Source organism: Malus domestica, chromosome 08 (genome assembly GCF_042453785.1).
Source record: "Malus domestica chromosome 08, GDT2T_hap1".
NCBI lineage: Eukaryota > Viridiplantae > Streptophyta > Magnoliopsida > Rosales > Rosaceae > Malus > Malus domestica.
Genome location: NC_091668.1, coordinates 23,470,215 through 23,541,687, shown reverse-complemented (window position 1 = coordinate 23,541,687; position 71,473 = coordinate 23,470,215). Strand labels below are relative to the sequence as shown.

At 38.6% G+C, this 71,473-nt stretch overlaps 5 protein-coding genes across 8 annotated transcripts; 1 reads left to right on the top strand and 4 right to left on the bottom strand.

Moving 5' to 3' along the window:
• Positions 1-16,220: 16,220 nt before the first annotated feature.
• On the bottom strand, positions 16,221-16,838 carry LOC114826299 (early nodulin-like protein 1). Its single transcript, XM_029106391.1, has one exon. It carries the CDS (start codon positions 16,836-16,838, stop codon positions 16,221-16,223), a length of 618 nt encoding a protein of 205 aa, XP_028962224.1.
• Positions 16,839-20,076: 3,238 nt separating this feature from the next.
• Positions 20,077-20,583, bottom strand: LOC139198110 (uncharacterized). The gene has a single exon (XM_070826373.1). The coding sequence runs from the start codon at positions 20,581-20,583 to the stop codon at positions 20,077-20,079; it is 507 nt and encodes a 168-aa protein (XP_070682474.1).
• Positions 20,584-24,351: 3,768 nt separating this feature from the next.
• Positions 24,352-37,698, bottom strand: LOC103436460 (isoamylase 3, chloroplastic-like). Of its 2 annotated transcripts, none has more exons than XM_008374884.4 (24): positions 37,304-37,698; positions 36,941-36,995; positions 36,774-36,842; positions 36,397-36,554; positions 35,024-35,111; positions 34,665-34,901; positions 34,225-34,329; positions 33,370-33,474; positions 32,726-32,860; positions 32,574-32,660; positions 32,057-32,114; positions 31,616-31,679; positions 30,701-30,800; positions 30,363-30,463; positions 28,851-28,902; positions 28,218-28,280; positions 27,244-27,333; positions 27,083-27,155; positions 26,424-26,503; positions 26,011-26,115; positions 25,839-25,937; positions 25,672-25,733; positions 25,133-25,241; positions 24,352-24,865 (listed from the first exon to the last, which is right to left on the bottom strand). In XM_008374884.4, the coding sequence occupies exons 1-24, from the start codon at positions 37,423-37,425 to the stop codon at positions 24,755-24,757; spliced, it is 2,328 nt and encodes a 775-aa protein (XP_008373106.1). In that variant the 5' UTR covers positions 37,426-37,698; the 3' UTR covers positions 24,352-24,754. The 2 variants fall into 2 exon arrangements, with proteins under 2 accessions (XP_008373106.1, XP_070683366.1); XM_070827265.1 differs by having other exon boundaries at positions 36,774-36,847; positions 37,304-37,624.
• A 3,307-nt stretch (positions 37,699-41,005) lies between these two features.
• Positions 41,006-58,161, bottom strand: LOC103436461 (uncharacterized). Of its 3 annotated transcripts, XM_008374886.4 has the most exons (13): positions 57,927-58,085; positions 57,774-57,800; positions 57,505-57,668; positions 57,142-57,259; positions 56,679-56,775; positions 55,619-55,725; positions 54,893-55,015; positions 54,663-54,816; positions 54,091-54,151; positions 53,616-53,983; positions 42,424-44,047; positions 41,546-41,943; positions 41,006-41,389 (listed from the first exon to the last, which is right to left on the bottom strand). In XM_008374886.4, exons 3-12 carry the CDS (start codon positions 57,630-57,632, stop codon positions 41,688-41,690), a joined length of 3,036 nt encoding a protein of 1,011 aa, XP_008373108.1. In that variant the 5' UTR covers positions 57,633-57,668; positions 57,774-57,800; positions 57,927-58,085; the 3' UTR covers positions 41,006-41,389; positions 41,546-41,687. The 3 variants fall into 3 exon arrangements, with proteins under 3 accessions (XP_008373108.1, XP_008373107.1, XP_070683365.1); XM_008374885.4 differs by lacking the exon at positions 57,774-57,800 and having other exon boundaries at positions 57,927-58,161; XM_070827264.1 differs by lacking the exon at positions 57,774-57,800 and having other exon boundaries at positions 54,893-55,023; positions 57,927-58,087.
• A 378-nt stretch (positions 58,162-58,539) lies between these two features.
• On the top strand, positions 58,540-59,491 carry LOC139198294 (uncharacterized). Its single transcript, XM_070826771.1, has one exon. It carries the CDS (start codon positions 58,653-58,655, stop codon positions 59,241-59,243), a length of 591 nt encoding a protein of 196 aa, XP_070682872.1. The 5' UTR covers positions 58,540-58,652; the 3' UTR covers positions 59,244-59,491.
• The last annotated feature ends 11,982 nt before the right edge of the window (positions 59,492-71,473 follow it).

Below are 71,473 nucleotides of genomic sequence, written 5' to 3'. Positions count from 1 at the left end.
AACAGCTTATTTTCCTAGTTTTTGGTGAAAAAAAAAAAAAAACTGAAAATGTGAAGTAGCAAAAAATGAGCTTATTCTCACAGCACAGCAAAAGTTTTTTTCAAAGCACAGCAATACCAAACCAGCCCTTAGCTAATCATAAGCTTGAGCTTATTTCCACATCAGATAATACTTCCCTCCTCCCTTAAGAAAGGAAGTTTTTCTCCCCTAACATCGTTTTACCATACAAACTTGAAGAGATGATGTTTAGATTATAATTGAGGCAGTAATCAAGGCTCTCATGCATGTATAGATTTTTTTATTTTTTGGTTCAAATGATAGATTTTGTTAGATTAGCCATCGATGAAGTTCGAACCCACGTCACCATGTAAGAGCTCAACACCTTTCCAATACCGTGGTAAAGTCCCACTTGATGCATGTATAGAAATTTACCAAAAGTCTCATGGATATTGAAACCATCAAATATATTTAATTTTAAGTTTTAGAGCAACACAAATATTAGTAGTCATTTAACAACATTTTAAATAGTTTCCGGGAGACTAAAGGTCCAATTCGGACTTGGGTTTTTATTTGTGTTTGTACTCTTTATAAATATCATGTATTAGAAGCCATTGACAGACTGTAATGAATGAATAATATATTTCTTTTGTGCAATTAAAGTGAATGTTTCTTCTTTCGAAAAATCAAGTGTTTTGATTTGGTTGTGCGAGTGAATTCACGATTAGCGACATAAGTGATTCCGTTGTCATTGGTTGAGTGATTTCTAAGTTCTATCTCCGTACAAACGTGAGCGAATCCGCCTCCTGATTAAGCTATTCCTAAGTCATCTATTCCTCGTCTCTTCAAGACACTTTGATTCTTTCCTGCGTTAATAAGAAGGAGAAGGGAATAAATAACTTTGAATTTGACGTTTGTACGGTAAAGTAATTTGAGAACTTTCTTATTGCGTGAAGACAATCTTTTTGTACAATTTGGTGTTTTGCTGTCATGTCCAGTTTTGTATGGGTTCCACATGTCTTGTAATCTCACACATCAAAGATTCTTGAGGGAATTTTCACGAAAACAGAACAATATTGGCATCCAAATTGATGAGATTGTGAAATGTGAATTTAAAATTAAATCCCAGCAACAAAATTTAGATCAAACCCGCGATTATTATCCTAAAAACCGTGAAGGGTAGAGATCATGCTCTGTAATTTGCTAGGGTTTCATTTTGGTTCTTATAATTCATAACGTTAAAACAGTCGGTGAAGGATATAGAAAAAAATTCTTTGGGGTCAAAAAGGAAATAGCACAAGCAACGCACAAACATTTTTGGACAGAACAACAGGTAAATTTTCAAATGTTGACATTTGTCAAATAGTTGGTTGGCTATAGTCATCTAGCAAGCCTTGCAACGCATACAAAGACATTGTCAAAAGATGTCGAGTTTCACTTAAACATTTTATCAAACACTTGTGCATAAAGTATCTACTAATAGAATGATCCAAATGTCATCAAACACTTCCAAACAAATTTCCGGGCTGCTATGGGGTCAACTAACCACGTTAACCCCCTTGTGGATCCGCCACTGAAACAAGTATATTGATATTATTTTTTAGAGAATTTAACCAAAATTAATTGTTATAATAAAAATACCTTGAAATGCCTTGTCCCATCCTTACAAAACTTGAAAATATCATTTTTAGGGTTTGAGCTTGCACGAAAAAAAAGGTATCATTTTCTAGGTTGAAGCAGTATTGCTTAATTAGGAAAGACTTTTCAATATGTCTGAAACACTAGAAGTTATGCCATATATTTTTATACAACTGGAGGGAAAAAAATTTAAGTGTTCCTCCACTTATATATATATTTTTTCAAAAATAATCATGAAAAATCTCCACGGTACACCAAAAAAACTCTAGTTAATTAGAGCAGTTTCACACCAGTAAAGACTAACTCTAGTTAAATGGTATCAAAATAAAAATTTCATACATTTTCTTAAGAGGTGATTTTCACATACCTTTTTTAGTTTCTACACACAACTCTTTATTACGCGTCTAGCTGTTGTAATAAACAAAAGTGGAGAGTAAAAAAAAATGTTTACTTATCATTTCTCTTATTCATCAAAGCAACTTCTACATTGAGTGAGACCAATATATCAAAAATAAAAAGCTTGTGCATTTGTGAGGAGAGTTCTAGAGGAGAATATATATATATATATATCTCTCTCTCTCTCTATTTACAAACGGCGACATTAATAAATTAGATTTATTAAATATTAAAAAAGAAGAAATCAGGGAACCCGCCATATAGGCTATAACATATAAAGATAACTTTCTTCCAATACAATTATACAATACACTAAAAGACCTCGTTTGGTAACTTGAATTGTACTGATTATTTTAGTCGGATAGGAGGATAAATAATCATCGGATAGTACTGACTAAATTAATCGGACGTTTAGTGTAACTTCGGACTAATAACCGTGTTATTTATACTGACCGAATATGAATTCAATGTACCATATATTTATATTGGCTAGATATGAATTCAATGTAATTATATAAAAACTTGAATACATTTCAAATCCTAATCTTCAAAATAAAAAGCAAATAAAAAAATCCCCAAATAAGAGCAAATCTTTTTTTTCTTTTTTTTTTAAATTGCCTAGATAAATTTTTCTTAATTTTCAAATTCCATCATCAATTCTCATCCAAGATTCAACCAACCCAGGTTAAGAAAACCCAGACCAAATCACGGCAGCAAAATGATAAACCCAAATCCCACTTAAATTCAAACAGCCAAATTATCAAATCTCCCAAATATCAGAATTAAAATCTGAAACCCACTACAATACTAAAAAAAAACCCAATTCGAATAGACTGTTGTGAAATGAGAATGAAACTATGTCTGTGCGGTGGTTGGTGCGAGTGAGTTAGACGATCGGTGAGAGAATTTGTGGGCATCTCCAATTATCAGATGGAGAGTAGGCGACTAGGAAGGCCACAAGGATAGGACAACGAGGAAGGCGACGAGGACGAGGAGAGCAAAGATGGCGAAGAAAGTGACGGCGAGAGAAGGCAACGGGGAGGACGGCGATGGCGAAAAAAGGTGACGGGGAGGACGACGACGACGCCAAGAGAAGGTCGAGTTTGCGAGAGAGGAGAGCAAAACCGACTAATAATCCAAGCCTTTTGGTTGGTTTTATTAAGCAGGTGTATATTGACAAGCCCCTATCTGACACGCCCTGATCCCGATATTCCTCAAATACTAGGATATGCACATGCTGGCTGACACCCGAGGGTGACGAAAGCCATTGATTGAGTGCAAATGCTGAAAACAAAGGATAGATAAAACTTATAAATGTAAAAGAATAAGGAATATGCATTTAAGGGACGTGTTCAGAGCACACATATAATCTAGAACACTAAAAGAATTAATATAAAAATTGAATGAACAAGGGAAGTGGGTCCTACACCGAGAGGACTCGAAGATGTTAATGCAGAAGTGCCTGGACACCGGGATTGTATGCCTCGATTTTAAGTCCTGAAGGGGATGCAAAACAAACATGAGTGGACCAAGTTAATATATATATATATATATATGTTTTCATAAAACCTGGGGGTTAGCATGTTGATAATTCAATATATGTATGTTCAATGATTTTGTACTTACCTTATGGTCCTTATTCCGCTATGGGACGTAGGGATATATTTCGATCTGTCCCGGGCGACAATTTGGTGTTGGCATAGGGCCTAGAGTGTGTTTCCTCATAGGGCCTAGAGTGTGTTTCCTCTGGCTATTAGCATAGGGACGGGGAGCTGGCATGGGGCCTGGAGTGTATTTTCCTTTGACTGTCTGCTCAGAGACCGAGAGCCGACATGGGGCCTGGGGGTTATCAGACATTCACTAGTGATTATTAGATATACAAGTTATGATTTGAGACATTGCACGGCATGCTGTGTTTCGGAAAACCTATGTTTATCATTATATATGTGTTTTCATAAAACATGGGGGGTTAGTACGTTGATAACTGTTTTACTATACATATATATCAACTTGGTCCACTCATGTTTGTTTTGCGCCCCCTTCAGGACTTAGAATCTAGGCATACAATCTCGGCGTCAAGGCATTTTCGCATCGGCATCTTCGAGTCTTCTCGGTGTAGGATCCATCTTTTGTTTCATTCAATTTTGTTGATGCACAAAATCAGTGAGGACTTTAGTACAACAGAAAGTGTTAAGTTTGTGACCTTCGCTAGATTGCTCCGGTCACTAGTGTGGATAAGTATGTAAATGGATAGGGACAGGGAAGCAAACACAAGATGTACGTGGTTCACCCAGATTGGCTACGTCCACGGAGTAGAAGAGTTCTCATTAATTGTGAAGGGTTTACACAAGTACATAGGTTCAAGCTCTCCTTTAATGAGTACTAGAGAATAATTTAGTACAATTGACATTAGGAAATATTGTGAGAGAATGATCTCTATTTATAGAAGAGAGTTTCTAGTTTCATTCAAACATTGACACGTGTCATGTTGTGATTGGCTTCTGATGTTGACACGTGTCGCGCTATGATTGGCTTCTGATGTCGACACGTGTCGCACTGTGATTGGCCTCCTGGTTGGAGGGAAACTCTTCTGGGTCCTGGACAGTATAACGTTGACCGGTGCTCAGTAGTTTCGGGATTAGTCAAGTATGGTACAAACAGTGCTTCCCTAAGTTCCCGAATGAGGGAAGCTCCTCGGTTTGGGACTTGCAAAATCCAAACCATTGAGTAATCACGAAACTTCTAAGTACTGAAGTGTGGTATCATTTTCACTTGCCTTATCTGTCTCATATGTTGATGTGGCATCTTCTCTGGAAGTACTTTTCCTCCATCCAAGGGTGGTATCTTTAATTGATGAAGATGCACAAGGTAATGTATCAATTTCACTTGAAGCTTACTTGTAGTTTCGGGCGTGGTCAAGTGCAATACAAACCCTATAGTAGGAGTCCCCCAAGTCGCCGAGCTAGGAGATTTGCCGAAAGAAGTAACAGACAAGGTAAGTAATTAGACTTCCAAGCAAGCAACTTGGATTGGAGGTTTAACTTCGACTTCCGGTTGATTGTTCTCCTTCTCCTTGTATCATAAACAACAACAAGGATAATGAGAAGCAAATGGAGAAGAGATGATATGAGATACTTTTGCTTTTAAAGAATAAACTTTCCACATGCTTATTCTTGAACTAGGCTGGAGGGTTTTCTGGTTTCCTCCAGAGTATAGGGTCGACTCAAGAATTTGAGGGTCAAAACAAGTCCATTAAATCAAGAGTGCATTCGACCTTGATGATATGGGATACTTTTGGTGTTGACAAAGTAATAGATGAATCAACACGTGTTCTGTTGTGCTTGTCTCCACATGCTTCCTTGTATCCTTCTCACTTGCCCTATCTGTTCCTCAGGCAGATGTGGTATCTTTTCTGGAAGCATAAGATGCTAATGATGAGTACTCGAGAGTAATGCCAGGTAAGTAATCAGGCAAGGGGTTCCAGGCAGTCAGTTCCTGACTGGAAGCTTGATTCCAAGTGCTGACTAATTGCTCTATTTCTTCTTGTTTTGCAAGTAAGAACAAGGCCAAAGGAAAAGACAGGGAAAAAGTATGATATGGGATACTCTTGCTTTTAACCCTGATGATATGAGGTACTCTTGCTCTGGTGTGGCTGGTTTGCATAGGTATTATTGGGGGGGGAAGAAAGCTGAGTATTTCGTAAGAACAAGGCCAAAGGAAAAGACAGAGAAAAAGTATGATATGAGATACTCTTGCTCTGGTGTGGCTGGTTTGCATAGGTATTATTGGGGGGGAAGAAAGCTGAGTATTTCGAGAGGCTTCATTGGAAGTGCCCTCTCAGATATAAGGAAGGGTTGAGCATTTTTGCAGGTCTGCCTGTCCGTGAAGGATGAAGGTCGACATATATAGGAGTTTCCCTAACAATAAGTAATAATGTTATTCCTTTACCCTTCTCGGTTATAGCAATGTAGTGGGAGCTGCAAGCTTCACATGTTTTAACTTTGTCAGATCACTTTGAAAAAGTGGTATGTGGTATCTGGAAAGCTGATGTTGCGTGTGAAAATTGTAGACAAGCTTTATCCAAGGAAATATGGCTCTCAAAGTTCGGAAAGCGGTGCCTCTTCTATTTTCGAACAAGCAATCATGTCGGAGATCTGGCTCTCGAGATTCGAAGAACGGTGCCTCTTCAATTTTTGAGAAAGCAATCCTATTGGGAGTCTGGCTCTTGAGATTCGAAGTGCGTTGTCTCTTCGATTTTTGAGAAAGTAATCTTATTAGGAGTCTGGCTCTCGAGATTCGGAGAACGGTGTCTCTTCGATTTTTGAGAAAGTAATCCTGTTGGGAGTCTGGCTCTCGAGATTCGGAGGGCGGTGCTTCTTCTATTTTTGAGAAAGTGATCCTGTTGGGAGTTTGGCTTTCGAAATTCGGAGGGCGATGCCTCTTCGATTTTTGAGCAAGTAATCATGTTGGGAGTCTGGCTCTCGAGATTCGGAGAGCGGTGCCTCTTCTATTTTTGAGCAAGCAATCTTGTTGGGAGTGTTTTCTCGAATGTGAGTAAAGGTTGGGCATTTTTGCCAGTCTGCCTTGCCACAGAGCACGGAGGTTGACACACATAGAGACTTTCTAATTATCAAGCAGTGATGCTGTTCATTTACCCTTGTAGGTAATAGTAGGGTAGCTGAACCTTCAAAATTTGTGTGTCTAAACTTTGTCAGAGATCTTTGGCAAAGTTATCTATGGTACTCGAGGAGCTGATGTTGCGTGTGGAAAGTGGTGCCTCTTCGATTTTTGAACCAACGGCCATGTTGCCCTTTCTTTTATAAAGGCACTAATTGTGTGCAAGAAGTACATTCAGATAGTTATTGCTTGTAGGAATTTTCCCTTTACTTCAGAGATTTATTGCACCTCATTTCTCCTTCATCATTTCTGAAAATGTATGGCCCATCCGACCATCGTTTTGACTTGAACTTTGGTGAAGAGGCAGCTATGCCTTCTCAAGACAACATATGGCGCCCATCCTTCTTATCCCCTACTAGTCCTCTTACCATTGGAGACTATGTGATGAAGAATGATATGACCGCTGCGGTAATGGCCAGGAACCTTCTCACTCTAAAAGATAACAGACTACTTTCCAAATGGTCTGATGAGTTGGTTGTTAAGGATTCCCTGGCTTTCAGTGTTCAGTGTGCAGGTTCTGTGTCTAATATGGCCCAAAGCCTGTTTGATTGAACCCGCCAAGTTGAATCATTGGCGGTTGAAGTGATAAGTCTCAAACAGGAGATTAGATGGCTCAAGCATGAGAATAAACAGTTGCACAAGCTTGCACATGACTATGCTATAAACATGAAGATGAAGCTTGACTAGATGCAGGAATCTGATGGTCAGATTTTACTTGATCATCAAAGGTTTGTGGGTTTGTTCCAAAGGCATTTATTGCCTTCGTCTTTTGGGGCTGTACCGCGTAATGAAGCTCCAAATGATTAACCTCTGATGCCTCCTCCTTCTGGGGTTCTGTCCAGTACTGAAGCTCCTAATGATCACCCTCCGGTGCCTTCTCTTTCTGGGGCTCTGCCGACTGCTGAGACTTCTCCTAAGCAACCTTTGTGAAGGCTCCCTCTTGTTCGTTTATTTTGACTCATGTATATGTATAGATTTGTAACTTATCGGAGATATCAATAAATAAGTTTTGCTTCATTTCAACGTATTGTGTTAAATACGCCAAAGTCTTCTACATTAAGTTTTTTGAATTTTTTCTTTTGTTGAAGCTTGTATGTTGAAGTTTTGTGAGTGAAGCATGTAGGTTGAGGTAGTGTTCCCTTAATTTGCCGAGTGAGGAAAACTTCTCGGTTGAAGACTTGAAAAATCCAAGTCACTGAGTGGTCGTGAGACTTCTGAGTATCAAGGTGCAGTAGCATATGGTAGGAGTCCCCCAAATCTCCGGTCGAAGGAGTTGACGAATGAGGTGTCTTGCTAGTAGCCAAGCTTTTAAAGTAACAAAACTTCACCATTTTCCTTTCTAAGTGGTAGCCCAAAACACCTCCTTCATATATATTTGTTATGAAAGTTGTTAGGCCCAAAGAAGATGAGGCTTAGGCAATTTTTTTTCTTCGAATTTTTGAATTTTTGAATTTTTGAATTTTTGAATTTTTGAATTTTTGAATTTTTGAATTTTCGAATTTCCGAATATATATATATATTAAGCTTTGTAGGTGAATCTTTGGTGTTGAAGCTTTGTAGGTGAAGCTTTGAGGTTGAAGTTTTGTTGGGTACCATGAATTGATTTTGCTTCACACTATCTTGATCAAGAGTGTGTGAAGCTTTTGTAGGTAAGGTGGTTGAAGCTTTGTTGGGTACCATGAATTGATTTTGCTTCACACTATCTTGATCAAGAGTGTATGAAGCCTTTGTAGGTGAAGTTTTTGCGGGTGAAGCTTTTGTGGGTGAAGCTTTTTTGGGTTTTGTGGGTCAAGCTTTTGTGGGTGAAGTTTTTGTGTTGAAGCTTTTGTAGGTGAAACTTTGGAGTTAAAGCTTTGTAGGTGAAGCTTTGGAGTTGAAGCTTTTGTTGGGTGCCATGAATTGATTTTGCTTCACACTATCTTGATCAAGATAGTGTGAAGCTTTTGAGAATTTGTAGTTGTCCTCCATTGATGAAGCTTTTGTGGGTGAAGCTTTTGTGTTGAAGCTTTTGTTGGTGAAGCTTTTGTGGGTGAAGCTTTTGTGTTGAAGCTTTTGTAGGTGAAACTTTGGAGTTGAAGCTTTGTAGGTGAAGCTTTGGAGCTGAAGCTTTTGTTGGGTACCATGAATTGATTTTGCTTCACACTATCTTGATCAAGATAGTGTGAAGCTTTTGAGAATTTCTAGTTGTCCTCCATTGATGAAGCTTTTGTTGGTGAAGCTTTTGTGGGTGAAGCTTTTGTGTTGAAGCTTTTGTTGGTGAAGCTTTTGTGGGTGAAGCTTTTGTGTTGAAGCTTTTGTAGGTGAAACTTTGGAGTTGAAGCATTGTAGGTGAAGCTTTGGAGCTGAAGCTTTTGTTGGGTACCATGAATTGATTTTGCTTCACACTATCTTGATCAAGATAGTGTGAAGCTTTTGAGAATTTCTAGTTGTCCTCCATTGATGAAGCTTTTGTTGGTGAAGCTTTTGTGGGTGAAGCTTTTGTGTTGAAGCTTTTGTTGGTGAAGCTTTTGTGGGTGAAGCTTTTGTGTTGAAGCTTTTGTAGGTGAAACTTTGGAGTTGAAGCATTGTAGGTGAAGCTTTGGAGCTGAAGCTTTTGTTGGGTACCATGAATTGATTTTGCTTCACACTATCTTGATCAAGATAGTGTGAAGCTTTTGAGAATTTCTAGTTGTCCTCCATTGATGAAGCTTTTGTTGGTGAAGCTTTTGTGTTGAAGCTTTGTAGGTGAAGCTTTGGAGTTGAAGCTTTGTAGCTTTTGTGTTGAAGCTTTGTAGGGTACCATGAATTGATTTTGCTTCACACTATCTTGATTAAGATAGTGTGAAGCTTTTGAGAATTTGTAGTTGTCCTCTATTGATGAAGCTTTGTTAAATTTCCCAATTTGAAAATGTGAGAGAGACAACATATACAAATTTTGCTTCCATATTGTTGAGCAAGAGATTGTGATGCAAGCCACACCTTGTAGTAGTCGAAGGTTTAGATGAACCATATAAATTGAATTTGCTTCGAACAGTCTTGATCAAGAGTGTGTGAAGCTTTCTGCGAGTTGTAGTTGCCCTTCATTGATGAAGCTTTTGTTGGCATTATAAATTAGTTTTACTTCACACTGTCTTGATCAGGAGTGTGTGAAGCTTTTGAGAATTGTGGTTGCTCTCATTTGATGAAGCTCTTGTTGGCACCATAAATTGGTTTTGCTTCACATTGTCTTGATCAAGAATGTGTGAGGCTTTTGAGAATTGTGGTTGCCCTCCATTGATGAAGCTCTTGTTGGCACCATAAATTGGTTTTGCTTCACATTGTCTTGATCAAGAATGTGTGAAGCTTTTGAGAATTGTGGTTGAACTCCTTTGATGAAGCTGTTGTTGGCACCATAAATTGGTTTTGCTTCATACTGTCTTGATCAAGAATGTGTGAAGCTTTTGAGAATTGTGGTTGCCCTCCATTGATGAAGCTCTTGTTGGCACCATAAATTGGTTTTGCTTCATACTGTTTTGATCAAGAGTGTGTGAAGCTTTTGAGAATTGTGGTTGAACTCCTTTGATGAAGCTCTTATTGGCACCATAAGTTGGTTTTGTTTCACACTGTCTTGATCAAGAGTGTGTGAAGTTTTCTACGAGTTGTAGTGTTTGCATTGTTACAGAAGGAAAATGTCTGAAGCAGATGCAAGAGGGCTGAATAGCTTGATCTTCGTATGCCATGCACTGAAGTTGTTGTTGGCTTGCAATAAGACTTTGTTGGTGACTATAACTTTTGTTGGGCATAAGTGCTCCCCTAGTTGAGTTGTTAAGCTTGAGGGTTTTTGATTATTTGTGAATGCTAGGAGTTCACATGTACAAGTTGTACCCCTCGTCTTCTGGTAGGTGGAATGAATGGTGAATTGCTTTCATCACTTGGTTGGTGGTACGAATGTGAGTTCCTTCATCACTTTTCATCACATTTCATCACCGGGTTGGTGGCACGAGGATGAGTTCCTTCTTCACCTAGTTGGTGGAATGAATGGCAAGTTGCCAAATGATATTAGAGTACGGGTTGTACATTTCATCACCTGGTTGGTGGCATGAAGATGAGTTCCTTCTTCACCTGGTTGGTGGCATAAGTGGCAAGTTGCCAAATGATATTAGAGTACGGGTTGTACATTTCATCACCTGGTTGGTGGCATGAAGGAGAGTACGGGTTGTGCATTTCATCACCTGGTTGGTGGCATGAATGACAAGTTGCCAAATGATATTAGAGTACGGGTTGTACATTTCATCACCTGGTTGATGGCATGAAGATGAGTTCCTTCTTCACCTAGTTGGTGGCATGAGTGGCAAGTTGCCAAATGATATTAAAGTACGGGTTGTACATTTCATCACCTGGTTGGTGGCATAAAGAAGAGTACGGGTTGTACATTTCATCACCTGGTTAGTGGCATGAAGATGAGTTCCTTCTTCACATTTCATCACCTAGTTGGTAAGAATAAGGGCAAGGTGGCGAGGCACATTATAGCAAGTGTCGAAGACACAAAGTATGTTGAACCCTTTCGAAGCACAGTTGGCTTATGTATGGATGTGTTGGAATGTATGATGTTTATATATGAATGTGTTGGAATGTATGATGTTTATGTTGATTGATATAAGTGATGCTTATGAATGTTTTGTTATGCATGAAGGGATCCATGCTTTTGATTTGTGAACCATGTTGGTTGTAAAACTTAGTATCACATACTTTGTGTCAAAGTACGCATGTGAAGCTCTGAGTTGGAGTATAAGGGTACGTCAGCGTAGACCAAGTGTTCCAATGCTAGGAACGCAAAAGACTCAGAAGAAGTTGTCTGAATTCCCTCTTCTTTAAATATTTGCCGAAATGGCTTGTGTGACAAAAGATCTTAAGCGGTTGAGAGTCAAAACATTTGTAATGTGTATGCCTTCTTATAATAACATTTCCTTCAGTACCTAGTCCTCCACTTTGAAAGAGTGAGGTTTTGCCCCATAGTCATAATAGTCGACTGTACGTTCACCCCTGGTTGTCTTGATACGAACTTTTATCCCTCTTGTTGTAATAGGCTTGCTGAGAGTAAAAATCATTCCTCTTACCAAGAGACATATACGTTTGGTGACTTAACGAGTAGCTAAATGAGGCAGGAGATGATGCAATGGGTGTCTGAATGGCCAATATCTCCTCACTTGGTAGAAGTTGACTTCCACTTCCCACTTGTTGATAGGGGTTAACCATATAGGGGTTCCTTTGGTATGTCCTTGCTTCGGTGAAAGCGTGGTTGTAAGCATATGCCATCACCTCAGAGTAAGTCTTCCAAGTGTTGGCATTGATCATGTACTTGAAGAAACAATCACGTAGGCATGCCGTGAAGGCCTTGAGGGCGGTCTTGTCATCTGCCTCAGCACAGCGAGAATACTCATGGCTGAAGCGACCGGCATACTCTCGTAGTGACTTGTCCGGCTTCTGGCGAATAGTGTACAAGTCATCTGCATAATGCAAGCGATCGATCTGGAAGATGTGTTGAGAGACAAACAGTTTCCTCAGTTCCTCAAATGAGTCTACTGTCTAAGGTGGAAGACGGCAATGCCAGTTTAGAGCTCCGCTAGAGAGGGTGGAGAGGAAGAGAAGACATCATTCTTCGTCGGTGTGCATCCGATATGCCATGGTGGACTCAAAGAGGTTAAGGTGTTCAATTGGGTCCTCCCTTCCAGTATAGAGTTGTAAACCAAACTTTTGTTTTGTCTTCACTAGAAGAGGGTGTCGAGGATCCTTCTTGTGAGAGGGCCAGGCCTGGGTTGGTTCCAATCAGGTATCTCGGCCTGACGTTCAGCCTTCAACTTGTTTACTTCCTCAATGAGTTGTAGGACAAGGAGGTCCTGAGTGGAGTCATGTACCGCTGGAATTTTCTTTCGTAAGTCTCCATCGCCTCTTGGAAGTAGGAAAGTTTAAGCAAGGGCGTGTGGTTTTTTCTTGGACGAGCCATACTGACTTCTAGGGCGAGTCTGTCGGAATACCTCAGAGTCCCCTATACCTTCATGTTCTTCTGGGACCTGTCGTTCCTTCCCTAGATTGGCAGCTGGCCTGGGTCGTGGGAAGGGACCGAGTCTTTCAGAAACCCTTGGGTCATTGATCTTCGAGCATATGTGGATGGGATTCTCTCGACGTTGCTTTAGGAAGTCTCGGCAGTCACAATAAACATATTTCAATCATTCCAACCCTTCTGCAAGGAGGTGTCTTCCTCCACTTATTCTGCTTCGGGTCGAAGCATCTGGGTTGAGAGAAGTCTCATGTTGATCAATGTTTTGATGATTAGCTCGCTCCTCATTAGGGATACCCATGTCGAAGAGAGGTGACCCTCCGTGTTGGAGGGCACCTAGATGATGGTTGATGTCCACAGAGGCAACGAGCTCGCGTGTTTGAGTACGCCTAGTTTCGTGGAGCGTCTCAAAGAGCTTGTCATACTACTCCTGGAGGACCTCATTCTTCATTGTTATCTTATTGTTTTGAGCTTCTAACTCATCGACTTTAGCTTTAAGAACAACCTTCTTTCCTTCATTTTTTTCGTTTCTTCGTACTAAGTGCAAAAGGGGTTTCATTTTGTGCGTTGTGGCTTCCTTCGCTCTCTATGGTAGAGAGGGATGTCTGGTCAAAAGAGAGTACGAATGGTGGAAACCAGCTTGATAAAGCTGAAGATAGTAGGAATAAGTGTCATTCTCACAGACGGCACCAAATGTTGATGCACAAAATCAGTTAGGACTTTAGTACAATAGAAAGTGTTAAGTTTGTGACCTTCGCTAGATTGCTCCGGTCACTAGTGTGGATAAGTATATAAATGGATAGGGACAGGGAAGCAAACACAAGATGTACGTGGTTCACCCAGATTGGCTACGTCCACGGAGTATAGGAGTTCTCATTAATTGTGAAGGGTTTACACAAGTACATAGGTCAAGCTCTCATTTGGTGAGTACTAGTGAATAATTTAGTACAAATGACATTAGGAAATATTGTGAGAGAATGATCTCTATTTATAGAAGAGAGTTTCTAGTTTCATTCTGACATTAACACGTGTTGTGTTGTGATTGGCTTCTGATGTTAACACGTGTCGCGCTATGATTGGCTTCTGATGTCGACACGTGTTGCGCAGTGATTGGCCTCCTGGTTGGAGGGAAACTCTTCTGGGTCCTTGACAGTATAACGTTAACCAGTGCTCAGTAGTTTCGGGATTGGTCAAGTATGGTACAAACAAATTTTATATTATTTCTTTTAGTGTTCTAGTTAGTTGTCGTACCCAGTGCACAAGGCTCCCAGACCCTGCGTAAAGCGGGAGCCTTGTGCACTGGGTACGACCTTTTAGTGTTCTAGTTAGTTGTATGCTTTGAACACGTTCCTTAAATGCATATTCTTTATTCTTTTATATTTATAAGTCTTATCTATTCCTTATTTTCAGCATTTGCACTCAATAAATGGCTTTCGTCACCCTCGGGTGTCAGCCAGCACGTGTCTATCCTGGTATTCAGGGAATATCGGGATCGGGGCGTGTCGCTCTGATACCAAATTGTCACATCCCAGCCCAGGCCCCCACCACATCCTAGGCTCAACTCCGCCGTAGCACGATATTATCCGCTTTGGGCTCCGACCACGCCCTCACGGTTTTGTTTCTGGGAACTCACACGAGAACTTCTCAGTAGGTCACTCATTATGGGATTACTCTCACGCGAACTCGCTTAATTTCGGAGTTCTGACGAAACCCGAAACCAGTGAATTCCCAAAAGGCCTCGTGCTAGGTAGAGATGAGAATATACATATAAGGCTTACAAAATTCAGCCCTAGGCGATGTAGAATGTTACATATACTGTGTTAAATAAGCAGACTAATTAAATTAATCTGGCACTTATTTAACACGAGTGAACGCCAAAAGACTGAGTCCGTATAACTAGTCCTATCCAATTTTTATACGATGTGCCAAAGAAGACCTAAGGCGCCATACGTTAGAGGAATCTAATCGCACGTTTTTAATCAACATCAATTGTCATCAAATCGCACAACCAACAAAATTTTATGAAACACAAAAGGCCCACAAATTAATTAATACTAAACCAACATGCAATAGGATCCTCTCCGGATATGAAGATGTCAGAAATTTATGAATCGTATTAGTTTATTGTATATCGCACGATCAATTTTTGTTAAGTATTATTTATGTTTAATTTTAGATAAAAATTTTAAAGTAATTTCTGATAATATTATATATAATGAACATACATAATTTACGAATTCTTGAAACCCTGGATTCGGATTCTCGAAATCCTCAAGGGGCTTCGGATTCAACTAACAGAAACCCTTACTTTCTTTCAACTTCTCTCAAAGCTGAAGTGTGTTGCTTTATGCATGTCTATCTGTCGCAAACCACGGGGGTCTGTACTCTGTAGACCTTTGCTCTACTTTTTATTCACCAAACGACAAAAACCAAATCAGTTTAAGAAAATGATAAATACTAAATTATTTTATAACATTAACACGACAGTTATACAAACAAAATAAAGTAACGCATGGATCATAAGAATAATAATCGCAAACTTTATAAAATCTCACCATCGCTTTAATTATCAAAGACTAATGTTTAATATATCCGTTCTGATTTCTTTTTATTTTACTATTATTAAAGAAAGGGCTCAAATTATTTTAATAATTTAAAAAAAAAAAAAAAAAAAAAAGAGATTCGAACCAATACACATGATAAAGCTAACATTCTATTTACTAAGGAATTAAACTACATTCCCGTCTCCGTTTAATTTATTTAAACTAAACATTATGTTGGATGATTCTCACGTTTTATTATTTAAACAGAATATTATTAAAAAAAAGTGCTTTGGAAAAATATAAAAAATAAAAATAAGTGCTTTGGGAAAAAATTAAAAAAAAAAATAAGTGAGTGAGAAGGATAAAAATTATTATTTTTTCTTGGAACGTTCAATAGTACAAAATTAATGGTAAAATTAAATTGATAATTTATCAATCTATTAAAAATAAAGCCAGACTATACAATAATCGAAATATTAAATTTACTTGAAAATTACTTTCGAATTAATAATTAAGGTCACTACTCACATAAAATGAGTTAATTAAACGGCGCAGAGAGTCCTTAAACAAAGAAAGAAACACAACCATGCTTAAATCAAACATATTAAACTCAACGAATTAAATATAATTAATATATATCATTAGATCATAACAAAAGAATCTCCATAGTCATCATCATTAGCAACAGTAATGATGAAGTTAATAATAATAATTATAATTAATAATTAAGGCCGATGGAGTAATCATCTGCCGTAGAACCACCGTCCGATCAAATCAACACCGTCCAAATAATATCTCCATCACCAATAATAACCCACCTTATTGAAAAAAACTAAAAAACCAAAAATAGTAGTTAAATTCTACCCGCTAATATACGAAACTCAAGATCCGCCTGCTGCATCTCTCTCTCGGTGACCGAACCAGCGGATAAAGGCCTCGTCCGCAAAACACATCTAGGCCAAAAACGACGCCGCGATGACGACGGCGACCACGGAACCGGCAGAGAAGCCTCTGTTCACGGCTGCACCAGATGGGGCGGGAGCCTCAGCAGACGTAGTCGACTCGGTAGGAGCAGAAGAGGTGACGTCGGAGGATGGGCCGGAGGCGGGAGTGGAGGTGGGTGGTGAGGGTGGAGAGTCGGATGATGGATAGCTGGATGGGGAGGAGGAGGAGGAGGTGGTGGGGGCGGAGGACGGAGAGGTTGATGAAGCCGAGGACTTGGGAGCCTCAGAGGAGGCGGATGGGGTCGCTGCTGGGGTGGCGGATGGGGTCGCTGCTTGTGTGGCGGATGGGGTCGCTGCTGGGGTGGTGGATGGGGTCGCTGCTTGGGTGGAGGATGGGGTCGCTGCTGGGGTGGCGGATGGGGTCGCTGCCGGGGTGGCGGCTGGGGTCGCTGCCGGGGTGGCGGATGGTGTCTTGGCAGCTGCTGCTGGGTTTGATGAGGGTGATGGAGTGGATGATGGTGGTTGGGAGGAGGTGGATGAGGCAACCTTAGCCTTGTCGTCGGCGAAGGCGGAGGCGGCGAGGAGAGCCACTGTCACCATCAACAACGCGAATGAAGAGCGAGCCATTGTGAGTAAGGAGAGAGAACACAGGGTAGAGAGAGAAAGTGGAGATATAGAGAGGGAGGAGGAGGGTTTGTGATTTGGACAAAGACGGTTGAAAGGGAAAGACAGGAGGAGGAATATATATAGTGAGGTTTTGGTTGTATTTCAGTCTGTTGACGTTGATGTCCACCCGTACACGTGTATGGAAAGACCAGGCTTTTGCAAAAAATTATGGGGAAGGTGAAATCCCAGCCGTCCATATTGGTGGCCTGCAAACGCGTTTGTTTTTTCTGGTAAAAATCTTAATTCGATTTACTTTTATTAGCGGAAAATTTCTGTGTTTTGCTTGGATTTTCTATTTTTTACATATATATATAGAATATCTTTCATTTTTAACCTCTGAATTATTAATTTGGTAATTGTGTTTTGTAGGAGCATTATCCGTGCTCTTTAAGGTAAATATTTCCCATTTTCAAGTAGGGTATATTGAAAAGCGCAAATGTCGTTTTATATAAGTGTTTTTTCATCGTAAACAAAAGGAAAATAAATAATTTAAAATATGAATGAATAAGGTTAATCATGTCAATCCCTGGTGGACAGAATTTACCCTATGGATCTAAGGTCAGGTCCAACCTTTTCATACAACTAATTACTTTACTTAATTACAAGTGGTAAATTGGCGTTTGAGATTATATGTTGGAAACCTTGAATTTAAGGTCTAAGTTAGAGATCGGAGCCTAAGATCTAAGCTTAAGTGTAGATTTAAATATGATTCAAAGTTCGAAATCTAGGATTACTCATATTACTTGCAAACTGACGATATGTTGAAAAACTTACGACTCGAAAAAAAAAATCAATTGGATTGAAGTCGTTAACCCTACTTTGTTCACATTTTAATTTTTTTTTTCCTTTTGTTTACAATGAAAAAACACTACCCTCATTAATATTGCAAAATTGTCTTTGGTTGAGCCTGCTCCTTTTTTATCCAATACGACAACATTCTAATTTAATGTGTTAGAGATTTGAGCAATACAGGGAGACAAACCTCAAATTATGTGAGTCAAACTTAAAATCTTTCACTTATAAAAAGAGAAAAATATTATTAGACTGTAACATACTAGTGGCAATCGATGTCATTTTAAATTGTTTATAACAAAGAATACGAGAGAAATAAAAGATCATTATGCATGACACATGCTGAATACACAAATCATTGAGGCTAACTCAAGAATGTGAAGAGATTTATACCTAGCATCTTGTATCAAATAATTATATTCTTCAGCTCTACTATCTTCCTTATGGATCCCTAGGCGTTATCATAACCTCCACGTCCATGGTCAGCGTCGACGTTACCCTCCTCTATCACTCCCGTAGCTCTGATTCAAGTCTCCATGCGCCATCCACATTCAGTTGGTACGGTACTTTGGGTGTACCTAATGGCCCCGTCCTCGACACTATGTGATGGTGGTGGCCCGTTTGTGTTTTCTTTGTTGCCCCTGCCCAAGCATGATAATGTGTTACAGGCATTCCAACTGCTTTTTTTTTTTTTTTTTTTCTTTTTCGCTTTGAGTGGCCAACATCATCCTATGTTCGAGCAGATAATCCACATTTGGAGTGTCAAATCACACTAATTAACATTTAGATTAGGCTATTAAAACACCGTACCTAGGTCAATATATTGTCCCATGGGCCATGCATGGATATATTATTTAGATCTTACCCATCTCAGAGCATGCATGCATGTTGGCTAATTGTGCACGATAAGAGCAGCGGGAAAACAGTGTTATTTTGGCAGACACTTTTAATTAGAATTGATAAACAAATACGTAAAATGTGAAACCCTTTTAATTTTTGTTAATATTATGGTTTTGTAGTTCAGCTGAGGTACTAACATTCTTTGATAAGTTAGTTACTTCAATCCAAATTGTGAGGAAACGATAGGAAATTATGTAAGTTACAATTAATACGCTGTTATTATTATTATTATTATTATTATTATTATTATTATTACTATTATTATTATTATTATTATTATTTATTTATTTATTTAGAAAACTAAAGAATAACATAACCAGGCTGAAGCCAAAAGAGTTACAAAATGCCACCACAGGCCAACAACACTAGGCATAATGAGAAAGAGGTAGATACAATCACACAGAGGCTTCCCCAAGTCACCTTAATCCCATCAAAACATAAAATTAGGATGCAAGGCATGGGAGGCCATCCTTGTTTAGAACTCGAACAAATGAAGATGGGGGTCGTTGAACCCAAACTAAGTCGCTCATCTCCGCACCCACATGCGACGCCACAAATGTAACATTTCACATCGACCAACGAAGAGGTGGTGATGTGCCTTATATGTACATGTCCACCTCCATTTAGCACGAGGCTTTTTGGGAACTCACTAGCTTCAGGTTCCATCGAAACTCCGAAGTTAAGCGAGTTTGGGGCTAGAGTAATCCTAGGATGGGTGACCCACTGAGAAGTTCTTGTCTGAGTTCCCAGAAACAAAACCATGAGGGCGTGGCCAGGACCCAAAGCAGACAATATCGTGCTACGGCGGAATCGAGACTGGGATGTGACAGAATGGTATCAGAGTCACTTTGCCGTGTGGTGCGAGTGTACCGACGAGGACGTCGGGCCCCTAAGGGGGATGGATTGTAATATTCCACATCGACCAATAGAGATGGGGTGATGTGCCTTATATGTACATGCCCACCTCCATATAGCACGATGCCTTTTAGAAACTCATTGGCTTCGGGTTCTATCGAAACTCCGAAGTTAAGCGAGTTTGGGACGAGAGCAATCCTAGGATGGGTGACCCACTGGGAAGTTCTCATCTGAGTTCCCAGAAACAAAACCGTGAGGGCATGGTCGGGGCCCAATGCGAACAATATCGTGCTACGGCGGAGCCGGTCTGGGATGTGACAACAAAATTTGCCGCTCCATTGCTAGTTCTTGGCACCCAAAACCAGATACACGACCTGAAATCCATACCCGGTTTGCGAATCTCATACAGGGTCGAGTAAACCTCCCAGTTTCTTTGATCAATGCTCCCATTCAACCAAGAAATGAGTTCATTCGAGTTCGACTCTACCACGATATTCTCGAAACCTCGTTGCTTAGTCATCACACATCCCTCCAAAATCCCATTTGCCTCAGTTGCCAACACACTAAGAGCCCATATTTCCTTCATTCTCACATATAGCCAAGTATCGGCATGCAGAGTCCCGAATAACAACTTTGATATGGCAGCCCTCGTTTAATCCCTTCCAACTGGCAGCCCCACATTCATTTTAACCACACCATTCGCCGGTGGAAACCACCCAGAAGAACCATTGGGTCTCTCATTCACCATTATTCGCGTATTTCCAAGATCTGAACAGACCTCGAGGAAGGAAGAGGCGGCCATGGAAACAACAAGAATGATTCTCTCCGGGGATGGTTGTCTAGAATTGAAGACCACCTCACATCTTGCTTTCCATATGGACCAAAACGTAAATGCAATATAGGCCAATGTTTTCCTCCTATCCTCATTATGCCCTGGATAATTGTTCCATACACCTTCGAGCCACGCAAATAGAGTTGTTACTGCGGGCTTCACAATTCTCAATCCTAAAGCACCCCCAAACCAAACATGATCCACCCATGGGCATAGGAGCAAGACATGCTCAATGGACTCCTCTTGATCATAGCAAATGGGGAATAATGGGGAAGGAGCACACCTGCGATGGAAGAGGTTCACCTTCGTAGCTATGGCCCCGCGCATTGCACTTCATATAAAATGTCTAATTTTTGTTTTGGGGGGGGGGTACGCATGGACCATAGTTTTTTCCAGATACCCGAGTCAATAACCATAGAGGAGGAAGGTTAGAGAGCATGCATCCGACGGTTCAAGTCATAGGTCCAATGAGACCTCAATTTAACCGTATACCAGCCCCTCCGATCATACAGCCAAATCAGACGATCCATTTGCTCGAGGGCACCGATCAGGATATCCAGAACTACCAATCTATCACTTTCAGCCACCTTCCCATCAACTTCCTCCACTTGCCATGTTTGAGACTAAAAGTCAATTAAAGAGAACACCTGCATTGTGGGGTCCGTCACAACTCTCAGAGCTTGACATGAGAATGCACAGTGACAATGTACTCAAGCAATAAATATTGTTATGCACATAAAAGGCCGAAGAAAGTACATGCTTAAGAAGGATTTGGGGTATGTCTAAAAAAGAATAGAAGAATTAAGACTCAAATAAACAAATTGATTTCATTTAAATAAGGGTTAGGAACTTATTTAATTAATTATTTGTACGCTTTCCTTGAACACACATATATAAACTTCAACTAGATTCGGAAGTGCCTGATTAGGGTTATGGTGTGGAATTAATTTAATTTCTAATTGAAGCAAAAGTTGATATCGCGTGAACCAAAAACATGGCTGGTTTGATATGCATAAATGTGAATTTTACTGACGAAGATGAATGGAAACACAGAAAGAGTCGTGGAGTTAACAACCTGTGCAAATGGGAAATGTTGAAACCTTTTGTTTTTATTGTGGGGATATGGAGAGAAACTTCCCCGTGGCTCCCAAAATTACTCTATTTATATCTGATGTAATTATCTCACTTGTTACGTAATTGACTCTCTCTTATACATTTAATCTCTAGAAAAGGAAAGTACGTGAGATAGACGATGAATGATGAATGAAGAATGGTGTGGTAGGAAGGAGAGGAAGAAATAAAGTTGAATGAACAGGGTGATTTACTAAGTCGTACGGGTTGTGAACTACTCATTAAAACGGTGGCTCAAGCCCTGCCTATGTATTCTATGCAATGCTTTCTTCTTCCCAAATCTTTGTGTGAGGAGCTAAATAGGATGTTAGCAAAGTTTTGGTGGAGTGGTGATACGGGCAGGCAGAAAATACATGGCTCAATTGGAAACAGTTGTGTAAGCCAAAGTATGAGTGGGGATTAGGTTTTCATGATCTCTATGCTTTTAATTTGTCATTGTTGGCTAAACAAGCTTGGAGGTTTCTTTAACAACCGAAGGCTCTTGTTTTTAAGGTCTTTAAAGCTCAATACTTTCCTAGGTCCACATTTATGGATGCAACTGTGACTCCTACTAGTTCGTATGTGTGGAAGAGTATCGCAGCGTCGAGACGGATCATTGATAAAGGTCATTGATGGCGAGTGGGCAACGAGCAAAACATCAGAATTTGGAAGGACAATTGGATCCCGCGGGACTCTTTTTCTGAATTTTAACACCACCACCGAGGCCCTGGGACATGGAGGCCAAGGTGGAAGAGCTATTGTGTGGAGCACCAAAGTAGTGGAATATCTAGTTGTTGAGTGGTCTTTTTTCATCAGAGGAAGAGGAACTAATCCAAAGTATTCCGCTTAGCGTTCGGGATGTTGAAGACATGCGTATATGGCATTACGAAAGGAATGGGAAGTTCTCAGTAAGAAGTGTCTATCAGGTGGCTCGGAGTATAATTGATAATAATGGCCCTAGTGTTGCAGGTTCTTCATTTTCTTTTGGTGGATTGGGGGAGAAGTCCTGGAAGAAGATTTGGAATGCTAGTGTCCCGGGGAAAGTGAAAATCTGTGTTTGGCGTGCTTGCTTGGATTCATTACCCACACGCCTAAATCTGAGTAAAAAGAAAGTATTAGGGGAAGTGGTGTGTGTGGTCTATGGGGTACCGATAGAATCAGTTGAGCATGTTCTTCGTAATTGTAACTTGGCGAGAGCTGTGTGGTTTCGAAGTTTGGGGTTGAGGGTGGATAATAGGTGGGTCCGAATGCCTTTCATGCAGTGGATGGAGTTTTGTGCGCAGAATCTTCCCATGGTGGGTTTTGCGCTTTGGTTGATGCTGATTTGGGCAATTTGGAAGCATAGAAATGAGGTGTTGTAGACTGGGACTAGTTTGCCACTGCAGGAGATAGTTTTGAGGACTGAAGGTTGGTTGTATGAATTTCATAGATGGCACAAACCCCTTACCCTGGGGACGGCTCGAGTGTTTCAAAAATGAAAGAAACCTAGGGTGGGATGGATCAAATGTAATTTTGATGGTGCATGGAGTAAAGGTGCTTCTAGGGGGGTTATGGTGTAGTGGTTAGAGATCATACGAGAGGATTCTTGGGAGCTACCGCGAGACCTGTTGAGGGGTCAACGTCGGCTCTGCATTCAGAGCTAATTGCTGCTTGTCATGCTATGGAGTATTTTAAGAGGTTTTGGTCACCTGCAGTCAAGGTCATATTTGAAGGGGATTCATCAGTTGTGGTTGCTGCTATGGCAGGAAAAGGGGACGATGATTCCAGTTTGGGAACGATTATAAATGACTTGAGGTCTTTCTTTTTGGAGCTGCCTTATGTGGAGTGTGGTTATATTCAAAGGGAAGGAAATTCAGTTGCTCATCGCCTTGCACAGATGGGCACCAGTTGTTTCCATGATGTACTGTGGTTTGAGGAACCTCCGGATTTGATCCACTATCTTTTGTTTGAGGAAGGCATGTAATTTCAATTTCTATTGTACTTTTGAAGGTAGCTCTTTGTTTGTGCGGGACGCTCTTTTCCTTAGACCGGGGTTGAAAAGCCCATCAAGGTTTTTATCGAGGCCCACTTAGCACACTACCCTCAACTTGTACGAATTCTGCATTATGTTAATGAATATCGTATTTGTTTTTTTTTTTTTAAAAAAACAAATCTTCAAAAGTATACACCGATGCCCAAAAATATGGGTAAGAGTGGATGTAGACCGTAGAGAGTTGGAAATTCCCAAACACAACCACTTTTATATTTCATAGAGGAAATTGTAGAAATTGTTCCTCAACTCTAACTCAATTGGAGTAATGGTCCATTAACTAAAAATTCATGATCATTGGTCCCTGAACTCATTAAAACATGCAACTATGGTCATTTTCATCAACTCCGTTAGAACTTCCATCAAAATGAGTCATGTGCCACCTACATGAGGCTGAATCAAGAGGCAAATATGGAAAACTAAATGAAAAAAATTGTAGAAATTGTCCCTCAACTTTAACTCAATTGGAGAAATGATCTATCAACTTTAACGCAGTTGGAGTAATTGTCTCTCAACTTTAACCAAACTGTAGGAATGATCATTCTGACATGATTCATTTTGACAGAATTCTGACTAAGTTGATGAAAATGATCATAACTACACATTTTAATGGGTTGGAGGGACCAATGGTCATGGTATTTTAGTTGAGGGTCTATTGCTCAAATTAAATTAAAATTAAAAGATCATTGCTACCGTTTTCTCGATTACATACATGTGTTATAGTTGGTGTGATTCACTTGTCTAGCTACCCCCTGTTGCATCATAAGACAATTAGACAACAATCTCTTCACTGCTCTTGATCAAGTCAAAAGTGCAAAGTTTTTCTTGCAGATCCTCGTCAAAAAAGTATCTTGGTCGGGCTGTTGCGCAAGACGCCTTCCCACAATCCGAGGGAGAGCTTTTGTACGCGGTAGCCCTGATTTTCTCCGTTTCCTCAGGCATTGGTGTTCATTGGGTGACCGTACAACACGAGTAATCGATCTTTCTATTCAAATACTTCGATAATTAGAGTAATTTTACATAAAATTTTCGGATACCAAATAAGTTACAAGTGTTTCATTTGTTCATATTTAATTTCACTACGAACCTTGTTTATTTCTAGTAATTACACGTCTTCATAGCTCCCTGCATATACAAGGTTGAGGCTGGTGGCTCCTCTTATTGGTGATTTGAACTACTCTGTACTTACTTTACTTGTCCCAGTCACATGAGCATGCATTTCTAGAGCTGGAGGAGTTTTAAGAATGAAACTAGAAAATCTTGTACTAGATCGAAAGAACCCGAATTCTTCACCCAGCTTCCAGATAATCCACTTCATTTGGAAAACTCATCCGCAGGCAGCTTCGGAATGCTATGTCATCACTTTGCTTGAAGAAGAATTGAGGAGAAGGGGGCCATGTTGTAAGTGCCTGCAATGCCTGGGACGCCACCAGGCACGATGTCATTGGGAGACACCAAATTAGTGTCAACCTGGAATTCAACAGGATTTGTATCAGTTGAGTTTGGAAATGGATGATAATGATAAAGAAATGAACACATATGCTCCATTTCATTGAAGTCAACCACTATTCGAATCACCGGGGCTATTTGCATGAGGGATGATAATAAGAAGCAAAATGAACGGAAGCCGCAATCTATGAATTTCTAAAGGTCTGCATACAGTAAAAAATGCAGGTATTTTGGTGAACCAGAAAACGAAGAGGATTATGCACTAGAAGTGGGAAAAAAAAAACCAACCACTCGAAACCATTTCCTCTTGACCGGTGGTGCGGGCATTGGAACTGTAATAAAACAGTCATGAGCATTGAATGCCAAATAGATGTCACCTTCACTATTGTCATGAAACCTGCAAAACAAAAGTGTCAATGTCTATGTTTCCGATGCATTTAACAGTCTTGGACTTTAACCTTCAAGGTTAAAGTTTCTATAAAGAGAACTAAAAATTGAAAAAGAAAAAACAGAAAACAGAAAATGCTATACAGCAAGCCATAGAATCAAGTCCAAGACTCTGCTGTTAGCAGAAAATGGAAAAAACAAGGGAAAAATCAGATGCTTTTCCAGGTGCTGAGTATCTAACTTAACAGCGGATGCTCAAAAGTACAAAACCACATTAAGGACCAACAGCCATCAAACGTAAGGATACCTTGAAGAAAGACGTGATCACTTAATAAATAAATTACTCATCCACTCCCCTCAAGCAATACCTTTGAAAGCATGTTCAAATTTACGGTATCAAATATCTGTACTTTACAAAGAAGATAGGCATAAGTCCTTACGTAAATGCAAGGAATTTGCTCTCATAGTTGTACCAGTTGTCTTCATGCCATGTCACATCATACTACACCAATAATTGTTCAATGAGTCTTGGAACAAGTGGATCCGTAAAAGTTCAAATTCAAGCATGAATGCATCGAAAAATAAAACAAAAGGAAAAGGAGATTACTTTCTCAAGAAATGTATCACGACCAAATACGCGATGTGCTTGTCGGAACTTTATCGCCTCCTTGAAAAACCTGAAGTGATTGTTCTTCCGTGCCTCCAACTGCCATGCCAAATGATTATTACATGCCAGTCATAGATTAAAGTTGAACAAAAGCCAAATAAAACAACTTTACCAGTCCCCACTGGAAATGGTTAAGAGCAGTATCATGTCCATAACTGTTGTTATTTCCATGTCGAGTATGCCCGTATTCATCCCCCATCAGCATCATTGGGGTTCCCTGATCAAGTGCATTCAGATGCTTACATCAGCACTAAATGTGCTCAAAGTTGCACGGTGCAAATTAAGTATTTTTAAGATATTAATGCTGCTAGACCCGAAAAAGATTTGTCTAGCAAGAGTACATGATTATACTGGAGGTATAATAATTTTCAATGCTTCCAAATTCAGAAAATATCAAGTAAAATCTGAATTTTGAGACCACGTATCTGAAGTCTGAACTTACCAAGTTTAATATAGCTCAAACGGAAAGCAAGATAACGCATGCATAAGATATGACACATGAAATTAGATTTTGAATAAATTTACCTGGGATATCATTAATGCCAAATGAAAGTTTTTCATTTGGCGGGAGCGAATAGCTTTAATGGTAGAATCATTGGTCTCTCCTGTCAAATAAATGTGGAAAAAATGAAATTTCAACACATGCAAGTAGAAACACAAACTAATGCTGCAGGGACAAAATATAATATAATTTTTTAATTAGGCAGTATGTTTATACATGACAACTGCAATAGAGAACTGGCATGTCCCATTTGCACGAGTAGTTTCATCTTCTCTACGTACACCATATTTATTTACTTTGTGGTTTTACATAACATGGAAACGGATAGTTAACACTTGATACTATCATTGTAATTACAATGATTAAAACTTAAACTACCTAGGCACTTAGGAAGTTAGTGAAGATAACAAAAATATCAAATCTAATGCCTTGATAGAGATAGATCAAAGACAGAGATAGGACATGAAATTTTATTTTTAAGATGTAGAATTTATACTAATAACCACCCCCTCCAGGGCTCCCCAGTACACAGACTAATACAATGCTAGTTTGAAAATAAAAATGATGCATCAATTTTGTTGATGCCCTGTGGCCTTGACTACAAATTTTCAATCCTGCCAATACACTAAAGCTAGAATAATAACAAAATATATCAAGGAGCAAGAGTCGAATTTAGCCCTACCTTCATGACCACAATTCCAGCTCAAATTATCATTGTTTCCATCGTTTCCTCCTTCTCCATTAGCATCATTGTGCTACAAAATCAACAATGAAGCGACATACTGGATGATGTAGACTTAAATAAACAAAAAACAATTGATGTATTAACAAATGTTGAAGTACCTTGAAATTGTATGAAACAAGATCATACAGTGTGAACCCATCATGCGCAATAATAAAATTAACACTGTGATAGGGTTTGCGCTTATTCACCTGTGGAATAAGTGAAAATAATGAGAACATGTAACCAGAGCTTGCATTAAAATGTAAAACACAAATAAATAAAAAATACAACACAGCTGCAGACTTGCAGCTAAACAACTAGCTAGTAGTAGAAAAAACGATGCAATGTACGTTTACTACAGGATGGTAGTACATTCAACAGAAGCCAAACAAGTTCTCAGATGAAAAGAGAGTAAAATAATACAAATCCAGATTAAGAAGTTGATAAGTTGATAAAACAGAAGAAATAATAATTGTAGTTCAAGGTCGTGAAATCAGATACTCTACATCAATAATTGTAGTTCAAGGTCGTGAAATCAGATACTCTACATCTTTCTATTATCCAAGGTGATAGAAAAAAGAACCATAAACCTAAAAAGAGTTTTGGGGTATTGTAGAAACTAGAAAGGAAAAAAGCACATTCAATCATATTAAGCATGAGCATGAGGGTACTTTGGTTGCATCAGAATACAAAAATTTCAGTAATGAGGGTACTGGAACCAGTTTTAATCAAGATAGTTTGTGGAGAAAAAATATCATTTTCAGAAAAGATGTATGGCTGCCTTAATATGAAATAAAAGGCATTCTGTTCTTTTGATTGTAATGGGGTATCCCCGCATCTAACTTCACTCGAGACAATAAAACTTGGGGGATAAGTTTTCGATCCCAGTACTGAACCCGGTTCCATGTTCAATTTTATTGAATTTTCAAGCTGGGACAAATCATCCCAGTTGAAATTCAAAATACAGATTAGGCAGCTTAACAAGTTTGCATGGTGAACATCAACAATACCAAATTGATAGTTATGAATAGAAAAAGGAAATGATAGTAAACGGAAAACAGTATAATGCAATAATATTGATGAAAAAACTTACTTTGTAAAGGTCAGCAGATCCAGAAACGCGAGTGGCAAAACTTCCTTTCATACCAGAGTCACCCTGTATAAAGGAAATTCAATGAAAAATCTGAATATGTAAATATACATATATGTATGTGTATACATGTGTGTGTGTGTGGCTTTATGTAATTTATAATCCAAATGTTGCTTTAGCTTCCCTAAACCACACAATAAAATACAAGAAAGTGGTACTCAGAAGGTACAAATAACAACAACCATAAAATGGTAAAAGTCATGCCAAGCAAAAGAGGAAGACAAATATAAATGCAGTGATTAAAGAAAGTTCATGGCAGTAAAAAGAAATATCATAACAGTGTTAACACTGAACAAAATGACATATACACTAAACTTAATCCCACTGCATCAGTTTATGGCAAAGCGTCAAAAAGCATCCACTGATCTAAATAAATGAATGTATTGAATCTTATGCAGGCCCTTGCTTATCTAATTCAGCCTTTATGGATTCAAATGAGAGGAAATCCCTTTTGAGTAATAATCCATACTTGCACTTTAATATTTGCTGTTATATCAGTTCTTGTACTTTGCGTTAAAGTTAAGAGCGTGGATATGTTATAGAGCATCTAAGACGACTGTCATTTCTTAAGAATACCTTTATAAATCTTCTTAAGTCATCACGATATTTCCCATTCCATTCAGCCCACCTGCATTAAAGGAATCTCATGAGTAATGGGGGAGAGCCACCCAAACTTTCACAGGCATACAAGGATCTTTACAAACAAATTGGTATATAACTCTTCAAAAAAAAAAGTACCAGGTCGAGTGCACTTCAAAGGGCAGAGGTAACATCAGAATCTCAAAATTATTATAATTAATTATCTTAGCTTCCCTTGTGATCATTGACAAAGCTATAATTTTCAATCATCTATTTTTAGTATAGCCCCGCAAAGAAACTTTGTTTGCAAAGCACCAATATTGGTCAATACGTCTGGATCTGGAATGATAAAATTCATGTCTTGTATTGATTATATTATTGTAATTAGGATAAATGAGACCTTTGAAATATTAATCCATGCACAATGAGACGTTGGATGGTTTAAAAGTCCTTCATACTAGACTCCTAGTGGATGCGTGCATTAGCTACAATAAAGATTGTGTGCCATGTACTGGTGGAAAAGTATTAAAGAAAACACCAAACACCAAGAGCAAGTACAATGAAAAATGGAACCAAGTTAGGACTCTAATGAGATTATGAGAGAGTAATCTCTAGTTACCACGAGCACCATAAGAGAAAAGAGTGCCCACCACGTAAAAGAAACAAGTTAGGACTGCTCAAGAGGAAACCAACCTCTGAGTCCTTATATTTTGAGGGAGAGAATAATATGTCTCTACCAATATTGAAATACCAACAGAAGGGAGAAGGCCAGAGCCCCTTTGCCAAAAATTAAAGTTTTATTCTCTTGTCAAAATTCCAACTAGGAAAGCCACATTTCAATTATCTGTTTGTTGTTTCTTTTTTCTTTTGTGTGGCTGCAATACCACATTTGTTAACAATCGCCTGAAATGCATACAGACGATCCCTGAAATGCCCAGTTTTATGATGAAACGAAGTGATGGATACAGTGCATAGTAAATACAATATGAAAAGAAAATAGTATCTTAAATCATAAGATTAAGTCTCTTGGTCCAAGTCCAATTATGAGGCCTTGTCAATGTATCCAATTTTTCTTAAGCTCTTTGTGTCTATTACTAAAAGTAAAAGTGTCGGACAAGTCAAATCCACTGCATGCATTATAATGAACCTGTAATTGGCTACCAGCCAGTACAACCACATGTTTATTGATGCATTAATAACTGGTTTTACATTACCTCAGGTTCAATTCAAAATTATCATTCTATGCATATTTCCAATATCTCCACTAACATCAACATTCGCATCCTTCACCAAACAATAAAAACATGGAGACAATGAATTGTTACATTTTTCCGGCAAGCCAACTTTATTCACACAAAGAAAAAAAAAATTACATAAATAAAATTAGAGGATGCAAAAAAGTGTCCTCTTTTTTCTTTGACAAGAAAGTAACTTTTATTTGTAGAAATCTCAGGCTAAGAGCGTCTCCCGCATAACTATGATGAATTGTAAATTTGTAAAATGAATTACCTGTCCCAATTTGGAAATCTTCCAACAAGATAAAGGCCTCCACAATCCCAAGGTTCGGAAATGATTTTACATCTTGATAAGATGGCATCTTTTGCAATAGCCTGGTCCAACAAACAAGGCTAGTCAATCCTCACATAACTAAACATCTAGAACTTCACTCATTAACTACAAGGCAGGTCTACATGGAAAATCACATATAATTATGCCCATAGCAATGGCCACCAACTTGTAACTATAAAAGTAACAACGGACATTTTCAGGAATTCAGAATAACAAAGATATCGATTTTAAAACTAGATACACGGAGCAAACTTCCGTATGGTTTGCAAATAACTTACCCTAATAAGTGGTGGTGCGTCAAGAGGAGTCCCATCTGCTCCCCGACAAAGAACACTGGCAAGGTCAAATCTAAATCCATCCACATGATATTCAGTAACCCTGAAAATGTGTAACAAAAGATGAAGTATGAAGCTTGATATGAAATAGCTATTCATTGTATAAATCAATGAATGAAGACGATTTATGAGACAAGGGAAAATATTATACTAATCATTTTTGTCGAAAAATTTAAACTTCTTACGCTGGAAATTCTCAAGTGTTGCATCAGAATGTATAAACTCCAGGCCTTTCACTCATGGCCAATTGGTTAAGGGTTGCATGCTCTAATACTAACATGACACCATAACAGGCAATTTCTCCACTTGTCCAGCCCAATTTGGCCACACATGCTCCACATCACCCAGTACAATAGATCTACATGTTCGACTGAGTCTAGCCACAAGGGCCAGGGCTTAATGAGAATATAAAATCCCAAATCGGGAATTCTAAGTCTTGCACCACAATATACAAACTTTTGGGCTTCTCTGACCATTGCCAATTAGTTTGGATTGGCCAACTTAAGTTCAACAATATTAAATGAAATTACGGGTCATTTTCGCCTAAATATTAATTCATTTCCTGAATCATGGGAGAAGGTATAATTCCATGAAAGTACTAAGGAAAAAAAAAGGTGTAAGGGTATAGGGGGCACTAAGGTTATAGACTTTTATGTCATATATCACATTTGAACAAGTTTATAAACAATGATTACAATATTGTGTCAAATGATAAAAGACATCACAAATACAATTACAATGTTAATCGCCAGATGGATAGAAATGCCAACAGATTGAAACAGATGACAACACAATAAGTTAAAAAATATATATGTTACAATCCTTCTATGAATTAGTACTCTATGAATTGTGTCCTACCAATGTCTTAAACTGTCAAGAATGAGCTCCATGACAACAGGATGGTTACAGTTTAATGTGTTCCCTGAAACAAAATCTTAGAACTTCAGATATTAACAATGCTAGTTTTAACATTCAAAGTCAATCATGTTTTGCGTCCAAAATCCAGCAGTACAGTCCAAAAATTGTCACTTTCAAAGTTTAATTTGGCAAAATACATACACCTTCCCTTCATTGACAAATCAATTCCATATCTATGTGATATAAGTTATAACACATTGATACTATATAAACATTCCATACACTTTGCCTTCAATAAAACAGCACCATCGGAATATCCGTAAATCACATGAGACGGATAATTAATAGAAGAGACTAGAAAGTTCATTTTATAGATATCTCTACAAGAAGTGACAATTTGCAGGTAAGAACACAGTTAGTAAAGACATTTGAATTAATTACCGCAGCCAGAGTAGTTAAGTAATTGGCCATTGTTGTTTACGTCCAGCATGTAGTAAACCTGTAACGTAGGATGCATCATTTATAAAGAAAATCTGAAATAATACCTCCAATACTTTATTTTAAAATAGATGTCCAGTGTTTTAAAGTTGTACATCCTGCCACAGCCAGAAGTTTATTCCACAAGGGAACCATGTAGGTTAACTCCGAATTAGAAATTGTAGGTTAACTCCAAAATTCAGAACCCTAAACAGTTGTAGCCTCATTATTAGCAAAATTCAAGCTTAGATTAAATGAACGATATTTATAGAGACTAAAATGAATCAATTCGCTCTTATATAGTTGATTAAATTGCAGTCTTTAAGACCTAGGAGGTGCAAGGAAATTTTCTCTCTAATTGATGGCAGTAAAATCTAGTTGAGCTGCTAAGCCTTAATTCCAACTGTTTGGGGATTAACATACATAGTCAAGGCATGAAAATAGTGTAACTAAAATACTCATAACAGAAGTATGACATCACCTTATTATCTATGCCGCGAAATGAAGTTGTATAGGGGTTGGCATCATCAGCTTCATTAGTATGATTATAGACAACATCCAAAATGACCTGTCCAAAAGGATAAGGTTTCACAACTGCAATATTAGGAACTTTGCAGAAAAGACATACTTTACCTCTATCCCAGCACCATGCAAGGCTTTAACCATTTGTTTAAATTCCTGAGAAGCTTTAAGGGGTCCTCCACCAGCACTTGCATAGCGGCTCATAGGAGCAAAGAAATTTATTGTCGAGTAGCCCCATGTGTTTATCTTCAAAGAAAAAGAAGCCATACATACACAGTGTTATACAAATTAGATCACTTGACCATGGTAACAGTTAATGCTTACAGGATTTAAAAATTGGAAAAAGAAAAATACACAATAATTATCTACAATTATTGAAAGATCATCTTGTTGAGACGCCTCGAATAACCAGCTTAAACTTTGAAACCACCTAGGGTATCCAACTTGTCAGTCACTAGCATCTATCTGTGGCAATGACTTCATATACAGTATACAAAATGACCTGTGATACTGAGGATAATGTCATAACATAATTTGGGTTGATGGTGATTCATTAGATGGATTTTTCTCCTGCACAATGTTGGTTTTAAGTTCTCATCAGATCCATTTCTTCATTTATCAATATAAATGTCCCATTTTTAATTGACAACATCTAGATTTTCATCTCAGACTATGAAGAGAAGTTACAAAGAAAGCTACAGCAAGGTATATATTATAAAATTCAGTAACAAATGAAGAGAAGTTGATTTAAACACCATGTGATCTCTAGGATTTCGTCTCCTCTGGAACTCAAACTCATCAAATTCGACAACCGGCAGCAGTTCCACTGCATTGATACCAAGCTCTCGAAGGTGTGGAATCTAACGATTAAAATGGAGGGGAAAAATCAGAGAAGTCCATCATACATGGAACTGTAAAGGATAGCAATTTAATAGTTGAAGATGCAATTTCAATTATTTATACGTGGAACTGCAAGGCAGTATATGTTGTCATGATTCATGATCAATCTTGAACTTGCCAAACTTTATTTCATTTAAGAAAGCACTAGAAGTATTCACATTGTAAAACAAATCTTCAAGCACATAAGAACCAAGGCCCGTAAGACAACTTCTTCTGAGGGCATAAAGGTTCACTAGTCTTGTCTCATGGAAATCGTATCCGGTCGGAACAACTTAGCAACAAATTTGGTTTTTAATAGGCATATTTATAGGCAACTGGGCATCACTTCAGACAATTATAGAGCTCACACCAAAAATTAAAGTTCTTTTTTTAATTAAAAGTGAGGCAGCAGATAAAAACCTAAGAGACCATCTTTTCAAATGAAAAGAAAGAAGAAAAAACTTAGATACCATTATGCATGTCTCTCCAGAAGTAGCTCCTTACCGTAACTTAGTTATAGTTTTCTGGTAAATATCATGTATGGAGTGTTGCTTGAAAACAGAAGAAAACAATTGAAATTTCAAAAAACAAACGTAAAATGTTATAAAATCAAGTTAAAGAAGGATAGAGTTGAAGGGAGCAATCAGATAATTGATTCAGATATTGCACTTTGTATTAAAATGCTATTAGATAGATAGATTCTCATTCTTCTTGGTAGAACCAATTAATACCTTCTGGATCACACCAAGGTAGCTACCACGTATATCAGGATCCAAACCACTGGATTCATCAGCTGTATATGCACGAACATTCATTTCGTAGATAACAAGATCCTTCTGAAAAAACAGCAGACAACATACAGGTTGAGATGTGATGCGATGTATTTGAAGTCTACATGTAACTCAGAAACAAGATGGAGCATCAAATGTTTAGTTGGCTAAAAAAACGAAAATATCATTTATTAGAAAATTAAGTCATATCAACTATGAGCATATAAATAATACAGATATTAATAAAAATGCATTCAGTTATGAGTTTTCTCGTAAACCATAAGATGTGATGTTGAGGGGAGAAAGAAAGAGGAACTATCAAATTTCCATCTGATTGAACAAATGTATCAAGACCACAATTTATCCTGTTCACTGCATGACAACCGTACAACCATATTTACCTCAGGTATATTTGGGAGCTTGTAGTTGTCTCCCCAGTTAAAGGGCAAGCTATCAAAATCATAAGTTCCAAGAAATTTAGATAACTTTTTTGTGGTATCTCCAAAAATTCGACGGCCTTCAACTAGCTTTGTGTAAGGATCCACAAGCACAATGCTGCTGTCAAATCGATGTCCCTGATGCCAACCTCGTGGCCCATCCATACGATAACCATAAAGAACATTGCTCCTGGGCAAATCCTAGGAAGAAATAATTTCATTATCATGAGTAGTGTGTGTGCCAGCAAAGAACTAACGCCATCATTAAATCAAGGACATCTCAGAGACAGGTAGTGCTTTGAGTAACCTAAATCAAATACTACCTGGATACATATGTGCCAAATGTCACCGGTCTTGTTAACATTACGATCCAAAGGCAGGTCCATCATTCCACCATCCAGCCCTCCAAGCCTTACCATGACAAAATTATATTCATTAAAAGCATCAGTCAACAGATGAATACATCCAGTAACAACAATATATAAACTGAGCATTTTAAACCAAAAAGAAAAAATCAAAGATATTATTTGAAAGATGACTTTTTTTTTTTATAGGACTAAAAAGAAAGAACGAATATCTCCAAAAAGGCTGCAGAAGATGTCCGTGATCCATCTACATCAAAACTACAGTTTGAACTTAAAAAAGAAATCAAGTTACATTCAGATCAAAGCTCCCTCTAACGAAGAAAACATGTCCATGGAGAAGTTGAAAATCTACTTTTTCCAGTTTCCTATAAGAAAAACTGATCTAATTTGTTTCAAACAATGGGAAACTGCTGCCAACAAGCTGAGACAGCACAAAACAATAATTGCCCTTGTGATAGTCTAGTACTCAAGTAAGCTTCCACCTAGGAATGAAAATTTTTAGGCCAAACCCCGGCCACTTCAAAAATATCATTGTTCTACAAATCCCCGCTTTTGGCCGCCTAGGCCCCGCCTAAGAGCTAGGTGGTTGGCCACCGTCACAATTAATCCCTAGGCATTTAAAAAATAAGAAAGGGCGCCTAGACCCAGGTTAGGTCATTTCAGGGCAAGCGGATCATTTATGTAGGCACCCGCCTAGACCACCTAGGTTGCAACTCCCACTTAGACAGAATATAGATAACTTCCATTTTTCATTTTACTTTTTCAAATAAATTGTAAGAGACTTGTTGGAACTTGGATTAACACTAATTATATTCATGTTCCCCTGTTTTCAATATGTTCTACTACTTTATAATTTATATCATTCTATTTTGCAATTTATGTATTCTAATACAATTATATATTTTTTATAAGTATAAGTAGACATGTATTTAAATGTTATCTAATAAATTTAGTTAAAAATTTAAAAACCGCCTAGGCGCTAGCCCCTGCTTGCTGCCCAACTAGCGCCCAACGCCTTTTAGAACCTTGAAAAATATGCATAAACCTAATCCATATTTGCATAGTGAATGGAGTCAATGGACAATCTGAAAAAAGAATGATGAATGCTCTCAACCACTCTTTTACAAAAAGCACACAATGTGGAGATACATAAAGGGCCTTCATCCGAGTCAAATTTCAGCCCCAATACAGACCTCAAGTTTCAGTAATATTGTTAAATTGTCAATCTGCAACATAACAGACCTGGTATTGTATACATATGTACATAACTACATATATACATGAGTGTACAAATATATTTACCAACAAACAAAATGGTACTACAATGTTACCTCTCTGGAAATGATAAGCATAGTGTGACAGCAGTTGCATGCTGTGAAAAGATAGCAAAATTTATCCCACTGTCAACTTCTGATACACCCAACGGAAAAGCTTGACCTGGGAAAAGTTTCCATGATGGGCTCGATTCTGACAGTTGGGTGGCTTCTTCCTACACAGACAGTGAACACATGAAAATGTGAAATATTCCCATTCTGGCATTGGCAAGGAGTTGATTAAGGAAAAAAGTCATCAATCAGTTTCTGGCTCTCAAACATAGATGAATCATCACTGTTTTAGTATTGTATTTATGAATATTACATAATTTGGAAGTTTCAGCCAGCAGATATAGAAGGCAAAGATATGATCCTATATGAAAAGAAGTAACTACCTCAAGTACACGTTCTTGAGCACGCTGACCGTAAGCACTGGCTGTACTATGCCTGGCCCCATTCCTGGTCTAACCTATGCCAGAAGTCCATCCATATAATTACCAACAATGCAAAACCAAAATAAATACAAAGTTCGATTCCCTGCATTATCGAAAGATAAACATGCCTTTCTGACAACTCCTTGCGGATTGCTACCCGATCCATGTTTACTCCACTTCAATCTAATAAACCATCAACGCCGAAATCAACAATAACCCAAATGATTCATCACAAACCACTATATTTCCATAACATAAAATACTGGTAGTTGCACTCCTACACATACATTTTGGTATAATTCTGTATGATATTCTTTAAACTTGAAAGTTGAAAAGTATTCATTTTTATTAATTTAAAACAAAACCCACCAAAGCTTTTTCGTTAAAACGGACCCCAAGTGCATAAAAAATGAAAATTCAAACCAAAAAGCTGAAAATTCAATCAATCATATAAAAAAAATCAAGAAAACAGAGAAGTAAAAGAGAATTACCCCATTTCGATGACAGGAGAAGCCACTGTGCATGAAGCACTACTGTGAGATGAAGGGGGAGATGCCAAGAGAGGGAACATGGAGGTATTTGAATCGTACAAATGTGGGGTTCGAAGCATCATTGACTTTTTGTTGGGATGCAAAGTGTTTGATAAAAGTTGTGGGAGAGAATATTGAGAGCCAGATGGGAATCGAATTTTCAGAGAAAGATGATGAATCTGAGAAAGTTAGGGACAAAAGGAGAGCACCATTTTAGTGACGTTTCGATTGAGCTAAGCTGAAGCTCCATCGCATGGAATGGAAGTCGGAGGGTGAGAGTGGGAGGATGGAGAGAGAGAGAGAGGATCAACTACCAAGAACGGCATAGAAGCGGGATGCTTTTTCATGTTTGCCACGTGAACGGATACGAGAGAGTTGGGTCAAGTTTGATGTTGTAATCGACACGTGTTCGATAACCTTTTTTAACATCATTTTCATTTCTTTTGATTTTTGTACCGACTTATTTTGTTATATTTTCATTTTTTTTTTTTGCTGGAGACTTAAGAGCACTTCCACCCCTAACAAATGTGTTAGCTCAAAGTCTATATTTTAGGCCATCCCCACCCCCCCCCTAAAAATAAAAAATCCACTCCACCCCACCCAATAGGCTGGTCCAAAGTGGAGGCACATAAATGGACTGAGCAAGAGACCGCCTTACATGATGTCAGACTGACGTCAGCTATGTGAATTTCTTTTTTTTGTAGCTGGTGCATGAGATACAAGCTCGTGTGGGCGGGCGTTCCAGCATTAAAAAAATAATAAATAAATAAAATGTCAGAATTTTATTGTGGGCCACATGTCCACTTTTAAGCTGTTGGATTTCATCATTTTTTAAATCCAACGATCCATATTAATTAACTTAATAAAAAACATAAAAATTGTTTAAAAATACAGAAAAAAAAAATAAAATATTATATATATATATAAATACTTAATCATCTTTCACAAAAATTGTACTTTCGGAAAATGACACGTGATGTGACAAGATTGGTTAAAAATTCTATTCGAAATTAAAAATAAAATTTTTTTTATTATTTTATAAAATTTTAATTTTTAATTTTTAATTTTTTAATTTTTAATTTTTAATTTTTAATTTTTAATTTTTTAATTTTTAATTTTTTAACTTTTAATTTTTTAATTCAATGTGAACCCAAATTGACACGTGACGTCCGGTCATGGTACACTTGAGAGTCACGTCATCAGTTAATGAAGGTTCTAATGGAACACTTAACGGATGTATGAAAATATCTCAAAATTATGACTTTAGTACCTGACTGGAACGAAAAAAACTTCATGTATAAAACTTTGAAAACCAAGAAATTTCAAGTAGCAAACTGAAATTAATCCCCTTAAAAAATATTAACTAAATTATACAAATTGTTTATGTGTTATTAATCTTTTGTAGTTAAGTCCATTATCGATCTCAATTTGCGTAGAATTTTTACTTTTAAAATTGTCACCAGTTTTTTTCATGTTTGGATTATATGCGAAGTGTTTTTTTTTTCTTGATAAGTTATGTGCAAAAGATGATTTTTTTTTTTTAAATGTCACTGTTAGGTGTTAAATGGTAAATTACATTTGCACTCTCTAGTTTGGGTCAAATACAGCTTCATACCTAAAGTTTAAACATTGTAATTTCATATAAAAAATTACGAATTTATTGCTCTATTATATATCTATTAGTCAATCCGTTTGTTTGACTGTTAAATAATGACTTTAAAAGTATGAAATTCATATTTACGGTGATATTGAAGTAAAAAAACATACCATGTGAAACAAATCAAATTAAAATAGAATTTTTAGAATGTTATATTAAAAAGAAAATAATTTAAAAACTAAAAAGAAGAAAATAATTTTTTTTTTTTTTTAGTGGGGCGCATCCCCTTCTGACCTTCCTGAATTTCTCCTCCGTCTTTATCGACACTTAGGTCTTTCTTTAACTTGCCTAGATTGAAAGGCTACTAATTTTAGTTTGTTTTTACAAAGTTTTGAGCTCTATGTTGTTTAAAATATTGTGATTTAAGCTCTAAAGACATAATTCTGAAGTATTAGACATTTTTTGAAACACAAGATGATGCGGTACATCTGATTCATAGATTTTCAACTCGCACCTCAACATATGTAGCTCTTTCTGAGTGAAATCTTGAGATAAAATTTCTCTGCAAGCTTGCATATATGATCAGTTAAAGGCCTTAAAAATATCTCTTGGTTCTAAAGTTGAACTGAGAATAAGAAGTTCCATTGCCTCCTCGTTAAACCTACTATTTAGCTCTACCAACTGAAAATCTACTGCATTATTGAAGATAACAATGCGATAATGATACTCAAATGTAATATGACCTATTTGCTGACAAGAACGACTAGTTCCTACTTTGTATTGAGTATTGATATCGGGCATATCAATGCCATGTTTCTTACAAAATGAATTCACTTTGTCAATAAAGGTAGCCCAACCATCTAATCACAAGTTTTGAAGGACATCTTTTGTAGTAATGAACAGGTTCATAGCATTTAGAATGTCTTGCGACTTATTTTGCAGTTCACGATAAAGGATATCAGTTCTTCCCATGATCTCCTGCAATAGATGCAAGATGAAAACAAATTCAGACGATCTGATTGCATTGTAAGCACCAGTAGCTTCCCCACACAAAGCATTTGTAGCAAATTTATCATTCTTTATTTTCTCAAATATTGTACATATGTATTGTCACATACTAAACCATAATGAGAACCCCAACGATTAGCTTCAGGTCAATGTATAGTACCGATTTGATTAGCTTATCTTCCCATCTCAAGTTCACAACAGCAACTTTGCAATGTTAACTGCTTGTGCAACCTGTAACTAAGTATAACGCTTTGGAGAAGTAATAATAACATTAACAATTGGACCTAAAACTAGATAACAACCACTCCTTTTGAGGCTGCAACTAATGCTATTTGCATATGATGGGCAAAACAATGCACATAATAAGCGAATGAACAATCTTTAGCAAATAATGATTGTAGCTCATTCCACTGACCTCCCATATTACTCGTACCATCATAGCCTTGGCCTCTTAACTTTTTTATAGGCAACTCATGGAAAGCAAGGGCTTTCTTTATCTCCCTATGAAGTGTCGATGCATAGTGTCTTCAACCCAGACAATGTCCAAAAAATGTTATCGTTGAAAACTATCATTATCAACAAATCTTAAAATAATAGTCATTTGCTCTTTGGAGCAGCATCCAATGCTTCATCGGCAAGAATACAAAAAATAATGTCTCCCACTTCTTCACGAATTTTTCTTCTTAGTATGTTAGCAAGAATGTTCAAAACCTTTATCATTAAACTTAGCTGTACGGTCTAAAGGATGAAACTCATGATTCGTCACTATAAATTATTGTCTTAATGATTTTGAATTTATCTAATTTTTTAAAAGATAATCTATAAATTATGTATTAAAATATAAACGGTTCGAAACATTGAAAAAAGTTACCGAATGATAACCACAAGAAAAATACGTGCCAGAAAATGTATCCCTCTAGAAGAGAACTGACCCTACGCGCACCATGTTCTTAGAAGAGAGGACTGCCCTGCTAACTCGACAACAACTTCTTTAAGGAAATTGACGACATTTAGAAATAAGGACTATCAACAAAATTACAAGAATTGAACAATAAAGATTTCAGAAGCTTGGAATCACATCCTCAAGAGAAGAGGGATCACAATGTAGACCTCCTCTCATCAGTTGCTCACATTTAATCTTTCTTTTACAAAATCATAATGTCATTTCAGACTTACAATGTATATTCTAATGCATTTTCATTCATACATGCACCCGAAAAATCTGTATGTTTTATCCCCACCCCCTAGAAGAACAAAGATAAAAAGTAAAATTAAATGAAACAAAAGGGTGTACTGTTTCACTGGTGGGTATAAATCACCCGGATCTAAGCACCAGGTACGATTAAGGGTAAACTTAAGAAAAACCATATGCTCTCTTCGCTGTAGTTACAGACACGGGGGGCGTTTCCATCATCAGCAAAGCTTTGTACGGAAACACCAACCTGCATCAATTAACAGATATCAGCTACTCAGGTAATTTGTATCAGGAATTAAAGCGATATCCAGAGATCTTTTTATGGTTTGTTTTGAATCATCTGCAGAGATTGTAAGTCATTGAACTGATAACATTAATGATTAAGAAACTCCCTAGTGTCTACCTCTGAACAAAGCTGGAGCTGGTGCATAATGACCAACAGCAAAGATGAGCAAGCGAGCCAAATAATCAAACTAAAAGAAGCATGAAGTTACTCGTAGTAACGTGATGGACTCTTCTATATTCGCCATCCAAGCAAGATTCTATCATGAACCCCTACTTTGTTGCAGAGTTGCTGAGGCAGCGGCTGCCTCTGCTATTAATGAGACAGGTTGACGAGCCTGTAGACAAGCACCTATCTCAAAGGGGTGCAACTCAGAGCCATCAAAAACAAGATTAACGCCAGGAAGGACTACTTCTCTGCTGTCTGCTTCTTCTTCCTCAACTTTTGTAGTGCTCACAGGAGGGGCTTCTTCAACTGGCCTTGTGGCAGCCTCATAAACAGGAGCTAGAGCATATGATCTAAATACCAGTAAATACAATGGAGTTTGAGAAAATTCTATAATACTATCATAACAAAGAAGCTAGAACATACGATCTGAATACCATCATATACAAAGAAGATACATCTGAATACTGTTCATATATATACAAGGGTTTCATTCATTATTCCTCATCCATGACTCATAGAACACTTCTCCCAACTGGAAATTGATTTATTAAGACACTTTAGAATACAACACTCTTCTCCATTCATGTCCGACACTCATTTACTATTACATGAAGAACCATGGGGATTAGGGTAAGATACTTGTAAGTGGGAAGTATCATTGTGTCCAAAGAAAAGCACAAACGTAAAAATGCAATGTATAGTGGAAGTTACGATGATCATATAGCAAATAGTGAATACTATAAAATGAAAATCTGGCTGTAATACTAAACATATAGATGTTAGAGAAAGGAATAAGATACAAATATAGAAGAGAACACTTTGAGACAAACCTTAGAATGCTTCCATCAAAGCTCAAAACTTCAGCTCGGGAACGATGTCGGTTAGCAAGTTTTAGTCTCTGATGCTCACTCGAGGCTCCTGAAATGGGAGACGATGGGTCGACAAGTGGATTCCACCTTCCACTAGCATAATTCATGAGATGTCGTGAGAAGTCCTTTGATTGCTCTTTTTGGTAAAGAAGTTTGGCAGCAGAACCTGTTGCTTGGTACTCTGCACAAACATCACGCAACCTTTTCCTTAAACTTTGCATTGCATCATGATGCTCAGTGAGTAAATCTTTTTGAAGTAATTGCGACGAGACCACTCTTTTACATATGTTATTGCACAATTTCGGACTAAACAGTGGCATTCCAAATTCGACGCTCAATGGAACCCATTCATACTTCTCATCATCAGGTGCAAAGTGTTCTGAATCTCTTTCTTTATAAAGTTTCAATAAGCGAATATAGCCAACTGTCCACAACTCTATCTTGTTTGCCATATCACATAAGAGAGAATTCAGTTTTGAACTTTCCTTCTCACTCAGTTCCAATTCCTCCCCTATGCAAGCAACTGAACCATCAGAGTTCTTTAAGGGTAATGGAATATCCATGGTGATGATTCTTCCAGATTCGTCGAGGTCATATCTACTGAGGGGCTGCACTAGTACAGCAGAATATTTCAGAAGTGAATTTAAACAATGTAAAAGTACACTTCCCTTCACTAGATTTCCTTCAAACTTGCCTCCCAACCCTCCAATTGTAGAACCATCCCAAGACCACAAAAGGGCTTTCTCACAACCGGCCAGCGGGGCAGGAAGTAAGCGTAAACATTGTCCTTTCATCAGAACAACAGATAGGGGTCCACATGCCACAGTTGAGTACAAAACTAATTTCATCCAAGGTGTCATGCATGAATACGAGGGAGGCCCAAAATTAATAGGACCTGCTGGTCCAGGAAGTACTGACGAAGGTGGAAGAGGAATCATAGATACAACAATATCATAGTCACGACGAAACAACCGATCTAACGTTGCTGTTGCAAGAGACGCCAAGCTTTCACAGCGAAGGATATCCACTCGGAATTTCTTTTTCTTCTTTAAAATTTCTGTTCCAACATCTAACCCTTTAGCATGTATCGGTTTCTCATTATTCTGGAGATTCAAGTCTGGTTTAGGGACTTCAGTTAAGCTGGTGATGTCTTCTGATAATGTACCAATTAATATTTCATCACTTCCTCTATCCGTAGCAGGTTCAGCCAAAACAGAACCTTCCTGAGGTATTCCTGATTTCACAGAAATATCATCATCGACATCAACTTCATGTGTAGCTAAGTGTTCTGATTTCTTAGTCAAGGTGACATCAGATATGTCAGCTATGAGTGTGGCCGCATCATTGTTTGATACCATCATATCCATGTTCTTGCAAACTTCTTCTGTTTTCACATCAGTTGCAGCTCCTCCTGATTGAAGGCATTCCAAAACACAACGGAGGCTAAATGCATGATTTGCAAATTCCTGTAGTTCTCCTTCAAATTTTGTCCCCTCTAGCGTACTCAGATCCTTACAAAGATCTGTAATACTAGTATGACCCAACTTTCCTGCTTCATACAGTGTCACAGCATGCGATTTCAAGCCTAAAAGAAAATACGAGAAATCAAAATGCATAAAATATTCAAGTATAAGACTCAAGATTGGAAGAACATATAAAAGCATGAAATGCAGATGATGACTGATACAAAGCACAAACACAACATTTTCAACAATGCACAAATACAACTTTTTGTACGTGAATAAAAATTTAATCTACAAGCCTTTACGTCATGCTTGATATTCTTCATGTAATCAATGCAAATTACACGAAGTACAAAGTACCAATTTTCAAATATGATAAATAATCTTATCAAGTAACAAGCATCACATGATTGATATTCTTTGTGTAATTAATGCAAATTAAATGCATAGGTCTATTTTTTGTAGTGTAATATTCATTGTCTTTGAGCCTCTCTACGTCACATGAACAATACCTAAGGTGTTATCTATTATGTCTTTTAGAATCCTACGCATATTAATTTTGTCCTTCAACAATTCACGTACTTTGTAAGCCTTGAAGTGAACAGAGAAACAACTTAAAGCTCTTGTCAGTTTGAACTTGCTTGTGAATGGTGAGTTGACTAGGCATGAGCCCAAGACACCATTGGCTCCGATGCCACAAATTTTCCATTCTCTCTCGAAGTGAATCCAAAAAACGAAAACTTCTTGTGTGATGCCAAAATTCGAATTGAGTCCAGATATCTCCTCTTGCTTTCCCTTACTCTCCATCCTACATGAAACTCATACTACACGGAAAAATTAGGATCTATTTGATGCATATCAGTTCTTCAATTTCCTTCGTTCTATCAGGTCCACATTCCTTTAGCTATCAAAAACATTCACAATGTTCTTAAGTATTCCAATGTATAGTACAACCTTTGGCAATCGTTGACAAGTAGCGGTTTCATCCCTTATGGAACGTCTGCTGGCCCACTGGTATGCAATTTCAAAGGAACTCAACTCTGGAATAAATTTGATCGAGTTTCTCGCCGAAGGAGATAATGGTGCAGCTCTTCCCCTCAAAAAGGTATTAAGGGGAAAGGGACACATCATTCCCTTATTCTAAGAGAACAAGACAATTCAAAATTCAATCTCTCTTTTTTTTTTCTTTTTTTCTTGTTTGAAAACGATAGTATACACTAAGATAATAGGGGAGTGGGCTAAACCTTACAATGGGCTTGCCATAATAACGTGGTTCAACTTCACATTTGGCGAGAATCAAACCTAAGACCTCTCACTTACAAGTGAAGAGGAATACCACTAGACCGTAGTACCAAGTGGCAATCTCTCTTTTTCATGATTTGAATATAATGCCCAAGGGGTACTACTCATGACACTGATAAGTCATCCCATTAAGTTGAGCTAATCCCTTTGTATTGAAGCAGTAAGCTCCAGCAACTTTCAAGCAGAAAATTGAATCGTTATCCTACTCATGAAAAATGGGAGATAAATAACAAATGATGTTACAACTGACGCAATGTTAAAGTCAGTTATGGCACTATCTGACGTTTCATGCAAGATGGCAAGGATAGTTTGGTTGCTGCGCAAGTCTGTCATAATGATAAAATATCAGGCTGTGTAAGGCATTATGCTTAAGTCGGCTTCCAGATTACAAACAATTGTAGACAACTGCTTAAACGTTCAAGCAGAAATACGAACATTATTTAAAGACTTTAAAGAAGCTGATTGAGCAAAACTAATAGTTGAGTTCAAGAAAGCCTGTTCTCCGATGTGTAAGCCAGATTCTGAGACGGAGTCTATGTCACTTCCCAACTCAAGCACAACAACAACAACAACAACAAAGCCTTTTCCCACTAAGTGGGGTCGGCTATATGAATCCTAGAATGCCATTGCGCTCGGTTTTTTGTCATGTCCTCCGTTAGATCTAAGTACTCTAAGTCTTTTCCTAGGGTCTCTTCCAAAGTTTTCCTAGGTCTTCCTCTATCCCTTCGGCCCTGAACCTCTATCCCTTAGTCACATCTTCGAACCGGAGCGTCAGTAGGCCTTCTGTGCACATGTCCAAACCCATTTTGTATACGTGTTGATGCTTCACCGCCCAACATTCTGTGCCATACAGCATCGCCGGCCTTATTGCTGTCCTATAAAATTTTCCCTTGAGCTTCAGTGGCCTACGACGGTCACACAACACGCCGGATGCACTCTTCCACTTCATCCATCCAGCTTGTATTCTATGGTTGAGATGTCCATCTAATTCTCCGTTCTTTTGCAAGATAGATCCTAGGTAGCAAAAACGGTCGCTCTTTGGTATTACCTGATCTCTGATCCTCGCCCCTAACTCATTTTGGCCTCCATTTGCACTGAACTTGCACTCCATATATTCTGTCTTTGATCGGCTTAGGCGAAGACCTTTAGATTCCAACACTTCTCTCCAAAGGTTAAGCTTCGCATTTACCCCTCCTGAGTTTCATCTATCAACACTATATCATTTGCGAAAAGCATACACCAAAGAATATCATCTTGATTATGTCATGTTAACTCATCCATTACCCACGCAAAAAGGTAAAGACTTAAGGATTGTTGATGCACAAAATCAGTGAGGACTTTGGTACAACAGAAAGTATTCAGTTTGTGAGCTTCGCTAGATTGCTCTGGTCATTAGTGTGGATAAGTATGTAAATGGATAGAGACAGGAAAGCAAACATAAGATGTACGTGGTTCACCCAGATTGGCTACGTCCACAGAGTAGAGGAGTTCTCATTAATTGTGAAGGGTTTACACAAGTACATAGGTTCAAGCTCTCCTTTAGTGAGTACAAGTGAATGATTTAGTACAAATGACATTAGGAAATATTGTGGGAAAATGATCTCGTAATCACGAAACTTCTAAGTACCGAAGTGTAGTATCGTCTTCACTTGCCTTATCTATCTCATAGGTAGATGTGGCATCTTCTCTAGAAGTACTCTTCCTCCATCCAGGGGTGGTATCTTTAACTGGTGGAGATGCACAAGGTAATGTATCAATTTCACTTGAAGCTTACTTGTAGTTTCAGGCTTGGTCAAGCGCGATACAAACCATGTAATAGGAGTCCCCCAAGTCGCCGAGCTAGGGGATCTGCTGAAAGAGGTGACAGACAAGGTAAGCAATCAGAGCTCCAAGCAATCAATCCCAGATCAGAAGTTTGATTTCGAGTTCCGGCTGATTGTTCTCATTCTCCCTATCTTGCAGGCAGCATGCATGAAGGATAAAGAGAAGAAAAGGAGAATAAATGATATAAGATACTTTTGCTTTTGAAGAAGTAACTTTCCACAGGCTTATTCTTGAACTGGGCTGAAGGGTTTTAGGTTTCCTCCAGAGTATAAGGCCGACTGAAGAATTTGAGGGTCAAAACAAGTCCATCAAATCTAGAGTACGTTCGACCCTGCTGATATGGGATACTTTTGCTGTTGACAAAGTAGTGGATGTTTTGGCACATGTTCTGTTACGCTTGTCTCCACATGCTTCCTTGTATCCTTCTCACTTTCCCTATCAGTTCCTCAGGCAGATGTGGTATCTTCTCTGGAAGCATAAGATGTTGAAGATGAGTACTCGAGAGCAATGTCAGGTAAGTAATCAGGTAAGGGGTTCCAGGTAGTCAGTTCCTGACTGGAAGCTTGATTCCAAGGGCTGACTGATTGCTCTTTTTCTCCTTGTCTTGCAGGTAAGAACAAGGCCAAAGGAAAAGACAGGAAAAAAGCATGATATGGGATACTCCTGATGATATGAGATATTCTTGCTCTGGTGTAGCTTGTTTGCAGAGGTATTATTGGGAGGGGGAGGAAGAAAGCTGAGTATTTCGAGAGGCTTCGTTAGGAGTGCCCTCTCAGATATGAGGAAGGGTTGAGCATTTTTGCAGGTCTGCCTGTCCGTTGAGGATGGAGGTCGACATATATAGGAATCTCCCTAACAACAAGTAGTAATGCTATTCCTTTACCCTGCTTGGTCATAGCACGGTAGTGGGAGCTGCCAACTTCACGTGTGTTAGAGCACTTTGAAAAAGTGGTCTATGGTATCTGAAAAGCTGATGTTGCGTGTGAAGATTACAGACAAGCTTTAGCCAAGGAGATCTGGCTCTCGAAGTTGAGAAAGCGGTGCCTCTTCGGTTTTCGAACAAGCAATCCTGTCGGGGATCTGGCTCTCGAGATTCGGAGAACGGTGCCTCTTCGATTTTTGAGAGAGCAACCCTGCTGGGAGTCTGGCTCTCGAGATTCGGAGTGCGGTGTCTCTTCGATTTTTGAGAAAGTAATCATGTTGGGAGTCTGGCTCTCGAGATTCGGAGGACGATGCCTCTTCGATTTTGGAGCAAGCAATCTTGTTGGGAGTTTTCTCGAATGTGAGTAAAGGTTGGGCATGTTTGCTAATCAACCTTGCCACGGAGCACAGAGGTTGACACAGGGACTTTCCAATTATCCAGCAGTGATGCTGTTCCTTTACCCTTGTGGGTAATAATATGATAGCTAGACCTTCAAAATTTATGTGTCTAAACTTTGTTAGTGCTGTTTCTTTGCTATTCTTTTACCCTTCTTGGTCATAGCGATGTAGTGGGAGCTGCAAGCTTCACGTGTCTAAACTTTGTCAGAGATCTTTGGCAAAGTTATCTGTGGTACCCATGAGCTGATGGTGCGTGTGAAAAGTGGATGATTGAACAGTAAAATTCACGTGCTTTCTACTTCACCAGAAATCTTCAACAGAATGCCCGTAATTTCAGCAAAGCTGAGTGTGCATGTGACAGGTGCTGACAAGGCTGAAAAAAGCAAGTGCCTCTTCGATTTCTAAGATCGGCCCTCATGGTCTCTGAGCAGCCCAGCTTTTGAGAAAGCAAGCGCCTCTTCGATTTATGAGATCGGCCTTCGTGGCCTTTAAGCAGCCCAGCTTTTGAGAAAGCAAACGCCTCTTCGATTTTTGAGATCAGCCCTCGTGGTCTCTGAGCAGCCCAGCTTTTGAGAAAGCAAACGCCTCTTCGATTTCTGGGCAGACGCCTCTTCGATTTATTAAGCTCCGTCAAGTGCAGATTTTTATAGAGGCTGGCATTAAGTTCCAAAGCACACTTGAATCTTCACCAGTAGAAGCTCCCTTCTTGCACTTCTAAGATCTTGATTTGTCCGACCTCTTCTCTCTTCAACACCTTTGAAAATGTCTGGCCCCTCCGACCATCATTTTGACTTGAACCTTGTTGAAGAGGCAGCCACGCCTTCACCAGACAACATATGGCGCCCATCCTTTGTATCCCCTACTGGTCCTCTTACCATTGAGGATTCCGTGATGAAGAATGATATGACCGCTGCGGTAGTGGCCAGGAACCTTCTCACTCCCAAAGATAACAGACTACTTTCCAAACGGTCTGATGAGTTGGTTGTTAAGGATTCTCTGGCTCTGAGTGTTCAGTGTGCAGGTTCTGTGTCTAATAAGGCCCAACGCTTATTTGCTCGAACCCGCCAAGTTGAATCATTGGCGGCTGAAGTGATGAGTCTCAAACAGGAGATTAGAGGGCTCAAGCATGAGAACAAACAGTTGCACCAGCTCACACATAACTATGCTACAAACATGAAAAGGAAGCTTGACCAGATGAAGGAATCTGATGGTCAGGTTTTACTTGATCATCAGCGGTTTGTGGGTTTGTTCCAAAGGCATTTATTGCCTTCGTCTTCTGGGGCTGTACCGCATAATGAAGCTCCAAACGATCAACCTCCGATGCCTCCTCCTTCTAGGGTTCTGTCCAGTACTGAGGCTCCGAATGATCCCCCTTCGGTGCCTTCTCTTTCTGGGGCTCTACCGACTGCTGAGACTTCTCCTAAGCAACCTTTGTGAATGCTCCCTCTTGTTTGTTTATTTTGACTCATGTATATGTACATATTTGTAACTTATCAGAGATAATCAATAAATAAGCTTTGCTTCATTTCCAACGTATTGTGTTAAATACACCAAAGCCTTCTTCACTGAGTAGGGTCGGCTATATGAATCTTAGAACGCCATTGTACTCGGTCCTGTGTCATGTCCTCCGTTAGATCCAAATACTCTAAGTCTTTTCTTAGTCTCTTCCAAAGTTTTCCTAAGTCTTCCTCTACCCCTTCGGCCCTGAACCTCTGTAACGTAGTCGCATCTTCTAACCGGAGCGTCAGTAGGCCTTCTTTGCACATGTCCAAACCACCCTAACCAATTTTCTCTCAACTTTCCTACAATTTCGGCTACTCCTACTTTACCTCAGATATCCTTATTCCTAATCTTATCCTTTCTCGTGTGCCCACACATCCAACGAAGCATCCTCATCTCCGCTACACCCATTTTGTGTATGTGTTGATGCTTTACCGCCCAACATTCTGTGCCATACAGCATCGCCGGCCTTATTGCCATCCTATAAAATTTTCTCTTGAGCTTCAGTGGCATACGGCGGTCACACAACACGCCGGATACACTCTTCCACTTCATCCATCCAGCTTGTATTCTATGGTTGAGATCTCTATCTAATTATCTGTTCTTTTGCAAGATAGATCCTAAGTAGCGAAAACGATCGCTCTTTGGTATTTCCTGATCTCCGATCCTCACCCCTAACTCATTTTGGCCTCCATTTGCACTGAACTTGCACTCCATATATTCTGTCTTTGATCGGCTTAGGCGAAGACCTTTAGATTCCAACACTTCTCTCCAAAGGTTAAGCTTCGCATTTATCCCTTCCTGAGTTTCATCTATCAACACTATATTGTCTGTGAAAAGCATACACCAAGGAATATTATCTTGAATATGTCATGTTAACTCATCCATTACCAACGCAAAAAAGTAAGGACTTAAGCATGAGTCTTGATGTAATCCTACAGTTATGGGGAAGCTTTCGGTTTGTACTTCATGAGTTCTTACGGCAGTCTTTGCTCCTTCATACATATCCTTTATAGCTTGGATATATGCTACTCGTACTCCTTTCTTCTCTAAAATCATCCAAAGAATGTCTCTTGGGACCCTATCATACGCTTTTTCCAAATCTATAAAGACCATGTGTAAATCCTTTTTCCCATATCTATATCTTTCCATCAATCTTCGTAAGAGATAGATTGTCTCCATGGTTGAGCGCCCTGGCATGAACTCGAATTGGTTGTCCGAAACCCGTGTCTCTTGCCTCAATCTATGCTCAATGACTCTCCCAGAGCTTCATTGTATGACTCATTAGCTTAATACCCCTATAGTTCATGCAATTTTGTACGTCGCCCTTATTCTTGTAGATAGGCACCAAAGTGCTCTTTCGCCACTCATTTGGCATCTTTTTTGTTTTCAAAATCCTATTGAAAAGGTCAGTGAGCCATGCTATACCTGTCTCTCCCAAGACTTTCCACACTTCGATCGGTATATCGTCTGGGCCCACTGCTTTTCTATGCTTCATCTTCTTCAAAGCTACAACTACTTCTTTCTTCCTGATTCGACGATAAAATGAGTAGTTTCTACACTCTTCTGAGTTACTCAACTCCCCTAAAGAAGTACTCCTTTCATGTCCTTCATTGAAAAGATTATGAAAATAACCTCTCCATCTGTCTTTGACCGCGTTCTCTGTAGCAAGAACCTTTCCATCCTCATCCTTGATGCACCTCACTTGATTTAGGTCCCTTGTCTTCTTTTCCCTTGCTCTAGCTAGTTTATAAATATCCAACTCTCCTTCTTTGGTATCTAGTCACTTATACATATCGTCATAAGCTGCTAACTTAGCTTCTCTCACAGCTTTCTTCGTCTCTTACTTCGCTCTTCTATACCTTTCACCATTTTCATCGGTCTTGTCCTTGTATAAGCCTTTACAACATTCCTTCTTAGCCTTCACCTTTGTTTGTACCTCCTCATTCCACCACCAAGATTCCTTTTGGTGTGGAGCAAAGCCCTTGGACTCTCCTAATACCTCTTTTGCAACTTTTCGGATACAACTAGCCATGGAATCTCACCTTTGGCTAGCTTCCCTCTCTCTATCCCACCCACACTGGGTGATTACTTTCTCTTTGAAAATGGCTTGTTTTTCTCCTTTTAGATTCCACCATCGAGTCCTTGGGCACTTCCAAGTCTTGTTCTTTTTTCTCACTTTTTTTATATGTACATCCATCACCAACAAGCGATGTTGATTAGCCAAGCTCTCTCCCGGTATAGCTTTGCAATCCTTACAAGTTATACGATCCCCTTTCCTCATTAGAAGAAAATCTATTTGTGTTTTTGACGACCCACTCTTGTAGATGATCACATGTTCTTCTCTCTTCTTAAAGAAGGTGTTGGCTAAGAAGAGATCATATGCCATTGCAAAATCCAAGATAGCTTCCCCATCCTCGTTTCTCTCCCCAAAACCATGGCCACCATGAAAACCTCCATAGTTGCCTGTCTCCCTGCCCACGTGTCCATTTAAATCTCCTCCTATAAATAACTTCTCCGTCTGGGCAATTCCTTGCACCAAGTCTCCAAGGTCTTCCCAAAATTTCTCCTTTGAACTCGTATCCAACCCTACTTGAGGAGAGTACGCACTAATCACATTGATGAGTTCTTGTCCTATTACAATCTTGATTGCCATGATTCTATCTCCTACTCTCTTGACATCTACAACATCTTGTGTCAAGGTCTTGTCCACGATGATGCCAACACCGTTTCTCGTTCTATTTGTGCCCGAATACCAAAGTTTAAACCCTGAGTTTTTTCTAGATCCTTTGCCTTAAGACCAACCCACTTAGTTTCTTGTAGGCACATAATATTTATCTTTCTCCTCACCATAACTTCCACTACTTCCATAGATTTTCCCGTTAAGGTTCCTATATTTCACGTTCCTAAACGCATTCTACTATCTTGAACTCTACCCTTCTGTCCTAACTTCTTCACCCTCCCCCGTCCAATAGGATCAAAGTACTTCTTTTGTGTGTCCTGTGTAAAGTTGATAGGAGCATATGCTCCCAAACAACTTTGAGTGGAGTCGTTCGAAAAGAAGTTTCTATGGCCCCCTTGCTCATTTAACACTGCATCCGGGTGCCGATGGAGATACAACGACCCTTGCTCACTTATCACTGTGCTCGGGCCACACAGCGCGCCACTTACGGGTGACGCCCTAGCTTTAGCGCGATTTCGTTCTGGATTCATTTTCATAAGGATTCGACGTAACCATGGAGTGCCAGCTGTCGACTACCTGACGCCCTCCCCCTCCTCCTTTACCCGGGCTTGGGACCGGCAATGTAAGATAAACTTACACAGGTTATGTGAATAACCTCCACTTTTTTGCTTGAGAAGCCGACTTGTGAAAGGTTATGTGAAAGGCTACCATCACTTTAGTACTTATTGGATAAATTTTAGGACAGAGAAAAATAAGTTCATGAAAACTGTAGTGCCACTTCGAGGAAAGCCAGCACATAAAGAAAAATTGTACGAGACACTATAGATGCTGAGAGCTCCCAATGAACTGGTACAGCAGCTGTAAAGAACATGCTGGTACCACTTCCAGACATTTAAACTGATATCTATCTTAAGGTAAGGTCTCAAGCACAACTGCTTAGACAACCCACCTTATCTATTTCAACCACATGACTAGTATGTCAGCAAAACTCAGATTGCAAATCAGAACTTGATGGTATTCAATATAATAAACTAATTCGGTCTTGAGAAGAAGAAACAAACCTGGTGAGACAGACCCCATCATAAGATAGGATGTTATGTTCGCATCAACAACAAATGCAACACGATCATGCAAAGAGTTTTCCGTCCCCGAAACATCTCCTTGTAGACTAGCTTCACCATCAGCAAACATATTTGCTGAGCTTGTACTACGACCAGAAGTATCTTCTTCACTGAGACTGTTTCTAGGAGATCCAGGTAAACTTGTATCTTGAAGCACAGATGCTGGATCAAATACTTTTACCGCCCATCCCAATCGACATGCAAAAGATGCAGCAGCCTGCAGCTGTGAAAGGTCAGCCTGTAATGTTGTTGCCAGTTCAGCAACAGTTGCATACTCGCTTGAAACAACAAAAACTGCATATAGTAACCTGAACAATGAAGCGTAGAGTATTATGATCCTGGTTCCACTGCAGGAAACAAAATTCAAATGACAAACTAACAATTAAGGTATCTTTGTACTAGACAACTTCCTTACTCCTCTATAGGATCTTCATAGGATTGCTCCCTGTTCGAAACAAATCCTTCGAGCCTGGAAACTGAACGAGAACATTTATTAATATTTCATCACAATATTCCACCACCATATAGAATTTTGTCTCCTTAGCACAATACATTAGAAGTTCAGTTTCATTCTTCTTAGTGGGGTTGGTGGGAGTTCGGCATGTACGTCCGTTCACAGTTTTATTTAGAATAAATGATGAAAAAGAGAAGGTACTTATACTCTAGGTTTTGGCTCAGATGCTAAGGAGTTGGGTAGAAGTACGATTGGTTAAAAGTTTGGGCTTCACCAAATACTTGAAAAGTTAAAAAAGGAAGTATAGGATTATATGTTGAAACTCCATGCTGGCACAACTATCAGAATATAGGACTGGATAGTGACTAGAAAAATTATTTGATCAAAATGAGTCAATGACCATAAACCATTTGCGTAGGTTTGGAAGGTAAAACCATGTAAATATTTGGGCATCTAATCCAATGAGGCAGTATACAAAGATAAAATCAAAAAGGTTAGAATTTGCATGCCAATTGTTCATCCATTCGACTTACCTTTAAAACGGTCATCCGGATATACAGGGACATCAAAGTATACTAATCCTCGTTGGTGAAGACCTTTAATAATATCTGGATCGAAGAGAATATATGAATTTGCTTCCTCTTTACATATTTTATCTATTGTTGCTGTTTCCTCCTCCGAGAGTTTCTAAAAATACGGGAAATTACTGTAAGGTCATCCAAAAAGCACATATCTAATGACATTGTCGTTTTGCAGTTCTCACCTTAAATTCTTCCAGTGTGAAATTCACAAGACAAATTCCCCACCACGGTTCAATTGTAAAATCCACAGGTTGTGTCGGTAAAAGTTCTTTTGCAATTGACTTGTTCAGCTTCCACATAATTTTCTGGATAGCTCAAAATAAAGTAAACAACAGGTAAAGGATATGAAGTTCCATTTTGTTGTAGTAACTATAATGCCTAAAGCTGAAGCACTCTTTAAGGTAAAAATATGCATTGCCATCATAAAATTATATAGAAGAAACTAAACAGTATGTCTAGCATTAATAGGAATAAAATTACAAGGCAAATGACAGTTGACACACAGCTCATTATGCATGACCTAAATCAATTTAATCTTGTGATGCAGAGTACAGACCTTCATCTGAAAACTCTAGAAATTCATCTAATTTAAATGTACAATTTGCAAGAGATGAACAGGAAGGACTTAAGGGATGCCAGCTCCTAAGTCTCCAAATTTGGAGACTAAATAAACAAATGCAAACTTCAATTTTTTATCCCCCAGGATGTCTTGCATTAAAGAATGGTTGGACTGAAAATTTGTAAGACCAGGTGTAGTTGCTCTAAACTATGCCATAGAATTCATAAATTGTGATGCTTCGTATATGCCGGGGTGCCATGCAATGTTTGTATCCAATCCAGATACCAAGTATGCACTATGTATACACCGTAACATGGACCATATACAAAACGAGCAAATTGATTAATACCTTAGATCTGCACTTGTTCATTATATCAATAAATTCGTTTCTCCCTATCCCTGTAAGGCGCAAGGCATCTGCAGCACTAAAATTGGGGATGCTGTCGTAAGGTTGTTCTGCAAAAAATGTGATATGCATGAGAATAAGCATAAGCTGATGAAGTGTCTCAGTGAATAAATATTTCACAAAACACACTCTTAGCACACTTGTTCAACTTGATCAAGCTCTATCAGCACCAGATTCTCTTTTATTTTCTGCTTTTTCTTTTTAAATGCAATGTAACTGAAGGGCATACTCTAGTTAAATTTTGTACATCTGATGAGAAAATAATGTAATGTTTTGTTGCGTCTTTTACTCGCATACTAAGCAATCGCCTGTAAGACCAATTAGCTCTTTCAACTTATTGCTTTTTCTAGATCTCTCGTGATACAATCAATCCTTTCCAACAAACAAAAATCCGTAATCTAATCCCTGTGAAGCATGGATACTCCAAAAATTTTAGATCGGGCATGTCAGATACGCTACTCCACCAGATATGTCCTGGATATAACCGATACTTCAAATCCTAGTTGCTAAAGTAACACTGTCCCTTTCGTATACCTGTATAAATATATATACAGACTTGTAAACTAATAAGCATCATCACCCATTTAAGTAGCTTCTTTTAGCCAAATTCACGCCCTTGCGACAACTTTCTTACATAGAAGTTAAAAATCTTCATTAGCATACATAAAAAATATACCTATGATAAATTGTGTTACTCAGGTCTCCAATAATTTAAATTGATACTGCATAAGCAGGACGCAAAATCTTTGAAAGCCATATGACAACAATTAATAGTTCCAACACAGTTTATAGTTTATACGCATCAATCATTGCTCCAGCAGACGAAATCCACAAACTATACCTTCAATCAGACAATTATTCTAACAAATAAGAGTGTTAGAAAATTAAAAAATGGGTAAGACACCTACTTTCTAAGAGAAACTGTCATACAAATCACAGTAAAAACAGTAAATAGCAGGAAACTTCAGCATACTAGGAAAGGATTTGGTAAATAAACTAATACCATTTCTCATAACTTCAAAAATCATATCGCAGTAATATCTGAAAGGGGATACCCTCATTACACGGCAAACATACTCCGCAAGGTGATAGGGAAATAGCTGCAAGTAATAAAATAAACACATTAACCGCAGAAACCTATTAAATAAAACCAAAAAAAAAAAAAACCTATATTACTCTGATGGCTGAATAAATTCATATGAAAATGAAAGGACAAAGCAAAGTATCAATTTCATCCTAGTTGTTTACATAAACAGTTTTTAACCCAAATAAATGCAGAATCAAAATCGAAAATTCAAAACTTAAATTCTCCAGTTGGTCTCCAAAAAGCTGAAGTTGTAAATAGTGTCGCTCTTTTCATTATCGGAAAGAAAGAGGCGTCCCTAGCATGTAAACTAAAAATGTAACTCAACTCAGACCAATTAAAAGAATGGACTTCGAATGAAATTCAAAAGTAAGAAGCTCACTGCTAAATTCCTTCGCAAGTACCGCATCATGTCTTCATAATATTCACTTTCTTTGCACACTTTCCGAGCAAAACAAGTGTTCCATGGGAGTCGTTTCTTTATGCAATGCTCAATTACCCTGCACGGAGTTAGCAAATTTAAGCCAGTACCAGAAACCAAGTACAAAACCACACTATTTTAAAACCTAATTCGTCTACTAAACTACTAGTGTAAACTTTTTTATGAAACATGACATTCCAGTCCTTCCACTTTCTCGACAAAACATTAAACTATGAACCCGAAACTATCATTTAATTCACAGTCCGAAGTACTTTAACCGCCTATTATAAAGAGAAGAATGGCAAAAGCATTAGCTACTCTAACCTTCGGTGCCATTCTTCTTTGGAAGACAAAGTGACTTGAAGCCGTTTCGGGAGACTCTCCCACGGGCATTCTTCTTTGATTGCTTTCAGTAACAACTGTTCCTCGATCGTTGCCGGAGCGCGCTGCATTTCCACTCAATTTCCCAGTAAACTGAAAATCAATCACTGCCATACGCAAACAATTCAAATCATAAACCCCAAAAATGATGAAAAAACCAAATAAATAAAAAACAGATCCGGAAAAACTCAAATTCAATTGCTTTTATTTACAGATTCCGCTGTTTTCTTGCGAATATCCTGATCGAAATCAACAATGGCGTCAGAAACCGATCGCATTTCCCGGAGAATATTGATTAGTAAATGGCAGTGATGGATCAGTGGATTGTGAGAGTGAATGAAGTGAAAGAGGAAGATTATGGATACCTGATGAAGATTCGAGTGCGGTGGAGTAGCAAAATTAGGGTTTTTCAATTTTGGTGCCTTGAGCTGGGAAGATCTGAGAAGAAATGTGAATGTTCAAGTTTTCTGAAATTTCGTATGTCTGAGGGGCGACCTGTTTTCGCTACTGTGCAATGGGATGGCATGAGGAAGGGGTGTGGTTCAAAAATTACGTTTATACCCCTCAGATTTGTTAGAAACTTCAAATCATGGTCTTGTTAAATCTTTGTAACGACCCACGGGGCAATAAAAGGAAGGGCAATAAAAAGGGGATTTTAACGAAAAACTTTCGGTATTATTTATTTTAATGAAAAATTATATTTTTATATTAAAAAGTTAATTCTAATACTATTTGTTGAATATATCATTCTAACTCAACAATAGTTAGTTAGACAATTGAGAATGTGGCTATATAAACTGTTGTCTCATAGTTGTAAATATTCATTCAATCAATACAATTTATATTCTCTCTAAACACTCTCTCTCTCTAGAATCTCTCTTGTTTCTCTCTGCCTTCTTCCTCTTTCTCTGTACAAATCCTTCATCTTTGCAATGTAGTTAACATGGTATCAGAGCCACCAAGCTCATGCCATGATTCTGGTGGTTCCACTTCTCATTAGTCTATTTCTAGTTTTACTTCTTTTCTCATTAGTTTCTTCAGATTTTCTTGAATTTTCCGTCAAGCCCTTCGGTGCTTCCGCTCTCTAGCAGATGAGCAATACGACTGTAATCGACAAGAAGGTCCTGAACGAGTGCCTCAATGAGATCACTGGACGATGGGTTCTTCATCATTTTCAGAATCGACGACGGGTTCTTCGACACCGACTCGGATTCCCATTCCAGATCCGTTTTGTTGGTCTTCATCCCCACCGCCCTCCGCCAACGGCACAGCCACAGCTGGGTTTCCCGGAGCTTCCTGGTTTGAAGAAGCGAGTTTTCGTACAGCTGGGTTTTCAAGATTCAAGTTCTCAGAAGACGAAGAAGCTGAAGAGCAAGAATCGGATTCACATTTCGCACACCAAGCGTTCATTCTTCTTCTACTGCAATCTTGCCAAGAGGTACATCAAGCAGTACAATGCAGTTGAGCTTTCTGCATTGGGAATGGCTATTCCTACTCTGATCACAATTGCTGAGAGTCTCAAGAGCAATGGAGTTGCTGTCGAGAAGAGCATAAGCACCTCTACTGTTGTCTCGAAGCTGGATGGCGAAGATGGACGGATTGTGTTTAAGGCTCAGTTGGCGATTTTGCTGGGAAAGGCTGAAGAACTCGAGGAGACCGCAGTTCCTGTGGCTGCAGCGTGATGGCATATATGATCAGCAGAGTTTGCTTTCTTTGCACTGTTGATTATCTACTTCTTCATTCATCTTGGTGGTGTTTTCAGAGCAATTTTCTGAATTCGATTTTCTGTGATTTTGATCCGTGCTCTGTTTTCTGGTATGGCAGAACGTTTAGACTATGTGCAGCCTAAGTGTTTGACGAATTGCCCATATTTTCTTCATCTGGATTCTTTTCTCGAATTTGATTTGGGATTTTGGTTATGTGTTCTTCTGAATTGTAAGAAAATGTTTGATTTCTGATCGAAACAGAGATGAATATCTTCGTTCATATCTTCTCTAGTTGGGGTACAGATTCAAGGTTCGCAGAATGTCAGGTTCCTTTATCTTGCACTCTATGTGTTTGATGGAATGTCGCAGTCAAAGTTCTTTGCTTCAAATTGCATAATTGTTAGAGGCCGATAGCCATAAGTGTTGAAATCATGAAAATTGTAGATAAATGAGATGTTTGTTGGGATAGAAAGGCCGATAGCCATTTCCCTTTTATGACCCACTTCAGAAAGGCCGATAGCCAGAAGTGTGTGTAAGTTGTTTGTTTCCTCCACAAGGCCGATAGCCGGAGTGAAAAGTTATGTTTTAGATATTGTGTGTTACTCCTTAAAGGCCGATAGCCGGAGTAACGTTCTTGAATAGTTTTTGTTTGTCGTTATTGTGTGCAACTCCATTAAGGCCGATTGTCGGAGTGCGGTTCTTGTTCCCTTTCTTCATTAAAGGCCGATTGCCGAAGAGGGTTGTGTTTCTTGATTTCTGTGATTGTAAAGCTTGTTGTTTGATGACTGTGGATGCTGCTGAAGCATAGATTGTGTTGACTGATGAATGGGAGATTGTTGATTCTATTGAAGACCAGATGGATGTGATTTCACCATAAAAGTGGAGATTGGACAAGTTTTGGGATATATCCTTGCTGCTGCCACGGCTGTTGTGGAACTATCTGCTGCCACAGTTGGATATGATCTGACAGATGTAAACCTGAACCAGTTGGTTGAAAGGGTATTGGTAGCTACAGCGGTGAATCAGTTTGAGGGGCTGAAATTCTTTGGGAAGTTGATTGATGAGTATGAAATAACACTGCTCTTGAGTAATTTTTCAATGCTTGCAGCCATGGAGGATTAATTGATGATGGGAACAGGGCTAGGAGTACATCGACAAGAAGGATTTCATTGTTCTGCAGCATTCATTCAATCTCAACCTGGGGATCCCAGTTGAGATTGAGGGGGGATGTTGAATATATCATTCTAGCTCAACAATAGTTAGTTAGACAGTTGAGAATGTGACTATATAAACTGTTGTCTCATAGTTGTAAATATTCATTCAATCAATACAATTTCTATTCTCTCTAAACACTCTCTCTCTCTAGAATCTCTCTTGTTTCTCTCTGCCTTCTTCCTCTTTCTCTGTACAAATCCTTCATCTTTGAAATGTAGTTAACACTATTTACTTTATCCTTTATTTTGTCCTTATCGTTAAATCAAACTATTTTCATTAGTTTTCCTCTATGAATAATCAAATCGTCCACACGTTTGTATGTTTTTTTTTTTTGGCTAAATTGGAATAATACTTACTGTAATGATAGAGTATTTGGAATATAGATTTATAAAATTCGGATTTAAACTCTTGTGATAAAATCCGTTAAGATTCAATCTCAAAATTAACATTTTCATCAACTCATTCACCCAAATTAACATTTCCTAAATTAAAAAATATGACCAATTGATTCCGCACCCAAATGATTCAATGACCTCCAATTTCCACATAAAACCAACCAAATTTATGAAGCCACAACATGCTGCTCCTCCAAAACAAATCCCTAATCCTCGCCTTCATGGGCTCCTTCTTCTTCCTCTCTCACCTCTCGAGACTATCCATTTCGCCGTCTAGGTCTCTGCAGCATTTAGGGAAGCAGCTGCTGCAAAGAGAATGCAGGAACTTATGCATCTGTTTGGCACAAATATTGGGTCAAACAATCACGCTTCTACGTGAGAAGCATTGTGGTTATCTTCTTAATATCTGCTAGTTCTACTATAACATCTCTCCTCGCGGAATTAATTGGTCATATTTTTGGAATTTAGGAAAGTAGTTGGGATTTGATTTTTTTCAGATTGTGAATTCATAACCACCTTCGATGAATGAATTTTTTTTAGTCCTTCTAGTTATGAATGAAGGCTGAATGGGTTAACGAAGAGTTGATAGAAATGTTAATTTTGGACTTGAATCCTAACGGACTTTACCATAAGGGTTTAAATCTAAATTTTTTCATTACAGGAACTATCTTCCGATTACTCTATTACTACGGAACTATTAATCCAATTTAGCCTTTTTTATTTTTTTATTTTTTGTTTTAACAAACGATATTATCTACACTAAAGGGAATGAGGCGGGCCTAGCCTCACAATGGGCTAGCAATAATGTGGTTCAAATTCGCATCTGGCGAAAATCGAACATAAGACCTCTCACTTGCAAATAAAGAGGAATATCACTATACCGTAATACTAAGTGACTCATTTGTATGTATTTTCGGATCCACGGGGCAATAAGAGCAAGTCCAACCTTCTGACAAAAGTTGGAAAAACCAGCTCCAGCCCATGTGTTTGCGCCTGATTTTACACTATCGGCCTGAATAATCGAAACCATTGAGTGAACATGGTTCTAGACTGTTGGATAAGAAAGTTAAGATAATTTTATTTTGTTAAAAATAATGTTATGGTTTTTAATCGTAATAATTATATTTTAACAATTCTTGATTTTCTCATACAAAACAACAGGGATACAAATCATAGCCCCAATTTAAAAGCAAGCAGAACAATCCAAATTTATTTGGATTTGTTAGCAGTGCACCTTATTAGAGCAGTTTGGATTTATTTTCGAAGTTTGACATCAAATGGGTTGCATGCACTTAGCCTAGATAGTTTTTTGAAGTTTTTAATTGCAAAGGGATAATTCCAAAGATATTTCTGTGCATATGGTTCAAGTGTCGTGCGATAATGAAGTGTCAGAGGAGGTGTTTGGCTTTGATTACGTGTGGACGGCGGAAAGCATGTGGTAAAGCCACGTCACCAAAGATCAAATACAATCCTTTGAAGATCAAGTCATGTCAAGCACATAGGAGTTTGAAATTGGACTCTACTCAAGGATCAGGCCGTGCCAAGCAAGTACATCAATCCTATAAATATAGGTGCAATGGCAACGGAAAAAACCCCTCCAATTCAACACACAAAATGCCCTGCACAAACTCTCGCTATACGTGAAACCTCTCAACAACCTTCAGATTTTTATTTTCTTTTTTCGCCAACACATCTTCAGTTTGGATAAATATCACTGTGAAGGCAACCGGTGACATCTTCAATTTGGATAAACAACACTTGAGCCGTAGAATCAGTCAACCGCAGAGCACCATCAGTTTGGATAAACAGCACTGCATCGAGGCTGACTGGTTATCTATCTAAGTCTCAGTCGAGAAAGATTTTCGAATCCTTATTGGCATAGGTCATCTCATTAGCCTTCTCGACGAAGTGAGGTGTTACGAATTACTAGGCTCGACACATTGAACGCCGAGTTGTTTATGATTGGTTATTCACAAGTAGATTTTAGAGTTCGGCATTCTGACGGCCAAACCACTTTCACAATCAAGACGTACATTTGTTTTGAGTACTTGTGCCCATATAGTCTAATGTCAATTCAATGTGCTTATACTTTAAAGAATATAATCACTGTGACCGAATCAGGCGTCGACGATTTGTGAACTTCGCAGAACTAGTAGCCTTGTCTTTAGGCTCTAGAACCCGAAGGCCGAGACATGTTCCTTCCTCGGCCGCAAACGCGAGATCAAGAAGTCAGCGATGTTCAACGCCACATCAACACATTTTACTCCCCGGCCGAGCTCGACCGATGAGTTGGCACACCCCACACACAAACGAAGGACGTAGTTAGCTCATTAGTTACTCGGCATGCGCGCCACGTAGGCTTGATAGTTTTTAGGATCAACATTTTGGCACGCCCGGTGGGACCAAGTGCTAAAACTACGAAGTTCACATGATATATCAAGATCACAATCAGGATGAGATTCGGCGCCTATTCAAGGAAATTGTCGAGCAATAAAAACTCTTTGACCAGATCGTTAAAGCAAATGAAGAAATGCAAAAATCTTTCTCTCAAATGACAAGGGTGAAGGTTCATCACAACTTACAAGATCAATGGTTAAATGAAGATAGAGCTCGATTTTATGAGTGGCTCGATAAAAAACGTCATTTGGGTTCAAACCAATTCCATTTAAAGAATGGTTGGATCAAAAGGCCGGGGGGCAATTTTTCGCTCCAGCCATAGCCAACATTCAGCCTAAGAAGATTGTCAAGACGGCCGAAGAAGAACCTAGGCCACCTGTTTTTCTGTCGAGACTGAAATTGTGGTAGGCCTAAAAACAAAAGCTCAAGTTTCTAAGCCACAAGTCAACTTAGAAAATGATTTGTTAGAAGAGTGTTCCAATGATGAACAAGCTCAATACACAGCTTCGGACGAAAAAGCCACATCAATTGATATGGTAATTGGAGACGTCGTCTTAGACACCGAAACTACGCCAATTGACATGGTTATTGGTGATAAAGCCGATATAAAGAAATCTCATTCGGCTAAGTTGTTCGAGTTAAGAGCCAAAATTGGCGAAGTTATTATGCCTGGTGGGCATAATAATTGTTCAACACATTCGGCGGCCGAAAATAAAAAGAATTTCGCCATGTCAAAAGTATTTGGAGATTATTCTTTATTCGGCCTAAAGCAAAATCAAATTGAAAATTTTAATATGAAACAATCTCAACAAGGAGTAAAACATCGTTAGCCTTCTCCTTATCATGGATCTGCCACTTTATTCCCATATATTAGATTCCAGGTTTCTTTTTATATATTCTTATCCATCTGGCTGTTTGAGCCGATGATGCATAAGAAAATAGGGGGCAGCAAGCATCCTGACCTTGTACTTAAAAAAAAGGGAAACAACTTTCGGCTATCTAGGCCGAAGCCGAGAAAATCAGGAGTATGCTATGGTGGCCATAGCGTTGGCCGATTTAAAAAAAAAAGTTTTGAGGTTTGTGCCCCTAAAGACATGCTTGAAAGTGGAGATATTAACAAAGCCATTCGGCCCCTTTTTAAGCTTTTTAGGAGAAGTCCTCCAGAGCAATCACATGACGGACGAATCTAAGAGAAAAGAAGTAGGCATGCATGACAAAAACAGGACATGGGGTTTAATATATATATATATATATATATATATGTATGTATGTATGTATATATGTATGTATATATATATGTATGTATGTATATATATGTATGTATGTATATATATGTATGTATATATATATATATGTATAACCAGTTGGTCATGGGTTGGTCATGGGGTTTATATATATAGTTAGCGTGCATCAAGACGCCACCACCAAAACACCACTTTAGGATGCCATTTCCGAATTTTAAAAATGCTGAGGAGTGAATGGCTGAATGACATGTTGAACGACTACTCACATGTTTTGGAGTTCGTCCCCTAAATTTCTTCAAAATAGGTAGTAGGCTTCAGCCTATGGACATGGTGGCGTGAGGAATCATGATTTGCTTCAAGGTACGAGGCTAGTGAAAAGTTATGGTTTGCTTTCATGTCATGTCAAAACATAATTGGGAAGAGTGAGAAGTCATGGTTTGCTTTCATGTCATGTTAGAACACAATTGGGAAGACAGAAGTTTTGTCTATTTATTTAGACCAAGCTCAGCCAACTCGTCAAATATACTTTTCAAGTTATGTAACCAAGTCTATGGACTTAACTTCTAAGTCAGTGTTGGCCGAATTTGGGTTTTATTGTCCTCGACCATATGGCTCGGCCGAATATGGGTTTTATTGTTGTTTTGTTAGGCCAACTTTTGCGGAGCTCAGCGGACATGAGTTGGTGCTCAACAGTAAAATCATGGGTCTCTTTCATATCATGATATCTACAGTAAAAGGCTATCTAAATGGGGGATTTGTTTTAATATCTCGGTGGACCTCATCTCAAATTTTGGTCAAAGGAATGGAATTTTAGAAATTAGTTTGCCAAATAAATTTTTATTCGGCGGTGGTTTCTCAGTAGTTCTCGGCTATATGTTTTTCTTGGTCATTCGGCAAGTTACAAGTTTCAAGGCCATCTAGCCGAAGCTGAGGGAAATTTTGATATGCGTTGACGAATAATTTCCTTGATCATTCAGCTTATGAGCCGAGCTTAAAGAAACTGAAGGCCAATGCTTGCGCCTGATTTTACACTATTGGCCCGAGTAATCGAGATCGTTAAGTGAGCATGGTTCTAGACCATTGGATAAGAAAGTTAAGATAATTTTATTTTGTTAAAAATAATGTTATGGTTTTTAATCATAATAATTATCTTTTAACAAACCATCTTGACTTTCTCATACAAAACAACAGGGATACAAATCATAGCCCCAATTCAAAAGCAAGCAGAACAATCCGAATTAATTTGGATTTGTTAGCAATGCACCGGATTAGAGCATTTGGATTTATTTTCAAAGTTTGACATCAAATGGGTTGCATGCACCTACCTAGATAATTTTTTGAAGTTTTTAATTGCAAAGGGATAATTCCAAAGATATTTATGTGCATAGGTTCAAGTGTCGTGCAATATTGAAGTGTCAGATGAGGTGTTTGGCTTTGATTACATGTGGATGAAGGAACTCATGTGGTAAAGCCACATCATCAAAGATCAAATATAATCCTTTGAAGATCAAGTCATGTCAAGCACATAGGAGTTTGAAATTGGACTCTACTCGACGATCAGGCCGTGCCAAGCAAGTACATCAGTCCTATAAATACAGGTGCAATGGCAACGGAAAAAGCCCCTCCAATTCAACACAGAAACTGCCCTGCACAAACTCTCGCTCTACGCGAAACCTCTCAACAACCTTCAGATTTTTATTTTCTTTTTTGCCGACACATCTTCAGTTTGGATAAACAGCACTGTGAAGGCAACCAGCGACATCTTCAATTTGGATAAACATCACTGGAGCCGTAGAATCAATCAACCGCGGAGCACCTTCAGTTTGGATGAACAGCACTGCGTTGAGGCTGACTGGTTATCTATCCAAGTCTCGGCCGAGAAGGATTTTCAAATCCTTATTGGTAGAGGTCATCTTATTAGCCTTCTTGGCGAAGTGAGATGTTACAAATTACTAGGCTCGGCACATTAAACACCGAATTGTTTATGATTGGTTATTCACAAGTAGGGTTTAGAGTTTAGCATTCTGACGGCCGAACCATTTTCACAATCAATATGTACATTTGTTTTGAGTACTTATGCCCATATAATCTGGTGTCGATTCGGCGTGCTTATACTTTAACGAATATAATCACTGTGACCAAATATGGCGCCGACGATTTATGAACAGAACTAGTAGCCTTGTCTTCAGGCTCTAGAACCCGAAGGCCGAGACGTGTTCCTTCCTCGGCCGCAGTCGTGAGATCAAGAAGTCAGCAGCGTTCAACCCCACATCAACACATTTTACTCCCCGGCAGAGCTCGGTCGACGAGTTGGCACGCCTCGCACACAACCTAATGACATAGTTTGCTCATTAGTTACTCGGCATGCACGCCACGTAGGCTTGGTAGTTTTTAAGGTCAACACCATGACAAAAAGTCTGGCAAGTGGTGGCCCTAATTGAGCCGGATTACCCAATTAGGCAATTCTTGTTTGATTGTATGTTCGAGTTTGATCTAACATCATGCTGGCATCAGCATAACATCAACCATATCAAAACTCAAATCAATTGTTCCTCTCATGTCGAGGTCGTGGTACTTGACGAAGTGGGGGTAATCTGGCTTCTCTGCAATCGAGAAAGGAAATGAATGAGGCCTTCTTGATGGCTTCCACACTCATGGAAGATGATACCGAGTGTGAAAGGCAGTGAGATTGTGGCAGTTATGGCTCCTAACGACGGGCATAAAAACTGTGGAACCACGAAACCAAATCGAACCGCAACAAAATAAACCATAAAAAATCTCGTTGATAACAAAAAGTTAACTTTAGTTCAATAACAGACTGAACCGTTCATACAGGTTCTGGTTTCAATTTTCATCTTAATAGAACCGCCAAAACCCGACCAAACCTTTTATTTATTTTTTAAAATTTCTAATTCACTTAGCCCCTATATATAAACCCAAATGAAATTTAATTAAGTCCAAACCTAAAAGTCATAACTAAACCCTAATGGTTAAAGCTAGCATTATTGTTTTGTTTTTTTACCTCATCACTTCCTCTCTTCTTCTTTTGCACCGCACCACTTTCCCATTTTCTTCGATTATTCTCCTTATCCATTATCCCAACATGTAGCCTCCATTTCATATTACCCACATAAGTTTTCGTTCTTATAAGCTCTGATTGTGTTTTCTAATGGTTTAGCAATATTTGTATTCATTTTATTTTATTTAAGAGTGTTGTAGGAAATGGTATTATTAGCCATTAGTTGAATATATATTTCTTGCTAGCACAATTTTGTGTATGTATGGCAGGCTCTAGGGTGGAGTAAAACTAATTAAGGGTGGGCATAAAAACCGGGGAAGTAGAAGATTTGAAAAAATATATATAATTTTGGTTAGAATAGTAAAACAGTAAGAACTAAACCGAAATAGTCGTGAATCGAACCGTACGATTTTAGTAATAAATTTGAGTGGAACCGCACCAAGCCGAATTGTTGATATTTTTCGGTTTCGATTTGAATTTGAGAATGGAACCAAGCCAAACCTGACCGTGCCCACCTCTAATGGCTCCTATAACTTCTAGGTTTTGAAAGGGAGAGGGAGAGAGTGGGATGGATGGCGATGCGAGAATTTTTGCATGTATTTTAGAATGGATACTTGTCTAGTTTAGAGGGGAGGAAGGTTCAAACTATATAAATTTAATGTCAATTTTAATTCTCAAATGAATTTTGATATTAACATTATATACGAAAATATCTTCGATATGCAGTTAAATAGATAAATAAAATATGAACACCTGATGTAGAATTTAAAAAGGCAAAACCCACCACTAAAAAAGTGCTCAAGCTTCCAAATCAAGACAAATACTTAGAAAATGGAATACAAAAAGAACATACAAAACACATCTTGTAACATCCCGGATTTACAGAACAAAAGGGTGTTTTTGTATTTTCATTAAGTTTGGGGATATTTTTTCCTTTTAAAAATGGTTTTTGGGTCTTAAATGGTGTGCCCAAGGGGCCTACCCCTTGTTTTGTCCCCCGGTTCCCTTTCCCTTTCTTTTATTTTTTTTTCTTCTTTCTTATGAAAAGTCTTCATCTTTCTCTCTTCTCCCTCACTCTCCCTTATCACTCTCTCTCAACTCTCTCTATCTCAACCCTTCCGAGGGCTTTTCTTACCTACAAACAACACCACAACAACATCAACATGTCCATTAGCACCCTAGTGAGCTTAGAATCGAATGAGAACACCCCCCTCCCTTTCTCTCGGCCTACATTGTTCACTGAAGTTCTCCGGTGAGTTTCCTCCTTCTCCGGCGAAGGTAAGCCTTGAACCTCATCCAATAGTTGTAGACCATGTCTTAGTGTATGTTTGGAAGTGGTTTTAAGAAGTTTTATCGATGTTTAGACGTAGGAACCTCACGGGGGAAAACTTCCCTAGTTTTCCGGTGAGCACCGCCCCTTTCAAGGCAATTTCCAACCAAACCAAGGCGAGTTGGCAGGCGTGCAAGGTATCAATCTCTTCGCCTCGCAGAGTACTACAACTTTCCTTTTTGTTTCACCCAATTCATGGAGTATTGAAGAAGTTATATCCATTTGAATCTTATCCAGTTTCTGGCAACCTCAGTGACTTTCAAGGTGTTTTCCAGTCAAACCATGGCGAGTTTGACATCATGCGAGGTACCATTCTCTTTGTCTCATCGAGAACTACATCTTTTGTTTTTGTTTTACTCGATTTAGTTGAGTATTGACAAAATTATGAACGTTTAAAGTTTGCCTAAAATTTCGGCTAAAATCTGGCCTTCTTTTTCCTTTGGGTCCGGCAACCCATTTTTTTAATTCGGGCTGGGCTTTCAATCCCAAAGACCCAGTGAGCAGAGGCCTATTTAGGCCGTGCAAAAAAGGCCTAAGGCCCGTGAAACCCCAACCCATTAACCCTAAAACCCTTCAGCCCAAACCCTTTTTATTTTTATTTATTTTGTTTTCTGTTTTAAAACCCAAAGGCCTTAGGCCATTTTTGTTAGGGCCTTAAGCCCGTTAGCCACTAAACCTTTTAAACCCATACCCTTTTTAATTATTAAACCCCAAAACCCTATGAGGCCAAAACCTTAAACCCTAATTGGCCCAAACCCTTTATGGAGAATATTCTGTTAAGGAATATTCCATTAGGGAATATTCCATCAGGAAATATTCTAGGAATATTCCATCGACTTTTACGAAATTTATTCGAGACCCTTCTTAGGGTAATTCGATGTCTTGAATCCGTTTCCAACATCCATTTTCCCAAATTCAATTGTTATAATAGAGTTTTATTAATTAGACCCTTTATGTGCTTAGGGGCAATTATTGTGGCGTTTCCGTCTTCGTTAGTTTGAGTGACTCTTCAGCAGCGAAGTATCTATGAGTTGACCCCTTCTAAAAATGCTTATAATAGAAATGAAAAGCATGATTTAATGATTACATTTTACGAAACGTTTTATGAGATAACATGTTTATTCAGGTTAGTTTGAATTATTACTATTTTTCCTATAACCCATGTTCTTATAGAATTTCTGATGGATGACGATATGATATTTAGAACATGTTTTGAACACTTCTTTATAGTATAGATGATGGATGACTTTATACTATGAAGTTGCTTTTCAATATATATATGTTCAATTTTTTTTGTACTTACCTAGTGGTCCTTATTCCGTTACGGGACGTAGGGATAGATTCCAGTCCGTCCCGGACGACAGTTTAGTGTTGGCATAAGGCCTAAAGTGTATTTCCTCTAGCTATTTAGCACAGGGACAGGGAGCCAGCATAGGGCCTAGTGGTTATTGGACATTCACTAGTGATTATTATATATACAAGTTATGATTTGAGACATTGCATGGCATGCTAGGTTTCGGAAAACCTATTTTACCATGATATATTATTTTTCATAAAACTTGGGGGTTAGTACGTTGATAACTATTTTAGTATATATGTATCAACTTGGTCCACTCGTGTTTGTTTTGCACCCCTTCAAGACTTAGAATTGAGGCATACAATCCCGGTGTCAATGCACTTCCGCATCGGCATCTTCGAGTCCTCTCGGTGTAGGACCTACTTCTTTGTTCATTCAATTTGTATATAAATTCTTTTAGTGTTCTATATTAGATGTGTGCTCTGAACACGTTCCTGAAATGCATATTCCTTATTCTTTTATATTTTTAAGTCTTATATATCCCTTGTTTTCAGCTTTTGCACTCAATAAATAGCTTTCGTCACCCTCAGGTGTCGACCAGCACATGTCTATCCTACTATTCGAGAAATATTGGGATCGGGGCGTGTCACATCTTACTAGACACTCCACTATAAGGCAATTTCCTATCTGCGCCTTTGCTACTATCTTGGTTTCTTCTAGTGGAACTGCAACGACACTAACGCGGTCATCAATCACCTTCTCAACTTGTTTTCTTAGATAGCAGTGGGCTGTCAGTATTGTAGGCTGAAGATTGTGATATTGTTGGCTTGCTCGTTAGACTTGTTAAACAAGTGGGCAAGTAGGCCAATTTATTTTATTACTTTTTTTAATTAGGCCTAGTGCCTAATTAATTTATTGTTTGGGCTTGACCCAAACATACACACACATACATATTCTCATAGTACACGACGACACGAGTGCGTAGGAACAAGCAAAATGGAATTGGAACAAATATTCTATAGAACTACGAAGTTCAATTACGTTTTAGTAATTTCAGTCATTTAGATACGATTTATTTTTGTTGGGTTTTGGTATGGGACCTATCACTTTTTATTCTCCCTACGCACCCATCTCTCTTCCTCTTCTTTCATTTCTCTTTTCTCTCACTCTCTTCCTCTTTCTTTTTCCTTTCTTTTTCTTCTCCCTAAACCCACACAATGAACCACAACAACTCATCTATTATTCTATGGTGAAGTATACCACAACATACACTACTATTACTACCTCTTCACCATGAACATGTTCTTGG

Bases quoted from the DNA above. Each gene is read 5' to 3' on its own strand.
- LOC114826299 (XM_029106391.1), bottom strand. From the start codon at position 16,838: ATGGCTCGCTCTTCATTCGCGTTGTTGATGGTGACAGTGGCTCTCCTC.
- LOC139198110 (XM_070826373.1), bottom strand. From the start codon at position 20,583: ATGCGCGGGGCCATAGCTACGAAGGTGAACCTCTTCCATCGCAGGTGT.
- LOC103436460 (XM_008374884.4), bottom strand. From the start codon at position 37,425: ATGATGCTTCGAACCCCACATTTGTACGATTCAAATACCTCCATGTTC. The intron at 30,464-30,700 runs GTAAGTTATTTG...TTGTTGGACCAG, and splicing joins ACGCACCACCACTTATTAGG to GCTATTGCAAAAGATGCCAT. The intron at 27,156-27,243 runs GTACTTCAACAT...TTGATTTTGTAG, and splicing joins TTGTTTCATACAATTTCAAG to CACAATGATGCTAATGGAGA.
- LOC103436461 (XM_008374885.4), bottom strand. From the start codon at position 57,632: ATGCAGCGCGCTCCGGCAACGATCGAGGAACAGTTGTTACTGAAAGCA. The intron at 56,776-57,141 runs GTGAGCTTCTTA...TATTACTTGCAG, and splicing joins ACTTGCGAAGGAATTTAGCA to CTATTTCCCTATCACCTTGC. The intron at 54,152-54,662 runs GTAAGTCGAATG...GTTCTCGTTCAG, and splicing joins TCCGGATGACCGTTTTAAAG to TTTCCAGGCTCGAAGGATTT.
- LOC139198294 (XM_070826771.1), top strand. From the start codon at position 58,653: ATGAGCAATACGACTGTAATCGACAAGAAGGTCCTGAACGAGTGCCTC.